Source organism: Ailuropoda melanoleuca, chromosome X (assembly GCF_002007445.2).
Source record: "Ailuropoda melanoleuca isolate Jingjing chromosome X, ASM200744v2, whole genome shotgun sequence".
NCBI lineage: Eukaryota > Metazoa > Chordata > Mammalia > Carnivora > Ursidae > Ailuropoda > Ailuropoda melanoleuca.
Genome location: NC_048238.1, coordinates 107,202,254 through 107,274,342, shown reverse-complemented (window position 1 = coordinate 107,274,342; position 72,089 = coordinate 107,202,254).

Below are 72,089 nucleotides of genomic sequence, written 5' to 3'. Positions count from 1 at the left end.
CCTCTCCATCACATGCTTCTCCGCAAAACATGCCAATAGTCGACATCATTTAGAAGAGCAACAAGTCAGTCCTCCAAACGAAATAGCCCAAACTCAGGAAGGTATCGAGGCCCCAGGCACATGTGGAAACATTATTTGATCACTCTGGTTATGTTTACAAAGGTTTGTCATAGTCCCCCAGAAGCTCCAGGGCCAATCCCGCCTGGGGACCAAGACCCCACCTTCTTTTCTGTAAGTGCTGTACATTAGTAGGAATCCCCTCAGGGAAATGTATTCCTGGGAAGGGGTAAGAAGGACAATCGATTTCAAGAGGATCCCATCAAAAGAAATTGAAGAGTGAGGGAAGATGACAGCCAAGTCCTTGTCACGCCCAATTCAAAACTGTTTAAGTCTCTGTGCATTCATGCTCACATCCCAAACTCAGCAAGGGTTCCTAAAAGAGCCACGACAGCAAGTCAAGGCAGCAAACAGAAACTATGAAAGTGCAGGAATTTCAGTCCCTTTATCCCCGAGACACCTGAAGATCATGGGTCACTCTAGGTTGTCCCTGTATTTCCTGAGATGGTAGGTTCCGTTTTTTTAAATGTACTCCTGTCTATGTTTTATTTTCTGTTCTCCCCATCAGAATGGCAGCTTCAGAAGGGGAAATGTATTTGTCTTTTTGTTTTGTACTTTTTGTTTACAAATGAGTTTAGACATACAGAACAGTGGCAAAAACAGTACAAAGAGCTGCCATAAACTCTTCACCCAGCTTCCCCCATGGGGAACAACTTGCAGAGCAGTCCTGAGATGGTGAAAACTGGGAAATTAAAATTGGTACAGTACTAGTCACTGAACTACAGAAATCATTCGAATGTCACCACTTTCCCCCCAGTCTCCTTTTTTCTTTTTTTCTGTGCAAGAATCCAGTCTGGAATCCCACATTGCATTTTGATGTCCCGTCACCTTAGTATCCTCTAATCTGTGATGGTTTCTCAGTTTTTCCTTGATGTTAATGACTTTGATACTTTTGATGAGCACAGGCTGCTAATTTTGAGAATGTCTTTCAATTTGAGTTTGTCTGGTGGTTTCTCATGATTAGAGTGAGGTCATGCAATTCTGGTAAGAATATCAAAGAAGTAATACTGTACCCTCCTCATTGCATTATATTACAGGGGTCATGGTGCTAACGTTATCATTGGTGATATTATTAACCTTGATCACCTGGTTAAAGCATCTGCTGGGGTTCTCCACTGTAAAGTAATGACTTTTCCCATTGTAATTAATAAAGACCTTGGGCAAGAGACTTTGAGATTGTAGAAATAATCTGTTTCTCCACAAATTTTTCTTCATCCATCAGTGGATCGTGCTACAACAATTATTATTGTGATGTTTTAATGGTGGTTTTCTATTTCCCTCTTTCCTTCTTCATTTATCAATTGGCCTCATTCTCTAAGGAAGAGCTGCCCCCATTTATTGAATTATTTATATCACCATGGACTCATGTACACTTATTATCTTTTATAAGTTATAATCTAATACTATCATTATTTCTTTTGTCTCTCAGATTGTACCATATTTGGCCATTGGGAGCTCGTTTAGTTTGGGACCTGTTTTCCTATTGACATGCACTCACCGTTTTGAGCAATTTCTATTCTTAGTTACAACATGTTCCACGCTCATCTTGCATTTGCTTTGCCCCAGCCCTGGAATCAACAACCACTTCCTCGAGGGTCCCCGATTGCTTTTATGGGAGCAAGGTATTTAGAAACCAAGATCTGGGCACTAGGTGTACTCATCGCTCCTGGGGTATCATTGCTCCACATCTCTCAGCAGACAGAGCTGGGAGTGTGTCTGTGTGTGTGTTTACGTGTGTGTGTGCCTGCGTGTCCACGTGTTCACGTGTGTGAATTGTCTATTCTTGTTTTTTACCCATTTATTATATTAGGTTCTTGGTTGTTTGTCCCTCAACTTTTAAGAGTTCTTTATATCGGAAGGATATAAGCCTTTTCATCTGTGGTGTATGTTGCAAATATTTGTCTCCCAGTTTGTCAGCTGTCTTTGACTTTCTTTATAGTGGTCTTTGCCATGTATTTTTTAATTGTATATAGTCAAATTCATTGATCTTTTCTTTTGTTGGCTCTGGATTTGAGTTCTAATTAGAAAGGCATTCCTTACATCAAATTTAAGAGGAATTCACCCAACATTCTTCCAGTATTTGCATGGTTTCATTTCTGACATCTGGATCCCAATCCATTTGGAGTCTATTCATGTCTTTTATGTGAACAAAAAAAGGACACTTTTTTTCCAAGAGACTTCCCAGTTTTCCCAGAAATTCTTATGAAAAAGTCCATCTTTATACTATCTCGACCCCAGTGATTTGAGATAACACTTTTGTCACATATTAAATTACTCTTTTCTTCAGTGTTTTATTCATGAATGGATAATAAATTTTATCGAAAGTTTTTTCAGCACCTATGGAGATAATTATATGACTTGTTTCCTTTGATCTATTAATACACTGTATTAATGAATATCCTATTGTTAAACGAACCTTACATGCCTGGAATAAATCTCACATGGTCCTGGTGTATTATTTTCATAATGCGGTATTGGATTCTGTTTGCTAATATTTCATCTGGTATTTTTGCATTGATACTCATGCGTGATGCTATTCCCTAGTTTTGTTTCTTATTATTACCTTCATCTAATTTAGATATCAATGTTATATTTGCTTCGTAGAAGGAGTTAGAAAGTTTTCCTTTCTTTTCAATGCTCAGGAAGAATTTACAGTGCATTGGGAAAAACTGGTATTTGAAGATTTGGTAGAATTCCTCTGTAAAATCACCTGAGCCTGGTATTTCTTTTGGTGTGGGTGTAAAAGCTTAAAACATTCTGTACTCCTGGGGCGCCTGGGTGGCACAGCGGTTAAGCGTCTGCCTTCGGCTCAGGCCGTGATCCCGGCGTTACGGGATCGAGCCCCACATCGGGCTCTTCCGCTATGAGCCTGCTTCTTCCTCTCCCACTCCCCCTGCTTGTGTTCCCTCTCTCGCTGGCTGTCTCTATCTCTGTCAAATAAATAAACAAAATCTTTAAAAAAAAATTCTGTACTCCTTTGATGGAAATTGGTCTGCTTAGCTTTCTAAATAAAAAAAAATCAAAAAGCTCATTTTCAGTGATCTAGATTTTCATAAGAAATCATCTATTTCATTAAGGCTTTCAAATGTTTTTACATACAGATATGAAAAGTCGTATCTCAGGTTTTATTTAAATTTCTTCCCTCTTATCTTTGCTTGTTTTTTACAATTTTACCTTCCCCTTTTTTCTTTAGTTACTGATTTAACTATTTTGATAATTTTCAAGAAACAATCTCCAATGATTTTGATTTTCTAGTTACATCTACTTTTTCTATCCCCTGCTTCATTAGTTCCTGCTTTTAACTTCATTATTTTCTTCCTTGTTCATTTTTTGTTTACTTTGGTTTTTTCTCCTAGTTTTTTTTTTGAGCTAAGTCTTTCATATAGTTGCAGTCTTTCATTTTTATTGAGAAAAGTGTATAGTGCATTGAATTAGTCTCTGATCACTGCTTTGAATGTATTCCATAGATTCTGATGTATACTGTTTTCAGTGTAATTATTTTGTAAATTCTATAATGTCAATTTACATTTTCTGTTTTACTGAAGAGTTGTTTGATAGAAGGTTTTCTTAATTTCAAATTGAAGAGCATTTTCTATTTTTGTTTTGTCAATACTGTCTACTTTTATTACCTTGTGATTAGAGAGTATTGTTTGTAATATTTTTGCTTTATGGAAGTTACTGATATTTTCTTTATGCTCTAGTATCAATCAATATTGTGCCTGTGCCATGGTTTATTGAGAGAATGTGCATTTGCTCTTATAAGGGAATTCAATATGTATCCATAAAATCCACCCAATTGATTGTGTTGTTTAGCTCTTCTCTGTCCCTGCTTAATTACTGTCCACTTGATCTTTTTTATGCTGAGAGAGGTTTATTAATCTCTCCATTATTAGTGCCATCTCCTGTAGATTTTGCTTCATAAAGGTTGTTGATGTCTTATTTGGTACATAAATATTCATAAATGATATATCTTTATTGTGAATCATGGTTTTTAGCACTAATATGTATCCTTATGTCTACAAGAAACCCACTTTAAATAGAAATAAATGGATAGGTTTAAAGTAAAATATGGAGAAAGATAGAACACACAACCAGTAACCAAGGGAAAGCTATATTAATTTCAGACAAAGTAGACATTGGAATATCGTCAAGGATAAACAGGGACATTACATAATAATGAGAGGTCAATTCCTCAAGAAGACATAACAGTCTTTAAAGTTCATACACCTAACAACAGAGCTTCAAAACACCTGAGGCAAAAACACTGATCAATTTGAAAGGATAAATAGACAAATCTATACTTAAAGTTGGAGATCTCAAGATTCCTTTCTCGGTAATTGATAAAACAAGTAGGCAGAACCTCAGAAAGTATACAGATAACCTGAACAACACTGTTGTGATAATTGATATTCACAGAATGCTCCACCTGGCAACAGTGTATCCATAAACGTTCTTTCTAAGGGTACATGGACTAGTCACCGTGATAGACTATAATTTGAGCCATAAAACAAAAGTTAAATTTAAAAGAAGAGAAATAATAAAATTATGCTCCTAGACTATAACAGTTTTAATACAGAAGTCAATAACAAAAAGAGATCCGGAAAATGCCCAAATATTTGCAAATTAGACAACATACCGCTTCTGAACAAGCCATGGGTGAATGAGGCATCCCCCGAGCAAGTTAAAAAAGTATTTTGAACTGAATGAAAATAAGAATACAGCATATCAAAATTGGTGGGGCACAGTTAACACAGTGCCAGAGGGAAATGTATAGCATTCAGTGCATAAATTAGAAAAAACGGGAGAAAGATCTAAACTCGGTAATCTAAGTTTCTACCTTAAATAGACAAAGAACAGCAAATGGGACCCACAAGGAAAAGGAAGTAAATAACAAAGATGAGAAGAGAGATCAATTCCATTGAAAATGAACACAATGGAGAAAATCAGTGAAATCAAAAGGTTCTTTGAAAGATTAATAAAACTGATAAAACTCTAGACAAGAAAAAAATCAACAATAAAAAGAAGTTTTCTACTAGGTCACAGTTAATGCTCTGTGGCTTGAAACCGGCTTTGTCCGGTATCAGTATCACTGTCTCTTCTGGTTTCCATTTCTCAGTTATTCTTTCATTCATCCTTTGTTTGTAGCCTTGCCACACCAAGTTGTTTTAGGTCCAGGTTTGTATATGGCTTGTAGTTGGATCTTCTATTATGAGCCAACTAAGGTGTTGATTAAGAATTAATATGAGAAACAAACTGAGGGCCCCAGAGGGGAGGGGATGGGGGAATGGGATAGACCGGTGATGGGTAGTAAGGACGGCACATATTGCATGTTGCACTGGGTGTTATACGCAACTAATGAATCATCGAACTTTACATTGGAAACCGGGGATGTACTGTATGGTGACTAACATTAATATAATAAAAAATCATTAAAAAAAAAAGAATTAATTGATGGGAGCACCTGGGTGGCTCAGTTGGTTAAGCATCCAAATCTTGATTTTGGCTCAGGTCATGATCTCAGGATCGTGAGATCAAGCCCCATGTTGGGCTCCGCGCTGGGTGTGGAGACTGCTTAAGATTCTCTCTCTCTCTCTCGGGGCGCCTGGGTGGCACAACAGTTGAGCGTCTGCCTTCGGCTCGGGGCGTGATCCCGGCGTTGTGGGATCGAGCCCCACATCGGGCTCCTCCGCTATGAGCCTGCTTCTTCCTCTCCCACTCCCCCTGCTTGTGTTCCCTCTCTCGCTGGCTGTCTCTATCTCTGTCAAATAGATAAATAAAATCTTTAAAAAAAAAAAAAGATTCTCTCTCTCTCTCTCTCTCTCTCTGGCCTCCCTGCCCTCATGTGTGTGCATGTGCCCTCTCTCTCTCTCTTAAAAAAACTAATTGATGAGTTCAGCTTAATTGCATCTGTTGATATGACTGATAGGTTTTCTCTCAAATGTGCCATAATATTATATCATTATGCTTATTTTGCTCTATTTTCCATGACTTTCTCTACAAGATACAAATACTTCTCTTTTTCTTTATAATTTTCTTCCGTTGCTTAGGAAGGCCTGTTTTTTTGTGCTAGTGTTTACCGTTGTGGTTATACTTTTTTTTTTTTTTTAAACATACCTGGATTTCTTGTTTAACCTTTTACTGTTTGGTTTTCCTACTGGTTCTTCCCAGTTCCTGTAACACACACCCATCACCTTTCCTATTTTGTCTTTCAGTCTCCTTTTTCCTCCTAATGGTAACTGGATTATTTCTACTCTGTCACAATTTGTAGTTTTGTGCATTAATATCCCACCACAATTCTTACTTTCTGTCTTAGATATATCTTAATATGCTCACCGCCATTCCTTTTGCACAAGTTTCCCAGTTAATATGATTGGATGAAGGTCACCCCCTATGATATTCCTCAAAATGAGCTGAGAAATGCAGAATTCCCTCAGTTCTTGTATATTGCACACTGGTTTCCTGTAGTCTGGAAACTTGAAGAATGGCCTGGTTGGATATATCATCCTTGCTTCATGCTATCTTTCATTGGGTTGGGTTTTTTGTTGTTGTTTTTTTTAATGCTGCCATGCTCCATTGTTGCCCTGCTTTGTATGTTTGTTTTGAAAAGTCTATGTCAGCCTGATTGTTTTATCAGCTAATTGATCTTTTTGCCTGGAGGCCTCAGAGATTTTATTTTTCTTTTTGAAATCTAATACTTTTACCAGGTCATGTCTTGGAGCTGATCATTCTCTGTTAATTTCCCTAGGTGCCTGTGGGTCAATCCAGGTCTTCTTCTATTTCTGGAAAGTTTTCTTATTGTATAGTTTTAAATCTTAGCTCTGTTCCAGTGCTTTGCTGTTTCTTCTCCAGGGACTCCAATAATACAAGTATTATTCCTTCTTTGCCTCTCTTCCCTTCCTACTGCCTTCTCCATGACCATTTTTACTTATTTCTTTATGGCATTTTTATTCTCTTGGTTTTACCTCCTTGCCTTTTTTCATTTCAACCTGTTCTCTTTCCCTTGGGCCCCTTGCAATGTATTCTTCCTTTATGAGATAATTTTGTCATTTTCTTCCATTTATTTCCAAAGTTCACTCAAGTCTCTTTATTTCAGTCCATTTCTACTTTTAGTTTCGAATTTCTGATTTAAGGTGGTTTTTTATAGCCTTAAGAGCTTGTTGAAACATATTTAATTATATCTGCTGGTTTACACATGGTTTTTTCTAGGCTTCATGTTTTGTCTTGGTTTGGGGGGGTACCTCCCTCAGTTGGTATGTATTTTTTATTTCCTGATTTTCTGCCAGAGCTTTCTTTTCTTTTGTTCATTTTTGTGGCATTAGGGCATTTTACAGGACTTCTAATGTAACAGCACTGCTATGAACTGAATCGCATCCCCTCAAAATCCATACATTGGAGCCCTAACCTCCAATGCGACTGACTCTAAAGAGGTAAGTAAAGGTAGGGCTCTTATCCTTTAGGATTGGTGGCCTTATAAGAAGAAGAAGATCTCTCTCTCTCTCTCTCTCTCTCTCTCTCCATGCATACACAGAAGAATGGCCATACAAGGACACAGTAAGAAGGTGGCTGACTTCAAGCCAAGAAGAGAGCCCTCACAAGAATCTGAACCCTGCCAGACCTTGACCTTGGACTTCCCAGCCTCCAGAACTGTGAGAAAGTGAGTGTCTATTGTTTAAGCCCCCAGTCTATGGTATTTGTTGTGGCACCTCAGGCTGACTTAATCCAGGGAGCTGCTTCTGTCAGTATAGCAAGGTTCAGGTAATTCCATAGTGGTGGTGGGGGTTAGAAGTTTTTAGATTTTGTGGCTCTCTTTCGTCTTACAGGGCCTTGAATTTTCCCCCTTTTCCTTTGTATTCCTCTTGACTTCCCAATTGCCAAATGATTCTTTTCTCTTTTTTTGTGTTTTTCCCCCAAAAGCTAGGTGTTTTGAAAGCTGTTCCTTTATACCTTGCCTCTCCTTTCACCTCATGCCTGCTTGTTTAACTAGGCCTTGACCATATGTATCACTTCAATCATGTGTAATTTGAAGTTCCCTGCTTGTGGTTCATGCTCCTTCCTAGAAACTTTTCCTTTTAATATTTTCAAACTTACTGTCGACTTAGTCTTTCTGGAAGTAGATTTAAAATAAACTTAGGACCTTTTGCTAACTTCCCTGTTCTGTCTTCCCATAAGATTTCCTTCATCTGCCTTTGCTTGCCGTAGAGCCTTACAGCAGGGCAGGCATGGGTTAGGGCCATGAGAGATCACATTCTGGGAACTGGTAAATTTTTTCTTTTCACTCACAGTGATTTGAAGTTTGGCCCTTCTCTGTCTTCAAGTTATGCTAAGGACATGGTTTTCATATATGTTCCCTCTTTCTTTCTTTTGTAAAAAATCCATTTGGAGGACTATCTGTCAGCTCCTTGATGTTCATTTGTGTTTACTATTTATTTATTATTATTTAAGGATGCTTTTTATTTCAACTTGGAAAAAACTAACTTTACTTCCTTTTGTGAGGGAGTAATAAATAACAGCAATACTGCTACAACTCAATGGAGAAGTAAATATAAGGATTTACATTTGTGGTGGGAGGACTGCCTGTTAGCAATAGATAATCCAAAATTCAGATATAAAATGACATCTAATGAAAACATTCTGTCAGACTCCTCCTTCAACTGTACTTTATAAAGCTTTCTTGGCAAACCAAGGGATAGAAGTCATGCATATTTATAAGGAAAAGTGCCTCCATCTTTATCTTTCTGAAACTGTCATGCAGGTTTGTGTTTTATGGTCACTGGGAATGCTTTTGGCTAAAAGTAACTAATACCCCCAGAATAGTCACTGAAACTATAAGAACACTTATGTTAACTTAACAGAAAGCATGAAATAAGGCGGTCTCAGAGTTGGGCAGGTGGTTCAACAGTGTTCTCAAGGACTTAGGCTCTTTCCATCTCGACTCTGCTACACTCAGAGTTTTGGCTTTGTGTGTATATGTGTACGGTAGTGAGGTCTTATCACCTCACGGTCACAAGAAGGCTGTTGCAGCCTCAGACACCGTGCCTACATTTTAGTGAGAAGAATAAAAAGCAGGAAGCACCTCGCTGGCCCAGTCAGAGGAGCATGCAGCTCTTGATCTCGGGGTCATGAGTTTGAGCCCCACGTTGGGTGTAGAGACTACTTAAATAAATAAATAAATAAGCTTAAAAAAGAATAAAAGGGGGGAGCCACACATACCCTGTTATCAGGAAACCGCAAGCATTCTCCAGGTCCTCCAACAGATTTCCCCTCACGTCTCATTGTCCTGCACTGAACCACACGGCCAAACCTAGGTATAGGTACCTGGCTTCCGTATCCACAGGGAGCTGAGAATGGCTGTTGAACTTGCCAACCAACAATGTCTGCTAATGATTCCAGAATAGTTGCCCCTAGCAGTTCCGCAAAAGACATCCAAGGCTACCTCCAGTCTAAGTGCTTCCAAAATAATGGTCCTTGTCACTAACACTTTAAGATTACTTCCTATAATCAAGATATGAGGTTTCAAAGTTTTTCTCATTCTGACCAGCCTGTTGTATTTATGCCTCACATGACCTAAGGAAGGAAGGCAAAGCCACACCATCCCATACGGCAGATTGAAAAGATGGCACAGTGGGTTCAGTGGAAATGCGGAGAGTTTGCATACAAAGCACAGTGATGAGCGTCAGTGACGTTCATTGTCTGACCTGAGTGACTAAGAGAACTGAGAATGTCACTGTGACATTGTGTCACTGAAAAAAACAGTCTAGAAAATGACTTGTTTCCTTCTTGAGTATCACCAATTGATAATACCTGGAGCACACTGTGTGTTCTAGGCACTGAATTGTAGAGGCTGTTAATGGCTTATTGGCTTTCTAAATGAGGGAATTTGGACTGGGGAACAACAGTGCGTCCAAATAGAATTCAGAAACTCAGAGAAACCAAACCACATCTCATAAATTCCTAACTGAAAAATTGGGTAAGGAAACTGATTTAGGCATAACCATTAACATAGAACTCTTAAGAATGCTCCCACTCTTCCTTCTAATATGATCCATCTCCTTCTTCATCTGTTTTGACTTCAGTGTAAACTCTGCCAGCTGGCATCCTAGTGGAATATAAACATTCTATAGTTATTAAACAACAACAAATCACATATTACATGTGACATAAAGATAAACAGCCAACAGTCTCTTTGTTCTCTTAGGAGAATAGCAATCCCCTTTCCCAATAATACAAATCCAGTACAAGCCTCGGGTAATTCAGGGCTTGGAAAACTCTTTCATGACATCCTCACAAGAACACACGGGGTGTATTACTGCTCTTACTTTGCAGAGGAGAGAGATCGTCTCAAGGAGGGGAAGTGACTGGTCCAAAGTCCCCCAGTTTCCCTGAGCCCTCATCTACGGCCCTTCCCTCCTTTCAGGCTGTTTCCTGGACTACCTCCCGGTTCAAGCTTTGGAAATGGCGTGCTTCTGACCACTTTACTTCCTCTGTCGTGCTAAATGAACTTGAAGTCCCACCCCAGCAGGGCACCTGGGACCAAATTTCAAAGGAATTCATCCAACATCAAATGCCTTGGTTTGCAGTTGCTGTCAGTAAAGAAGACATTTTGTCATCCACGAGCTGGCTCTCATTCTTTTCCAGTTGGACATAAACTCGACAGGGCACTTGCAACATGGTCACAAGCAAGAGCTGATTTACCCACGGCGCAATCATAATATGATTTACCTAGAAAAACAAGATCCACGGATAATGGCCCAAAAGAAAACCCTGGTATTTTAGTCACGTGGCCATGTAAGGCCAGACGAATCCGAGATAGAAAAAAAATAGCCTCCACTGTTAGACTTTATTCTTTATCCTTCTTAATAGTGGCAAGGTGAAACCCAAAGCATCAAGAAAAACTGTGAAATTAGCATTAGGCAATGAGAGCATCCAAATGAGATTCTGCTTAAAGGTGCTTTACTGAGAATGTTTTTTTATGAACTACTCACAGAGACCCAGAGGAAAGAAGGAAGAATGAATTTAACCAACGTTTACAACCAACACCGGTTTCCAAGTTCCTCTTGAATGAACATGACCTTATCGCATTTTAAGTCTGCATGATTTTACAAAACCGGACGTTCAGTCTCCAAGAAAAATCCTTTTAAAAAGCTTAACGATTTACTGGGATAATACACAGCATCTCCTTATCAGTATTTTTCTCAAATACACAGATTCACTTTTCTGTTTGAAAAAGAGTCTGAGCAAAGGCATTTGAAGTTTTCACAGCTCTCTGAAGAATGGTTTGCTAGGTTCACCACGGTCCACACACAGTTTGCTTGGTTCACTGTGACCAATTATTCAGAGATGAGAACATGCGTGCGTGTGCCCCCCAGAACACAAATTTTAATGAATTTCACCCAAAGCTCTATATCCGACAGCCATTTTTATTTGAAAAATCATCGGAAAAATGAGTAGCGTAGGAAAAATAAGAAAACGGAGGTCAACTTTTCTGTCCTCTGGTCTTTTATCTTCACATTACTTCTACTGTTCCAGCAAGATTGGCTTCTTATTTTCACTGTTTCAACCTCAGCTGGCTAATTTCTGTAACAGCTCCATATGGAAGACGTACAGGCTTCTTGGCTTAAGTCTGCTCATATGTGCATGATTCAACACCAAATGGAAATTGCAGCCAACTCTCGGTAAGCCATGAAGGGGAGAGGAATTGCAGTACAGATGACTCAAGCTGTCCGAAAAGCCCAAAGTCGTTGCTATTTGGTTTTGGAAGCGTACTGGCTTAGCTTAGAACATTTCGTCTTTTACTTAATCCTGCTTTCCTCATTCTGTTTCACATTTTTAACTTTGGTCACTACTCCCAGCAAATGATAATGTAAATCGTTCCAGTCAATGGGAAGAGACGGACTGGGAGAAGGTTGAATGGGGGTGTGGGAAGCTGATACAGGCATTAAAAAATTAATTCAAACAACTCACAAAGAGGATAAGGTCTCTGTGGATAATCAGGAGTTGACTCTATTATACTGTATCCAGAAGGCCGGAGGCACGCCTGCTCAGTCTTGTGCCTTCATACCTGCGGGGAGAGTCTTATCATCTCGGAAAGCACACAGTAATATTTCTCTGTGGATCTAAATCCCTCGTTGCATGATTTTGCCTATGATCGTTCATACCTAAAAATGCCATATCCCACTAGGAAGCAAAGTGAAACCAAAAGCATCAAGAAAAACTGTACTATTAGCGTTAGGCAATGAAAGCATTCAAAGGAGATAACTGCTGAAAGGTAAGTCCGGGAAGATTTAAATAAGCTCAGCCAGAATTCCAAACATAGAAAGGAAATAAGGTTCAATATTCTTTGCATAAGTAGGGGAGATTTTTACAAATAAAAGCACATCGGGTATTATGTGCGTTTCCACAAAGTGTTTAAACTCTGTGGCTTATGTGGCTGTGTGGAGCTTGATGAGAAAAAGGTAAACTCAACTCAGATAATGGCTCTCTACCAGGGGCCGTTACAAGGCCAAAGCCAGACAACAAAAACCCAGTGCAGTGGAGCCCTCCAAGCCACTGCTCCACCATCCGCGTTCCATTCTAGCATGGCCTCGAATTATTAGGGCGGATGCTGGACCTGGGATTTCTTTTGTGTCCAGATGGGTGTGTTAGCTTGAAATTTCCTCTGTCTAGTTTCGCATCTTTTTTACTTAACTTTTTGAGCTGATTCCTACGTGCTTTAAGACGTCAAATTATCAGAAGCTACAGTCTAGAAGGCGCAACATTCCAGGTGAGACGGAGGCCTGATAAAATAGCCTATAGACATCTAAGTCAATTAAAGGAACTGTCTGTTTGAGTCAGAAAGCAGCACGGGGCTTGGTTGCCAAAACAATTCCAGGCTTAAGGGTTTACGGTATCTTTCTTCCAATGACACACCAATCTATGGATTAAGCCTTTCTTCAAAAACAGTATCTAAGATGTTCTTGGAGATTTCTTGTCACTGAGGGTCAGATGCCTGCCATATTTATTTCATACAGCAAGAAATAACACCATGAGAAAATAGTTCGAATGAGTGTTATCTAGCTCTTTTCCTGGCAATGAAATGACCCTGCCTTGTTTTGTTCTGGGAAGCCTGCCAGGTAAGCTTTGAAAGGCTAGCAGGGCCGAGGTGAGCGCCCTGGCTGGGAGCTTCATTCTGACACATCAAATGGACCTGCTCAAGTCCTGGGCAGAGGAGGCCCAGCGGAAGGTACAGAGCGTGCCTTCTATCATTTGATGAAGCCCGACTGAGTCCCACTTTACTGAGACCTGGAAGTGCACACTCCCTCCAGGCCTTCGGCCCCAGAGACGGGGTTAGGATTCTAGCTCTGTCCCTCGCTGGCGCTGCGACCTTGGGTGAGTTACATAACCTTTCTCAGCCTCCCGTCCCTCATCTATGCAGTGACAGTCACAATAACAAGTGCAGAGCGGAGTTGCCCCTTCTCCTTCTCCCCATTTTGCTCGGTGGCAGACATGTTGTGTCTGCCAGTTCAGGGGCGCTCTCTCCTCACGTAACGCTGGGGTTCCAGGGACAAGTGCGTCGGGGTCCTTAGCACACCGTCCTCACCTGCTGAGACCCACGCAAGCTGCCACCACTGCAGGCCCTCCCCCCACCCTGGCTGCTTCTCAGCTCTGGAAGTTCTGTACAGCTGAGGAAGACTGGGGGGCTGCCTCTGTGTCCTTGGTCTAGGGATACCCCTGTCATTTCTAATCTTTTGCCCCTGAACCGTGCTGAGCTTTTGGGGAAATCACTCTGAGGCTCGCTACTGCCCAGGTCACATCTGTTCTCAGAATCCCAGAACCTGCCTGTGGTTCCCACATCCTCCTGTCCGCAACCTCCGAACTGGGGGTGGGGGTCTGCGTCTCAGGGACATACCCTCTTGCTTCCCCGCACTCAGTCCCCTTTCTCCCCACCCCCCACCACAACTACATATCCACAGGGATCGCTATTATGATAGGCCAGGCACTGTCCTAAACATTTCACAAACTCAGTCCCCAGAATAGCCCAGGGAAGCGGGTACTACAGTTATCGTCACCATTTTGCAGATGGGGAAACTGAGGCATTGAGAAATGAAGGGCCTGGCCCAAGGTCATGTAGCTAGAAGGTGGCAGGGTTGAGATCTGAACTCCTGTGGCCCGTCTCCAACAATCACGCTCTGCCTCTCAGAGAGTACTGACCCAGGGAGTGGGTGGTAGCATCCTTTCCCTGTGGTAACGAAGAGGGCTGCCTAGGAGCACAATACAGCATGGCGTGTGTGCCTGGGCGGGGGGTGGGGATGGCGCCACCTGATGCTTCACAGTCAGTGTTCTCTGCACCTTTTCAAGCACAGATACAGAGTATCTCAGTAACTGCCAGCTCCCGTCCCCTCTTTAAATGCTCTGTCATGGAGTTTACCCTCAGAACAGAAACTTGCTCCACACAAAACTAACTCCATTCTACCTAAAATGAGTTCACATTAAGATCTGATATTTTACTGACAAGATTCTGTTGGCCTTATGTGTGTCTTTCAGTTAAAGAAAACATCAAGCTCATGTCCCCATTACCACCTCTTAACACTTCATCAAAAGCCTAGAAAATTCTGGAGAAAGGAGAGTGACTTATCACCAAGGCCACTACATGGTCTTTCCTGAGTCCAGTCAGTTGGGTAGATCACCACAGGTAGAAACATGAGGGTCTGCACACAGTAGGCCCTCAAAAATAGATGTGCACTGGTCGCAAGATACCAAAACAGAGGAAAGACGTCACATGAGGACAGCTTACCTGCCACAGGCCTGACTGGACGGTCACGTGGGCCGCGCGTGTTTAGTCTGCTCTCCGTGTACGTGCCCCACTGGCCCTGTGTAGCCTTTGAGGCCTCTGAGGGCCCGGGGTCCATTTCTTCCTCTTCGAAGGCTTGGGTTTGATGTCCGTCTCTTCCTAGAAGACCCCAGAATGGCAATGAGGTTTTTAGCGAATGTTTTTTGATGGAGGCAGTGCTGTGCTTGTATCACACAGAACAGCCGAGGGGTTCACAGGCTGCGACCCCAATGTTTACAACGCCCCATTTTGGTTACTTCGTTAGAACAGCGTAGGTGACCGATGAGTGCGCTCTCGGGCACTAGATGAATCGACAACAGTAAAATATTGGTATCTCGGTGAGTCCCGCCATTTTCTCACAGCTCAGAAGGGAGAACTTTCAGAGCTTCCAAGAGGAACCGAGCGCTACAACCAGCTAGAAATGCAGATCCACACTTCTGCCGACTCCCCATGACCCTTCTCCGTCTCCCAAACGGAGATGAAATGCGGTGCCAGAACGCTCATCTGGTGTTGCGTTTCCGCAACGTGGACAAGTGTCGCCCAAATTCATGCAGAGGCTCGGAAATCTAACTATTTATGAATTAAAATCAAACTTAAGTTCTACCACGGGTGGAAGGCTTAGTTGCTAAAGCAAAAAAGGGGAAAGCGTCCTCCTCGAGAACCCACTCTGCCGAGCGGGCCTGGGTAAGGTGCTGTCTGCAGGCTCTCTCCGTGGGCGCCTATGTCAGAGCGGATAGAAGGGGAATGCGATGATTTCAGGCTGTCTGCACTGCAGGCGATCATTTCAATCAGTCTTGCAAATCCACTCACAATTTTGGCACACACGAGCAACTTATAATTTGTCTGCAAAATGTGTGTGTGCCTCACCATGTTAGCCCGGATCAGTCTCTATCTCTCCTGATCCACACCCCTTCCCCCTCGGGACTTTTAGACCCTTCGCCAGGAAGCAGAGGAAACCCAAATCTGCCTGTATTCAGCCTGCTCCAAATTGGACTGGTATCACTACACTGGGTAAGATGCCAATCACCATTATATATTCCAAATTCCTGCTGATTGGCTATCCGATACTCATGATTTACATTCCCATTTTAATATGAAATCGCACTCCATCTGCATGTGTACACGGTAGTTTCAATTAAGTGGATTAGGTACAATAGGTGCAGTATTTAATTTAGTTCGCTGTCGATGGCTGTCTCTCCAATGGATCGGTTGTACAGATAACGTTGCCTCTCCACAGGAAGACTTTGGCTAGATGGGTGAAATAACCACTCTTGGAAAGTTGTTTACAGAAAACAAACTCACAGTAACATGAGATGATTATAGCTTGAAACCTGTACGACCAGCATTTTGCCCCAAGTATTTAGCCCTGCAGGTGACTGTATCAGATGTCTACTATCAATCCTTGGGGACCCTGGCACAGAGAAATATTGCAAACTCAAAAGCACCGTCCATTTCATCGTCAGTACTACGTCAGGTATGGATCACAAATCTTGATTTCATCTTTGATGGATTCTCTATGTTCATAATGCCAAGTCCAGCATTTTCTCAAACTGCCCACTCTACACACCCTCTTCGGTCAATGACCTCATGCCCAAACTTACTGACGTGAGCTTCCTGAACTCTCTTTATATTCATCCTAGAATTCCTCTCTGCTTTACCCATCTTTTCCATCATCTCTCCCTCTTTTTTAAAGTCCTTCTTTCTCTCCAACTTCACTCCCTCACTGCCGACACATGCCTCAACTGTCTTTGTAGGGTTTTGTTTTCTCAACATGCTACTAAAATTTCTTCTGCACGTCACCCTTGACTTTGCCTAACCCGTATGTTTTCCCTCATTGACCTATGATAATGCTGACATACCCAGTCCCCTAGAAACTCTCTTTTCCCTTGGTGCAGGCAATCCTACACTGAAGTGTTTAGACTCTCCTCTTACTCACTGAGGGCTCCTTGTTTGTCTTTACTGCTTCCTCTTCCAAGGCTCTCTACTTCCACCTCTTCTCTTTTCCTCTCCAGAAGGAAGAGTTTCCGACCTTCTGAATAAATGGACAGGCTCCCTGGAAGTGACTTCCAGGAAACCTCTGTACATTTATGCCAGATTGTGTATTCATTCGGGTGAAAGGGTCCATAACTTTCATCAGATTTCATAGGGGTCCATGATCCTGCAGGAAAGGTCAGGAACTCCTGCTCTAGACTTCCTCCTTGGGCAATTTCATTATCCTCCAAGGCTGAAACGGTTGCCTTCCTCCCAGTCTTCAGTCCTTTAAGTCTAGCTGAGTCTTGACGTTTCCTCCTGGTTTACAGGAGTACTAAGCATTAGCAAATATACCTTCTGTGGAAGCCCAAGCCAGACACTCACCTTGCCAGCCTTCCTCCTCAGGTGCCCATATGCAGCTCTGTACTAAATGGGAAAAGCATCCCCTCCAGGCAGGGCCAGTGCGGTAGGTACATGGTTTAGTAACAGGGCAGTACTTTTGTGTTTCTTGTTGACTTCTCAGCGTGTACTCCCATCATGCCAAGCTTGTAGACAAGCTGATACCCAGGGATCTTGGTCTCATTGCCAAGGCCCTTTGTGATGTGGTCCTAACCTTATGCTTTTAGCATTATAACCCACTAATCCCCTCCACAATGCCTCTACTCCAGCCAGACTGGTCTGCTCATTGTTGCCTGGAGACACCCTAGGCATTCCTTCCTCTGCACCTTTGTTCACCCTATTTTACCTTCCTCGAATCTCCGCCTCTTCACACAGGTCTGATTGAGTCCTCTACCCTTCCACCTCCTAGTTTTAGCTCTGCTTCTCCGTGGAAACATCTTCTAACCACTCCAGTGCTCACTGACCTCAACTTCTCATAAAATCCAGTCTGTATCATCCTGTTGACCGTTAGCGCACCTTGGTCTTTGGCTCCTAATGCAGTGCCCTAGGACCTTGCTATTCAAAATGTGGTCTGCAGACCAACAGCACGGATGTCACTTGGGAGCTGGTTAGAAATGCAGATTGTATCCGCCACCTGGACCTACCAAAGAAAGACATCTGGATTTTAACAAGACCTTCACATTCGTACAAACGATAGAGCTTGGGAGGCATTGCCTCACGCCATGCATTCGTAGTCGTTAAAATATCTTTGTTTCGGTCCCTGAATGTTCCTTATTTTTCACAATTTTTTGCTTTCTAATCATGCCTCCTCGGTCCACTATTGGTTCTCAGAATCCCATATGTCCTGTGAGGCTTTTCCTATACTCCCCCCTGAAAGTAAGATCTCTCTTCTCCGAATTACTATGGTATTTTCCATTACTCATTGTCTACATGTATCTTGAATTAATTGGGTATTTGGGGTGCAGAGGTATTAACTCCTCTGCTAGACTATAAGGTCTTTGAGGACAGGGAAGGATTTTGCTCATCTCTGTAAACTTGACAGTTTCCAGCATAGCTCTCATCGCCTAGTAGTTAATAATCATAAAAAAATGCTTGTTGAATGAATGAATGAATGAATGAATGGCTAATTTCATAATGAATCCATTTGAATTGTGGAGTTTACCTGAAAAAAATGGGATAGATAATTGACCATGGGTCATGCTGTTCATAATTGCAATGTTTTTATTTTTCAAGCCAAATATTAATTATCTAAGCTAGTCATGCTGTTTCTTAATGACTTTTAAACCTGTACCACCACAAATACAAGACTGCATGAATTTTTAACAATCTCCAAGTAGTTAGTAATTAAACACCAAGTGATTCAACTTACTGAGTCAATCAATGCCTTTGTTTATAGCTTGATTTTCAGCCCTGAAGAGACAACTAAGAAATAATAGTAATAATAATAAAAAACACTAACCAAACCACAGCAAACTAAGTCTGAAGATCAAAAAACATAAAACAGTACCTAGCTACCAATTCTGGGTCTGGATGACTAGTAATGAAAGGGAAAAATGTCATAACCACTCAAGTTAATCAATATGCTGACTCATCTACTCAACACATTCTAGATGAATCAGAGGCCTTTTAGTTTCAAGGTTTATGACTCATGTTTCTTGATCTCTGTGGACTTGATCACAGAAACTAAATCTTGTTTAGGGGAGAAAATGATGCAAATCCAATCTTTTAGCAATGCAAGAAGAAAAAGAGACTTTTGGAATTAGAAGAAGTCGCCTTCTTTTAGAGGCTTAGCAATTTAAAACTTTATTCTTCAGTTACAAATGCCCGAAACCATCCACAGAAGAGATCAGTTCGTAACCCATTTTTTTTTTTACATGAAAATGATGGTGCCTTAAATTAGAAAGTAAATGCTTTTCATCAAGGCATTTTGAAAGCATTTTGTTTACTGACTATCACAATTTTGGAAGATGATTTGTCTATGAGATTGATTTTTGAGAAGAAAACCAGAACACTTGGCTGCCCAAACATGAAAGCCCCCTCCAGTATATCCCACAGGTCCAGTGTTCTGGATTCTCCATTGATAACACACTCAAAGTCCACTAACAAAGCTATTAGAGGGAAAAACCAATGTGGCAGGAGGTATCTTTGGTGAGCACTGGACTTCATGAACTATGGGGAGGCAGTAGGCTATCAGGGGCTAAACACCCGGTGGTGAAATTAGACTTACAAGGATGCATCTGCCAACTTGCTTTCTTACCGTCTGGGTAACAACAGCTAAGTTCCTTGTCTGCGAAGCAGGGACACTAACAACGCCTGTAGGATTAAGCGAGGAAATGCGTCAAGTGCTCATCAAAGTACCTAGCACTTAGCGCGCTCCCTAACTACAGGCTTTCCTGGTTGGTCCCACAGCTGTCTGCGAGGCCGCACCTCTGACACTGCCCTTCTCATGCTCACTGCCGGACCGCCTTCTGCCCCATCTGCACCAACCACGTCTTTTGGAGGTTCCTTTGGCTGTTCATCTGCTGTAGCTTTCTCTAGGCGGCTGCCCTTCTCTCCCTCTTCATGTTCATGCTGTGCTGTACCCACAGCTTGTCTTCATCTTACTCCTTTATGTATCCCCCGGCCACCACACTCCCCGACTTGGGCTGATCTTGCTGATAAGTGGTCTTCAGTCTAACCCTAATCTTCCTTAAGACTTCCACCTAACTTCCCTAACCACATCTCTAACCAAAGCTTTTAACCCCAGGAAGATGAAAAAAGGTACACGAAGAGAAGAAGCACAGGGTGTCTAGTACAATGCTCTCCAAAGTGTGCTACGCACGATGCGATTCCTGCAATTCTTATGCACGAAAAGATAGGTTTTCCTGGTCAAATAATTTTGGAAAGTTTCACATACTCTTCACACCTATTCACCTCCTGGAGTTTCACAGCGCATCTTAGTATTTAGAGACTTGGACAAACCAAGTTAAACAGAACACTGTTTAACTCTGTTCGCTGGATGACATTTTTGCCTTCTGGAAACACCAGTGTAGTGGAAAGTGGGATGGGTGAGGAGACTTGCATTACAGTCCAGTTTATATTTATTACCGAATGCAGTACTTGGGATGCCTGCAATAAACTTACAACCCCCAAATCCCAATAGATCATGCTATTATTAGCCACCATCACAAATATTGCCAGTCACCGTGGCAAGGGCAAAAGAGCACTCTGGAGGGTATGATACTGATAACTAAATGATCAGCCCAGAAGTGGTGCGTGTCTCTTCCGCTAGCCACTCATTGGTGAGTACCAGTCATCTGGCTTCATACAACCGTAAAGAAGCCAGGAAGTGCCATCCTACCATCCGCATGGGGGGGGGGAGAAGTGCAAACAGTTGGTGAACAGTATTAATAACAACCACACTGAACTTCAATGTTCCTATCTGTTAAATGGGGAGAAAAATCACCTCTTGTGAAGATAAAAAGAAATACAAATTAAAAGTCTTTGTAAAGTGAAAAGTGCTCTACACATCTAAAGGACCATTATCAAGGTAGCTCATGGGGTCTTTGCTTTGAGATCAAGATGAGAGCATGAGTCACAAATGACCTGTGTGGAAGGGTGGGTAGCTAAAATGATGAAAAACAGAACAGAATTAAGAAGGAGAGGGGCCTAATAAGATAAAGTTTCAGATAATAGCCAAATGTAAAGAAGAAACTTGGAAGACAAGAGTAAGCTTCAGTCCACTGTGAAAATGAGTGTGTCTGAATTAATAATGTTTTCCCATAATTGCTCATTGAATTAAGCCACAAAGGAAATCCTGTTTTTATTCAGAAATATGATCTTCATAGACAATTTCTCCTCAGGCAGACTCTCGGTGCTGTTTCCATTTACAAAAACTATTAACTGTCATCTATCCTTCTTTTTTCCCCACATAGAAATTATACAACAAAAGCCTTTCAAGAGGGAATACATTTGTGTCACCTAATTTTTTACACTATATTTCAATAGACTGGATTCAGGAAATGGTATGGTTCCATTCCATTTGTCATCATTCGGTCCTCCCTTAAAAACATGACCAGCTTCTACTTGAAAATGACATATACTTAAGGCTCAAGCCTCACTAAATACGTTGATTATGATATATCGTAGATGCATCCGAAGCAAGGAGGGTAGATTTTCTCAAGAAATTTGGAAAATCTTGCTCATAATCATGTTCCTTGTGTTAACCTAGCCACACCTAGTTTTTATTTGTTCAATAATGCCCTTATATGCTCCAATTGAAGAGGTTACGGAGTTTGAGTCTGGACAGGACCTTAGCCATGTTCATTAACAGCCAGAGGCCAGGGCCCCAAACAGCTACAAGGACGGTGGGGGGATAGCTGCATAGGGAAGGAGCGAAGGTGGGAAGGAGATGAATAAGGCAGTGCGGATGGCAGTATAAGTCCCCTCAAAATGTGAAAAGTTGCAAAGGAGCCCTGTAAGTGAGAATTTTAGTTCAAAGGAAATTTCACAGGGTAGTTTGTAGATAGTTGTTTCTGTCAAAGACCAAAGGCTGCAGTAACATTGATTATCTATAGAAAAGGTTAAGGGTACCACAGAGAAGGTCACAGATTTAGCTCCCCAAAAAGCTGAAATGTGGTCATTACAAAAAATATCCATACAGATTCAAAAACTACCCGGCACCCTACGAAGTAAAAAAAAAAAAAAAACAAAAAAAACAAAGTGTGGCATCCCATCGAAAATTATCAAGCATGCAAAGAAGCAGAAAAATACTACTTATAATGAGAAGAAAAGCTAATCAGTTGAAACAAACCTAGAATTCCCACAGGTGATAGAATTAGGAGATAAGAACAATAAAGCTGTACTCCATATATTCAGGAAGCTAGGGGAAACACTGAACGTTACATAAAGACATGGAAGACATACAAAAAAGATCCAAACTGAACTTCCAGGGATGAAAATAATGATGTCTGAAATGAAATATACCCTGGATTAGGATTAGCAACAGATTCAACATCGCATGAGGGAAGGTTAATACATTTGTTAGACATAGAAATAGGAATCATCCTAAATGAAACAGAGCGAAGAAGGAATCCCGCTGCAAAAATAAACAAGAGCATTGATGAGCAGTAAGTCAGCTTCAAGCTGTCTGATATATGTGTAACTGGAGTCCCCAAAGGAGAAGAAAGGGGGAAGAAAAAATACTTGATGAATTAATAGTAAGAAGATTTCCAATTTTGATGAAAAGTATAAACCCACAGATCCAAGAAAGGAACTACTACTGAGTAATCCAATTTATTGGTGTAAATCAGGGTAACAGCAGTGGAAGTGGTTAGAATTTGCCCCATTCTGGACACGTTTTGAGGGTAGACCCAATAGGACTCCCCTATGGTTTGAATTTGAAGTGTGAAAGGATTCAAGGATCGCTCCAAGGTTTTTGGCCAGAGGACCTGGAAGTCTGAACTATGGCAAATGACTCTCATTTGAAAGGGGCCCAATTGGAATCGGAACCATCAGCTCAGACCTGAGCTGACAACTTCTCAAATTTCTGATTAAGAAATGTATTTCTGAAAAAAAAAAGAAATGTTTCCTGTGTTAGTTTTTGCTGATAGCCTTTGGTGTCCAGAGCAACAATAAATAGTTAAGATGAAAATTACTCACGCTGTCCTTCCAGGGATAGGCCAAGCTCAAACTTGCAAAAGGTTCACGAAAAAGAATCTCTCGACTCTTTTCATCTAACCGGGCTCCCAGCCCACATTTGGACAGCATGGATTCTCATCAAAGATACAGTTATCTAAGCATCCAAATGTTGTGGTTTGCCCTTTCATAATTATAACTCCTTTCTTAGAAACAGAGAGGACAAGAGAATGCTGCACACATTTCAGTTGCCAGCAGCTTACCAGAAGGCAATGGCCAGAGCGCCTTGTGCTTTGTTCTCCCAATTGGCTGTGGCAAGATGGTTTTGCAGCATCATTTCCAATCCTGGAACATTTTATGCCTCCAGGTCCTGCCTGGATGTGTCCAGGAACTTATGTGCCACCTGCCAGACCAGCAGAAACAGAGGAATGGCAGGGACCATTTCTTTTTTAGGTGAATTAACTTCACGAATAGGATTCGGGTATGACAGAGAGTAGGAAAATTAAACATCACGATATTTCATTGGCAATATATTTATGAATGGAGGGTATGAATGCCATATCTCTCATCGGATAAAGAAAGAAAAATAACTTGATTTTTTTCACTCATTAAGTGAAAGGAAAATTGTGAATGGAAAAGGCATAACTTTGCTCCTTGGAAGCCTCCCTACAGCGTTGGACTCAGGACCTGTGCTTTGGGAAGTCCCCTCGGTGCATTGCATTCAACTCTATATAGCAAATATAGGTTGGTGTGTGGTGAGAGGTCAGCATACCAGCATGAATATAAGCAACTTTTTGATTCAGTATATTTCATGAAGGCCCGTAAGACACTGCGCCAGAAGCAAGGAGTGGCGGGGGGTGGGGGGAACGGTAAAGGGAGGTTGGAAGAGGAGAATACAAAAGATTGATCGGAATCTTTGCCTTCCAAAGGCTCAGATGCTAGTGGAGAAAGGAGGCACACAAGTAAGCATATTATGAGATCAACCGACTGAGTTTGGTTCAGCTCACAGAGTGTTGGCTCAGAAGTCTGTTAGTCAACCTTGACTTTCTGACTTTTTAGGATGGGGGCAATGGACAGCAGAGGCCCATCTCTACCTGGAAGTTTCCACTGCCTGACCTTGTTAGAATTGCCCACGTCTGCCCCGAGGAGGCCAGTAGGCCATTGTAGCCAAGAAGTGAACAGTCGGAAATAGCTGTGGATCTCTTGGCTTATGTGAAGGAAATCATGGCGACTCCCACCCAAGCCGACATATAGCCTAAAGTGAAACTTTTCTTGGGTCTGAAAAAGTTTCATAACTATCCTCAGGATGTATTTCATTCTCATGCCCTGTTTGCATGCTTCACGGCTTCCTAGTTCTACTAAAAGCAGAAGTGCCAAAATATTTTAATAAAGTTTCTTCTTATGGCCCGGAAAGGCCAGGTGTTAACAGTCAGCAACATGGCAGGAAGAGGATGCAGACATTCCTAAGAGACTAAACCTTCCCTCGAGGAGCAGCCACAGGATCCGGCCACGACCTCTATGTTGGCCTTTTTTCTACGGCATGCTTGGAATTCATGGGGCAGCCCCATTTGGGATCCTGAAGCACTCAGCAGATAAGGACAGAGATTGATTTTCCATTTATAGGTTAAGAAAATTGAAATGCAGAGATATGCTCTGTCTCCAGCAGAGCCACAAGGGACAACATTCTTGGTCCCTCATTAATTCATAAAACAGGGGAGGCTCTCCTGAAGGACAAGGTTGCTGTCACTTACCTTTCCTTCTGCGGACACTGCTGTGTTGATTCCTCGAACTATAACATATTCATCTGAAATTAATTTGAAAATGGGGTTGTTGAATCAGGAGCTACAAGTGTCTGGGGAACTATAAGACCACTGGAATTCTGTCAGTTGTTAATGACATCATCATTAATAAATAACTCCGTCTTCCCACCCACCCCCATTGAAAGGATATAAGGAAGTCTTTTGGCAGGTTTATGCCAATATGGGGAAACTCAATTTTTAGCTTCTATTCACCAGCAGTGGCCAATGGAAACAGGAGTAAGGAGTGGAGTTTCCAGGAAGGAGTCTGGCACATTCAAGGAACCACAATTCTGGCTGGACCACGTGGGGGGCACTGGTGTTGGAGAGCAGCGGAAACTGAAGATATATACCAGATCCATATCACAAAGAGCCTTATAGCTCACGTAAAGAGGCCGGACTTCTCCCAAGAGCACAGAGGGAACTGCTGAAAGGTTTTAAATACGAGTTATGTGGTTGTGTTTGGGGGATTTTTTTCTTTTTTTTACTGTGGTATGGGGGATGAATTAAACGTGGTATCTTATTTATCTTGACACCTCTGATACCAACTAGAACACCTGGCAAGGACATAGTATGTGCTCAACAAGTGTGAGCTGGGAGGTTACATATCCTGCTGTTATGAGAATTAATGAAATAATCGTGTAAAGGGCCAGCAAATAAGTTCATGGTATACAAGGCACTATGAAAACCCAAGTCATTTGTGGATTGTTCCCCCATTCCAACCTTACAGAGTTCAATGATTCCTATCGAAAAGGGACCATTTTAAACTTCTGTGAATCTTTCTCTGTTATACGGTGCTTGAGGCAGCAGCACCCCCCCCCACTCACTGCTTGTCATCATTATAATTTTACATACATTTGTGTTTGAGTGCCGTCTCTTTCCTCCTCTAAGGCTTTGAAGCCCTTGAGAGCAGGAACGATATCCGTTTTTGCTCACCACTGTCCTCCCAACAACTAGCGTGGGGTCTGGCACATAGTGACGCTCAATAAATAATTATGAAATGAATCAATAAATGAACAGATGGACGAAGTGTTATTGCGAAAGACTGATTAATCCCAACTGGAGAAGAAATGCAAAAACTTCCTGGGCATTTGAGCTGGGCCTCGAACAGGAGAAAGTTCTTCCAAAGTAGGACTGTGGTATGGGTGGGAGGAAGGACAAGGACATTCTTGGAAGAAAGACAAGAACAGGCATAAACCCCCAAGGACAAAAACTGCACAGAAAGTTCAGGGAACAATGAGTGGTTGGCTGTGGTTGGCACACAGGATGTGTGCAGGCTGGCGGTGGGCAATGAAACTTGAGAAGTAGAGAACCAGAGATGGCGAGACATGAAAGTAACAACAGTAATGTCCATTTATGCATGGCATAGCAGGGAAGCTCTTGACATGCATCATTTCTGGTCCCCACGATAACCTGTAACAGTGGCGTGGCAAGTGTGGTCCTCGGACCAGCAGCACTAGCATCGGTATCACCTAGGAACTTATTAGAAATGCAGCGTCTCAAGTCCATCCTAGACCTACAGAGTCAGAAGCTCCGGGGACGGGTCCTAGCACTCTGTATTTTAACAAGCCCTCAAGGGGATTCTAACACACACTAAAGTATGAGAACCACTGCCCTATAATTTAAGAACTCTTATCCCATATTTTACAGGTATAGAAATTAAAATTCTTAAGAAAGGGGGGCTGGGGGACTCAGTCGGTTAAGCGTCTACCTTCAGCTCAGGTCATGATCCCAGGGTCCTGGGATGGAGCCCCACATCCCACATCAGGCTCTCTGCTCAGCGGGGTGACTGCTTCTCCTCTCCCTTTGCCTGCCATTCCTCCTGCTTGTGCACTTTCTCTCTTTGTCAAATAAATAAACAAATAAATCTTTTTTAAAAAAGAAATTAAATTCAGAGAGGTACAGTAACTTACATAAGGTCACATAGCCAATTTATGGTCAAGTTGATTTGTCTAACCCCCAAACCCCTGATCCTCTTCCAATGTCATGCTGCCTTTCTTCTGGCAGGGGATTTTTTTTTTTCTTTTCTGAACACACTGGTGAGTCACATGGCATTGTTAATGAAGGGAATGACTTGATGGCTTTGTATTTTAGAAATATTATCCTGATGACATAAAAGGTAGATTGGAGGAGAACTCTCAGGCAAGGGGATCAATTAGGAGGCTGTTGGTATAAACCAACAAGAGACAACGAGGGCCATATGATTATCATTTCATATCTGAGAAAACTGAGGCACAGCGTATTTTTGTTGCCCCATTTACTCTTAAATCATTGAAGGATAGTATCTCCTGAGATAAATCAGAAATGGTCATCCTGACTTGTGTATCATTTATCTCCAGAATTAAAACATAAAAACCTTGGTGGAGTGGGGATGATTCGGAGTTCCAGAAAATAAGAAGGGAGAAACCCCTGACCTCCGGCCTGGAACCAACATCTGTACACATCTTGCCTGTAATCTCAGGGCATGGCGAACATGATACTGACCCAATGAATTCATTCATTCACCTCTCTAAACCTCTAAGGGCTGGTGCTTGTCAGTCTGGCACATACTGCTTTCCCCATCTTTTATTTCCTTTTGATTTGGGCCTCTGGAAGACTGGGTTTTATTAGCCCTCAGATCGCGGCCCATTATCTTGGGCCTGCACAAAGCCCTTCTCTTGTTTTATTTATGTGTTTACTCCCTTTCATCACCATCTCCCAATCTCATTTCCCTGTGGCCTTGTGGATAACCATTCTAACGAATTCCTTGTGTATCCTTTTGTTTGTATGTGTCCTTATAAAATACAGAGAGTCGTTTTGTATGCACATATTTTAATTTCTGCAAAGGTATGGTATTATATGTGCCATGGTTTTTTGCATTTATTTACTCAACGTTAGTTAGATCCATCTGACCTGTTACTTACTGTTACATAATATCCCATGGTGTGCTTGCTCATACCTCATCCTGCCTATCCACTCCCCCAGAGGTAGACATACAAATCATCTCCAGCTCCCCACAACCATTATGATTGTCAGTGCTGCCATGAACATCCTTGCTAGTGTCCTCCATTGACCCTTTGAGCTCACACCCAGGGACTGAATTGCTACGTCATGGAGTATGTGTTGAATGTGAGCACGTACTAACCAGATTGCTACCCGGAATGACTGCTCCAGTCTCTACTCCTGCTAATACTACATGAGGGCTCCTTGATCCCACAACCTCCTCCACATTTGCCATTTTCCACTTTCCAAACTTCATCTTTCCACTGGGTGATCGCATTGTAGTTTTAATTTATATTTCTCAGGTGACTAGTGAGTTTGAGCATCTCTTCAAATACTTTCTAGCTTTTTGGTTTCTCTCTTCTCTCTCCACATTCTCTGCCCAACTGTAAATTTTTAGCCCTGACCCTTTGTTGCATTCCATGTGCACATATCCAAATATACTCTTGCATTTCTCATAAAACATCTCAACTATAACATATCTAATTTAGAGCTTTTAGCTCCCATACATCTATCGGCCAAATATCATAAGCCTTGTCTTTCTCATATGAGTAAATGACACCACCATCCATTCAGTTGTCAAGACAGAAATCTAGAAACCTTCTTTGGTCACTTTTGGTCTTTTATCCCTTTGCATCCAATCCGTCAGCATGTCTAGATGGCTGCATACTCAAATTATATCTTGAACCCATCCACATCTCTTCATCTCTGCTGTATCCCCTAGAATATACCAAACCATGGCTTGTGTTGAGTTACGCATTTTGTAATATGTAATTGTTTCATCTATTTATTTATTTATTGCCTCTATCTGCTATTAAGCTGTTATTTCCAAGAGGGCAACAACCATGTCTGTCTTGGTTACCATTGTGTCTCTGGGACCTAGCACAGTGCTTGGTGTTCATTCAATATTTGCTGATAAGTGATTTATTTCATTTTGACTCAACTGCTTAAGAAGCTGAGCAGCCAAATACCAATCAGAATGTGAAGATACAGACCATGTGTAATAATTGATCATTAATATTTGTTTTTAGCCCCATATTCCTTAATGTAATATCCAGGACATAAAGCATGCAAAATAAATAGTACTGGACTTAAAGCAAATATACAGTATTTTGAATACGTTGAAAACGGCTTCTATGTGAGCACATGACTTTGAATATAAACAGAACTTCCTCTTTTCTTGGTAGGATTGTTGCCTACACCATGATCAATGTTCATTTAAAATATTATGGTATGGCTCAAATTATGAAAGCTCCTGGAAGACCACAGCCCTGAAGGCACCTGGGTTGTGAAATTAGTGGAAAATAATTAAAGAGAAGGACAATAGAAGTGCTATATAAATGATGAGTTTCATTGGCCCCTGAGCTCAGTCCTTGGCAGGCAGATCTGTTTTGCATCTAAGTAAGAGCTGACTTCATAGACTAGAAACAGCCATTCAGAGAGAGGAGGCAGTGTGCTCTGTGTGGGTGACGGAAGATGAGGCAAAGTAGAGACACTGAGGGCCAAGACAGACCTTACCACAGTGGCCGCCGAGCTACTAGAAATAGGGCTCTCAAACACTGGTGCACTTCAGAAACACTTGGGGTAAATATGTTAAGATGCAGATTCCCAGACCCCATCACAGATCTTATTTTGAGGGTCTAGGATTGGGCTTGGAATCTACATTTTATCAGGCACACTAGGGGACTGGGCCTCATATCATGAAAACTCACAATAGAGAGACTGACCCAAACAATAGTCTAGAACAAAGATTGAAGAGGCCTTTGTAATGGATAGTCTGGCTTTGACAGTGAACAGAAACTCAGCTTCCAACAAATAGAAAAGGACAAAGAATAGTTCGGGGACAAGGATAGGGTTCCACAAGCCAAAAACCACAGAATCTTCCCAATCCAGGGGCAAAGGAAGTGACTACGAGTTCAGTGAAGGTCATGAAGCTTGGGTGCATAGGTCTTTGAGGTTCACCTCTTGTAAATCTAATCAGAAGCTTCTCCTTCCTAAAGCTATTAATCCATCCATTAATGTAAAAAGTACCTGATACATTGTTTTGCACAGAGCAGACATGCCCAAATACTTTAAATTATTGAATGAAGCATGGGACGTTATCAAAGAAATAACATATCCTTATATAGATGGCCCTTTGCTTGAGAAGATGGTAATCTGCTCAGAGAGAAAAACATGTAAGTAAAACTCTAGAATCATTTCCAAATGATAGAACATGAGTTCTGATAACAGGGAACAAAGTAACATCTAAAGTTCCAAGGAGGCAGTCATGAAACTATCAGATAGGTATCAGAGTGGGAAAGATTTCTTAGAAAACATCAATCTGGCGCTGGGTCTTGACAGAAGCAACAGTAAGCAGAATCTTATACGACATGGATGTACTCTTGTAATATAAAAGATGTAATGGGATGTAACGGACAGAGAGAAGGAAGGAAAGACAGGAGCAAAAGCAAACCACCGGGATAAGGATGAGACCTTCCTTCCCATTTATGTTTGAAGATGGACACAGGTTTGGGTTGGAGTATGAGAAAGACTTTTTTGTGTTATCTTTTCTACTACTGGAAGGGTAAACTGTACTAAGTCGGGCATCCGTAGGGACTCTACCACTTGTGATTAAACAAAAATCCCAGGGACAAAAAATAAAACAAGCAAACGAAACAACCCTGGGACAAAAGTCATTCCAGTCCCCGTGGGTTCTTCAGTACTGGAGCTCAGTTTCTTGGGACCCTGACCCTTCAGCAAAGGCAGCCTAATCCTTGGCTCATCACGTGTTCCTTCAGCCAGTCCTCTCTGACTTCTTTCCATGCCCCAGCCCTGCCGCAAGGTGGTCCAAGGCGTCCTTCTGATTTCCCACCTGTAAGAATCCCAGAGGCAACGGATGGCCACACCAGAGAAGCTACTTACAACCCGGGCATCAGAAGGAAATACAGAGAACACAGTGACATTATACCTATCTCCATCTCTGTCCCTACCTACATCTATATTTATACCTATATGCACATGCGTGCATATCTATTCAGAGTCTTGCTTCTTTCCAAACGAAAACAATGACATCCCTGGTCAGAGATTCAGCGTCTTGGCCAGGAGCTCTTTAAAGGCTTCAGGAGGCAAATTGCGTTTATAAAATAAAATGTTGACCACGTTCATTCACTCCTATTTTATATTTATATGGTGACTTTTGTACCGGATATTCAAATGTGCTTCATTATGCTTTATGAGTATAATTTGCATACTGAAATACTATTTGAACTGAGGCACCTGGGGATGATTTATAATGTTTTCAGCAGCTCGTGTGCTTTAGAATGAAGGCGATAGAGACCTATACAGTCGGAGAACTTTAACTGCCAGGTTTTGTCTCACTCACACTCAGCCTAAGCTGTTCATAAAAATGAGGGGCTGCTATTCACACAAAGGCAGCAGCAGCCTGGTCGTGATTCTGATTTTGGGGTGCGGTCGAGCCTCCCCAGCTACACCTGCCGTGGCTGCGACGGGCGCTTGGCTCCCTCCCTTGGTTTAGGTTTAAGGCGCACCTCGATCCCTGCAGCCTAGCTCTCCAGGCTTCCACCCGGAGTCCCTGATTCCCGAGCCGGGGGTTCAGTCACCCTCTCTCTGAGCTGAGGGCAAGCCTGTGGTAAGACATGGAGAAGGTAGAGAGTGTCTGAGCTGCTTTCTAGACTCAAAAGTCTTTTCTGTGAAGTGAGGTGCTGGGATTTGGTCAGGGGGCCTTCCAGGGGCAGTACTCACTGGGGCTCCACACGGCCTTCAGCTCAGCTCGCAGACGTGAAGCCGCTGTTTGCAGGCTTGCTGCAGTAGGCTTCCTCGGGAGATCACTCTGGAGAAAGGGCTTTGGTCACTAAAAGGAAAAAAAGAAAAAGAAAAAAAAAAGAGTTTGAAAACCAATGGTCCACGTGGTGTATCAATCTCTCTTTACCCTGGCATGTCTTGTGAAAGCCTTGAGAAGAGGTAATTAAGGTTAAATGCAGAGGAGATACCAGGGCTGTACACGCACAGACTCAAGGCCAAGTGAAGTGACAGGGAGAAGGTGGCCACTTAGAAGCTGAGGAGAGAGGCTTCGGGAGAAACCAAACCTGCGGACACCTTGACCTCGGACTTGCAGCCTCCAGAAGTATAAGGACATAGATTTCGGTTGTTGACAAAACCCAGTCTGTGGCATTTTGTTGGAGCGGTCCTAGCAGACTCATGAAAGCCCCAGATGATTCAGCATTTAACTGTTATCTCTTGAGCGCCTCCCAAGTGCCCAGCATGTTTCGGCCCTGGAGCTAGAATGGGAAATAAAACAGACACAAATCTTTATTTTCAGATCCCCTCAGAAGGGGCAGCCTCAGGAGCCAAACTGCCCAGGCTCTGCTACCTATTAGTGGTGTGACCTTGGGCTGGCTACTTAACTGCTCTGTGCCTCAGTTTCCACATCGACAAAGGGAGTAAGGTGATAGTAATATTTTTTTAAAGATTTTATTTATTTATTCGACAGAGATAGAGACAGCCAGCGAGAGACGGAACGCAAGCAGGGGGAGTGGGAGAGGAAGAAGCAGGCTCCTAGCGGAGGAGCCCGATGTGGGGCTCGATCCCAGAACGCCGGGATCACACCCTGAGCCGAAGGCAGACGCTTAACTGCTGTGCCACCCAGGCGCCCCAGGTGATAGTGATATTAGAGCTGTTGTGAAGATTGAAAAAAATATTGTAGGCAAAACACTTAAAATAGTACCTGGAAGCTAGCAAGCATTAGCTATTACTATGTTTACATTGTAGTCTCCACAGCCAAAAAAGAAACATATTACCTATTTCCAGGTAGTAATAAGCGCTGTGAAGAGCGATACAGCAGGTAGGGGATTGAGAAGGATAGGGACAGGAAAGACCTCTTAGAGCGTCTTTTAAGCATAGTCCTGAATATTTAGTAGCTCTCAATGAAGTGAATGAAGCCGCATAAACTCAATTATTGTCCTGAATAAACTGAGCAAACAAGTCACACAGAAAACATTCCTAGCAGAGAGAACATCAAATTGCAAAGGCCCTGAGACTGGAAGATGCTTGGCACGTTATGCGAACCATAAAAAGAGCAGTGCGGTGGACCTCAAAAGTTCTTATCATGAGAAACAAAATGTTGTTGTAACTGTGTATGGTGATGGATGTTCATTGGACTTACTGCAGTGATACTTTGGCAATAAATATGCAAATATTAAATCGCTACATTGTGCACTTGAAACGAGTATAATATGTTGATAAACCTCAAACAAAGCAACAAACACACACCCACGAGGTGGAACAGTATGAGTAGGGTAGAGAATGACCAGAATTAAAGCACACAGGTAAGGAAGGGCCAGCTCATAGAAGGTTGGATTGGGCCAGACCTCCCCCAACTTCATGCAGATGATAATATGGAAATCGAGAGGGCTTATTCTGTTCCAAGCGTTATTCTTAGCGGCTTTATCTACGTAGCCGACTTAAACATTAGAAGAATCTTATAAATTTGGTACTATTACTATCACATTTTACAGATGAGAAAACTGAAGCCCAGGGAGATTAAATCATTTATGAACCTGGGTAACTTACTTAACTTCTTTTTGTTCTGATTTCTTCCTCTGTTAAAATAGGAATAGGATGGTTCCGATGCCTCAGGGAGTTATATGTGTAAGGCACTCCGAACAGTCCCCAGCACGGGGGAGGCTGTGACCCAAGTCCACACACTGAGTAAGTGAAGAATGGCAGCTCCCGCTCCGTCTAAAGCCTGTAGCCTTTGCAACATAGCATCTGTGTGCATGGGCAATCAGGAGTTAACGATGGGCTAAAAATACATTTTATTTCAGCTCTATTCTCCACGCCTAGAGATCCTCGGCAAACTGTATTGCAGAATTAGGACATGTGCGGTGTTAAACTGTGGCACAGAATCACAAGGAAACAACTAGAGGAGAGAAGGGCATTCAGTAACACGAGAAAAAAGTGAGAAATAAGCAATATGTCTCTGTTTTTCTCATCATCGGATTACTTGTAATATCTCATGACTGTATTACCATTTCTTCAGATTTTAGAGTTAAAGAGGAAAATAATAGCATATATACGAGCAATGCTTGGTGAACTGACGCTAGACGGCAAGGACCGATTTAACAGTCTCTATTCCAGGAGAAGGCATGCCAGGGTTGGTCCAGCGCTAATTTTCGCAGTTCTGTGCAATCAAGGATTCCATCGGATAGCAGCCGAGCGGGTATTAGTCAGTGTGGGCTCCAGGTCCCGCTTGACGGAAGCTGTCAGCCGCTGCCCCCGCCGAGCGCCGGCTGCCCGCGCCGCAGGTGCGGTAGAGCGGCGGCGTGCGAGTGACCGAGCCCCCGGCACCGTTATTTATATCCCGCGGCGCAAAGGACAGAAGCAGACTCCTGGCCATCATTCCAGCGGGTCACACTGAGCAGCCCGGGTATTAGGAGCCAGAGAGACGCCTTCGCATTCTGGGATTTTGAGCACGCACATTTTCCATCCCAAAAACCTGTATTGCGCCACCATCCAGGAACCCAGGAGCCCTTGGGGATCCGGAAGGGGTCTTACGTTCTGGAAGTGTCTCCTCCAAGGAAGGAAATGGGTGCCCTTAGTTCCCGGTGCTCCAGGTCTTCAGGGCAGCCTTTCCCTCATAAACAAGCAAGCAAACAAAAACTGACACCTCCTATTCGCTTGTCCGGTCTCCCGTAGGCTGCGAGCTCCCTGCAGGCAGCGCCCAAGGCAATTCACCCCTGGGTCCTCAGAACAGGGATCAGAAGGGTGGGCAAGAGGTGGAGAAAGAGAAGACGGAGAAGGGAAGGGAGTGTGAAGAGCTTACGTGTATCTGTCAGAGAACTCATGTCTAGAATATATAAAGAAATTCTACCCATCAAGAAGAAAAAGGCAACCCAGTTTAAAGTCTGAGTGAAAATCTTGAATAGTCCTTTTATAAGAGGACCCACACTTATTTCTCCCCTCCCTTCCTCTCTTCCAGTTTGCCCTGCCTAGTTCTCTCAAGAGGCAGAGGGACTTCAACCAGAAGCTTCATGAGCTTTCCAGCATTGTAGAAAAAAAAAAAAAAAAAAGGATGGTGTTCGATGGCTCTATCCAGAGTGGCAATATTTTTGCAGGAAAAGCAAGGGCTTTGGCATCATTTTTCCTCCTCTACCCTCACTCCTCTGGCCATGCAGAGCCCTCCTTACAGAACCTTGGAGCCCCCAAGATGCAGAGAAGATGGGGTGGCAGCAGAATTAGCCAGGAATTCTGAAACTCTGTGAATTCTTTTGTGTACCCCCTTCTTAAAACTTCTGCTATGCTTTCTTTTTCCTCAGTTCAATTCCAGCAAGTTACTGACGCCCTGTTATTAGTTGAAAATATCCAGGGGCGCCTGGGTGGCTCAGTCAGTCAAGCGTTCGACTTTGATGTCAGCTCAGGTCATGGTCTCAGGGTCCTGGGGTGGAATTCCGGGTCAGGCTCTGCGCTCAGCAGGGAGTCGGCTTGAGGATTTTCTCTCTCCCTCTCCTTCTGCCCCTCCCCTGCTTGCTCTCTCTCTCTCTTTCAAATAAATAAATAAATCTTTTTTTAAAAAAGGAAATACCCATTTTTCTATTGCATTCAAAAACATCAGCCTCATTTCAGACAATTTGTCTCCAAACGTTCAGCCCTAATTAGTGTAGCAATCTCACTGTTATGTAGCGGTTTCAGTTTTTTATAAGGTCAACCTCAGAATTTTCAAGGCTTTGTGACAGCAACAAATAGTGTGAGAAGCAGCTCTTTCCAAACGCCAAGAGAGGTATCTGCTATGAGGCCCCCTCCCACTGGCCAGTTAGGAAGGCCTCCCTCCAGACCTCGACTATACTCAGCCTTCTGTGTTGCCACGGACCAAAGCTCCCTCAGAAGCAATATCTCAGTGTGGAGTCTTCCATATTATTGCACTCCTCTGAAAAACCATCCATCGAGTGTCTCGGTTATTAATTTAACCAAAGGGATGGTGGAAGTCGGCCATGGACTCTGCAGGATGAGGCTGAAAGAGGGTAATTTGGTCGGAAGCCACACTTTGATATCTTGATTTTTCTTTTCCACCTAAAAAAGATTCTATTAGGTAGATGTCCTCGGCCCTCTCTTCAGAGTAGATTGGTTGGTTGTTTAATAGAATGTGAATCAGAATTTAAAAGGCATTTAGAAGCAACCCCTGGACCCAAAGTACCACACGTGAGTTCCGTCACATCACTGGGGTGAGGACCGTCTATGCCACCCTTCTACCCATCTCTATCTCCCCAGTGCACAGTGCATGGGACGCAGATAAACAAATGAGTGACATGGAGACCAAAGAAGTCACATAGTAGAGACCTGGAAGAACTCTTAGGGGAGCCATTACAGCAGTGTTCTATACATTTCTCTGCCAATGAGAGTTACCTGGCCATTTGTTAAAAATATGGATTACCCAGCACCCACCCCTGACTTCCTGATTGCCAGATCTATAAGGGAGGGGACTGGAATCCACATTTTAAACCCACTCTGGTGATTCTTTTAAAGTGTACAATTCAGTGGCTTTTAGTATATTCTCAGAGTTGTGCAGCCACCACCACCGCTCAATTTTAGAACATGTTCGTCACCCCAGGAGGAATCCTCGTACCCATTAAGCAGTTGCTTCCCATTGCCCCTCCTGCAGTTCCTGGCGACTGCTGGTCTAGTTTCTATCTCTATGGATTTGCCTATTCTGGACATCAGGCAGAATCAGATAATGTGCGGCCTTTTGTGTCCGGCTTCTTTCAGTTAGCGTGGCGTAGCCAGGGTTCATCTCTGTTGCTATGTGTCTCAATGCTCCAGTCCTCTTCGTGGCTGAGTAGCATTCCATTGTGTGGACAGACTGCATTTTGTTTAACCATTTGCCAGTTGATGGACATTTGGGTTGTTTCGATTTGGGGACTATTATGAATAATGCTGCTGTGAGGAATCATTGTGAGGACACCTGTTTGCAATTCTCTTGCAGTGTGTGGTGACAGTTGGCAACGCTCAGAGTCCCTTCCCCACAGTGGCCATCCCAGTCAGAAATCTGTGTGAACTTTTTTTTTTTTTTTTGCTCATTTATCTTTTTTAGTCGTCTCTACACCCCATGTGGGGCTCGAACTCACCACCCTGAGATCAAGAGTCGCATGCTCTTCTGACTGAGCCGGCCAGGCGCCCCTTGTGTGAACCTTTTGAAAATATTTCTTCCCAGGGGTTTGAAGGCGTGTGTAGGTTGAGCAGCCATATCCGAACAATCCATACTTGGCAAGGTCCTGTCAGCTACTGCGTTGAGTTACTGCTTCTATCAAACAGTTACAACCCATTGGAAGAGAATGGATTGCTTCTTGGGGACCCTCACTCATTTAGCATGGGTTGAAGAGTGGATAATATAACCATTGACTCATCTACCTGGAGGAAGTTAAAGTCACTTCCATTTCCCTGTTGGATACCCTAGAGGGGCACTGAGTGCTCTTTTTCTTGGAAACACTCTCCACTCGGCGGACTGCTATCGTTGTTGAACTTGAACATTTGAAGGAGGAACAGTCTGCAAACAGGTACCAATTTTTCGGTGCAGCGTGACTTGTAGGGGCAAATGTCCACTGGGGACTTATTTTCTAGGCACCAAATACTGATTGAAGGCGTAGTTAACTATGTATGAAATTTTAGCTCCCTCAATTAATTGGGGGCACTAAATTACGGCTGCTCCGAAGAGCAGAAAAGACTTTATGAAAATTGAACCCATTAAAGGGAATTCTCCCAGGTTAGGAGCAATAAACTCCAGCAGCCTGCAATAAGGATGACCTTTAGCAAGAACAGCTAACTTCCCTGCCAGTGGAACAGGTATCAGAGGGCTGCACTGGAGGCTGGGCAGAAAGAGCTGGCAAAAGGCCAATCCAGTTAGGCTAGACCAACTATTAGTACTAAAATAAAATTGGACTAAGTTTGGTTGCTTACTCAGCATTCCCAATATTAATTGCTTTCCTCTTTTATTCTTTTTTAAAAAAAGATCTTGGACAATAAATATATTTTTTATATTGGCCGGTAGCTTCCCCTTCCGAAAGCAAAGACTTCGTAGATTAAACAAGCATCTGGTACAGACGAGGCATTCAACAGGTGCTTTGAATGAATGAATTGATGATGACAAGGTTTACCAGGGAAATAGACCCTGTCTTTAAAAGCTTTCAATAGCCATAAATGAAATTCTAGAAAGTTTTCAAAGTGACAAAGTTGAGGTCATAGTAATGGGACACAGAACAAAACAAAACAAAACAAAACAAAACAAAACAAAATAACAGCAACAAAACAGAATCGGAAGTTCCAAGGAGACAGAGAGAGAAAAAAAAACAAGTTCCAAAGAGACACGTTAAAACATCAGAATAGGGTCAGAGTCAGAAAGACTTCTTAGAGAACATACTGGACTTCAGAGAAGTAATAGTAACATCAGAATCTTATATAAATGAATATAAAAAGTACTCATATATTGCCTGTTCAATAATAATAATAATTAGTAATAATAAAAGTAATAGAATGGAATTGACAGAAGGAAAGAGAAGAGCAAACCCAAAGGAACATGAATAGGAATGAAGCGACCATGCCCAGGAGGTCGGGATACTTCAGGTGCCCTTTCTCTCCCATCATCCTCTGCTTCCAGGAGCTGCCTGGTTCCCTCAGTTTGTAAACTTTCCCACACTCAGGTCGGTTTGCACTTGGCAGTTCCCTCCTGCCAGCACTTGGATCCTAGTCCTGGCCTCAGACAGGACGCATGGCCTGTTTTACAGTGACGTAGACTCCAATTTGGTTACTTTAGTTCAGGGCCTGCCACTCAGACCCGGTCCTTGTATGCTTAGGATCCACCCTCTGGGTGTGTGAATAGGCGGATTCTGTTGAGGAGTCCAGCTGGGACTGTGGATTCGCTTCCTGCTGCCCAGCTGCCCTGTGCTGAGGTTCCAACTGCCAGGATCCAGCCTCTGTACTATCCAGCACTGTTCCCCTCCCCTGCCAAGGCTGCTTGCTCAGGCATCTGGAACTCATCCATTTCCCCCTGCATTTGCCTGCTCCCTGGAAAAGTTGTCATTCCATGATGCTGAGTTTCTGTGTTCCCGCCCGGGGCCTCTAGACTTGACCTCCCCACCTGGACCAGTGGTAACTAGCGATACAAATCCTATACCCATTTACCTCCTACATAAAGTCCTTTACTCCTTAACACCAAGTGAACTTGGCCAGTTTCCTTTCTGCCCCTCTTGTAGTCTCCACCACCAGCCCTGCCACTTGAGCTCTCTGAGTCCCCTCTAAAAGTATGTCTCTAAAAGCCTGATGACCTACCCATACTTCCAGAAGATCCATTCATTGACTAAATATTCATTAAGCACTTACTATGTGCCAGGCACTAGGATATGTAATCAAACATGGAGAATCCAGCCTGAGGCAAAGATAGATGCTAAATAATCATTCAAATCATAGGTAACCACAAGGGCAGGGCGTTGGCGTCCCATCAGCATCTCTAGCCCAGACAGCGACCTAGACTAGAGGATACTAGAGCCTCACTCTGGACCCCCTCTGGCCCATTGAGATTACAGCTGAGCACCTTGCTCAGCTGAGTGACCACATTCCCAAAAGCAAGACATGGGTGTAGTCCCATTCGTTGATTTTTGCTTTTGTTGCTACATCAAACTCAAAAGCTTCTGCACAGCAAAAGAAGCAACAAAATGAAATGACAGCCTACAGAACAGGAGAAAGTTTTTGTACACCATGTATCAGATAAGGGGTAATATACAAAACGTAAGAAACTAACACAACTTAACAAAAAGCAACAATCTGGTGCTAAACAGACATTTTTCCAAAGAGGACATCAAAATGACCAACAGGCACATGAGAAGATGGTCACCATCACACATCTTCAGGGCAACGCAAATCCAAACCACAGCGAGATACCGCCTCACCCCTGTTAGGATGGCAACCGCCAAGCAGACAAGGGACAAGTGCTGGCAAGGATGTGGTGAAAAGGGAACACATAACACCGTTGATGAGAATGCAAACTTGTCCAACCGCTATGGAAAACAATATGGCAATTCCTCAAAAAATTGAAAATAGATCTACCATACAAGCCAGCAATTCCAGTTCTGGGTATATACCCAAAGGAAATGAAAACAGAATTTTGATGAGATATATGCCCACCCATATTTATTGCAGCATTATTCACAATAGCCAAGATATGGAAATAACCTAGATGCCCATCAGTAGATGAATGGATAAAAAAGAGACATAGATATAGAAACACACACACACCTTGTATGTATATAATACATATACATATATAGTGTGTGTAAAAGTATATATATATATATACATACACACACATGCACATATGTATATAGGAATATTATTGAGCAAGGAGAAAGGAGGATAGCCTGCCTTTTGGCACAACACAAATGGACCTTAACCACGTTATCTTAAGTGAGCTAAGTCAGGGAAGAACAGGGACTGTAGGGTATCACTTACATGTGGAATCTAAAATTCAAACGAGTAAAAAAAGCACAAAAAACCCCCACAAGAAACAGAAAGTACAATGCTGGTTGCCAGAGGATGGGGTGTAGCGGGGGATAAGATTGATGGGGTTTAAGGGTATAAACTTGTAAGGGGTAGTAAATAAGCCATAGAGATATAATGTACATTGTAATGAATACAGACAATAATATTGCACTAGAATGATGTGATGTGATAAATTTGCTTCAATGGCAATCATATTACAATATATAAATATATCAAATAACACGCTGTACGCCTTAAATTTACAAAATGTAATACGTCAAATTTATGAAATTAAAAAAAAGGCAAGACAAAGGAAACCCTTTCGTTTCAAAGCTTCTGCCAGGTGTTTGTGTAGTTAAGTGGTGGCCATTAAGAGGTAAGCAGCCCGGTAATGGCTTCCATTTCTTATGCACCTACAGGCCCCGGGGCACAGTCTAGAAAGCACTAAAGTGAACATAGAGGGGTTGGCAGTGCTCTGGATAATAGAGGAAAATGTTACCTCCAGAGCAGTCCTGGGTCAGCTGGGCTGACCGCTGTGGAGTCAGGAAACGTTTCTCTTCCCTAATAAGGGTTCAGACAGCCCTGTTGGGCGAATCTTGGTGTGTCCTCTGGGGGTGTGCCTATGTCTGTATGTATGTTTCCGTCTCTTTCCAGTAAGTACGGATTGGGTCACCTGGAAGGAGGTGGCGTGTAAGTGAGCCCTCCACTGCGGCGGGGAGGCATTGAAGCGCCTGGGATAGGAGTGCTGAAGCCTATCTTGAGGTCCCGCTGAAGCCCCCGACCTATGCTCCAGGAGTCACTCTAACCTAGACCCGAGTTTGGGACACAAGCTGTGGGCCCATTCGATCACTGTGGCCCAGCAGGGAAAGCACGGATTCTACCGATGGCCTGCCCAGTCCTTCCCGAGAGCTGTGTGGGATTCTGCAAAGGAGGTCTAAAGGTAGGGCTGTGCTCTGTGGATCCGAGGGCTGCACGGGACCTCCACCCGAGGACAATAAAATATCTCTAAGTACTGGAGTGAACCCTTGAGTGGCTCTCCTGTGAAAGCTTGTATGATCGAGTTCCTTCTTTGGACCGTGCTTAACAGTTCTATGGGAATCGTGGGCTGAGCAATGGGGTGGAGATGGGCTCGGCGAGAAGGAACAAGCAAGACAGCAGCCATGGCCTCAAGGAGTAGACTTGGAGCCGCTCCTCCTTCCCAACTATGCTCCCAGAGATGTTCTACTTAGCAGCTAGATGTGCGAGCTACCGGTATGGCACCATCTCTGCGAAACAGTGTGCATAGCCGTGTGTGGTACCCACACTCCTGTATTCAGTGACATCTGTGGAAATGGTGTTTAACACAGCGAGGTGCCTGAGTGACTCACCGTAGTGACAGCGGTGCGACACACTGTTTAATAACACATGCTACATGTGTACTTCTTGAGGGGCATATGTTGGAACTGTTTTCCACAGAGCTAGGTGCACCAGTGACTTACTGCCGGAATATCCCTGTGACACCCCGTGTTGACTGGGGCACTGGTTGTTTTTACGATGCACTACTTTCTTGAAGGACAGACGCTGAAAGTGTGTTCACAGAGCTGGATGCGTGTGTCGGTGAGTATGATATGGGGGGTGTGCCGCACTGAGCTACCTTGTTCTGTGGTACATATTCAAACACTGTGCTCAACTGCCGGAAGCCGATGACTGCGAAAGAATGAACTGGAACTTCCACGTCGCATGAAATCACCGCCATGGTCAGGGAGGTGAAGACGTGCAAAGTGGACTGTGGGCACATCTAGGACGAGACATTGAAAATGGACCCAGAGAAGCAATTTAAGGACAGCATCTGGGGGCGCCTGGCTGGCTCAGTCAGCAGAGCCTGTGACTCTTGACCTTGGGGTCCTGAGTTCAAGCCCCACGTTGGGCATAGAGATTACTTAAAAAAAAAAAGAGTATCTGTTTATTGGGCACTTGCTCTGTGCCAGCTATGAGTTGAAGGGCTTTACGTGATCAAATGCATTTAATCCTCACAAAAGCCATGTATCGTCATTGCACAAATGGCGAAACTGAGGCACACAGTAAATTTAGGCAGTTCTCATAGATTCTGCAACCACAGAGCCTGCCCTCAGCTCCCCGAGGCTATACTGCTTATTGAAAATAAATTGCAGAGGTGGAGAAAGAGTATTTCAGGAACAACAAACAAGGTCCAGAAGGGAGAGTTTGTGGTGTGTTCAAGGAACCGAAAGAAGGCCGGTGTGACAGGAGCGGAGTGTGCCAGGAAAGAGGCATCCGAGATGGGGGAGAACACTTGCGAGGACCGCAGGGTCGGTTGCTCAAAGCCTTGTGGGTTGTGGGAAAGGGTTTGGAATTGTCCTGCAGCAATGAGAGAAGCCCTTGAATAGGTCTGGGGGGGGTGGCAAGATCATTTCCGTGAGAAGTGGTGGGATTCAGGGCTGGTATGGCTTTGAAATAAATTGTAACTTGGTCATTGACTGGAGAGTCTCCTCCAGGGCGAAGCTACAGGTCGAGGAAGAACACGCGGGAAGCCGGCGAGCTCGGTTTCAAGCATGCTCTGTCTGAAGTGCCAGTTCAAATTTAATCCGTCCAAAAAAACATAACCTGAATCCTGCTCACCCCCACACTAAAGGCTGCTTCTCCCCATCTTCCCCTTCTCAGGAACTGCTAACGCCACCTACGCGGGCGCTCCAGCCAAAAACGTAGGAGTCTCACTGGATTCCTCCCTTTCTCTCACTCCTCACGTCTAATCTGCAGGAAGCTCTGGCAGCTCTCTCTTCGAAGTGCATGCACAGTCGGGGGCCCTGGCTGGCTCAGTCCGTCGCGCAAGCAACTGTTAATCTTGGGGTCGTGAGTTCAAGCCCCACGTTGGGTGGAGAGTTGACTTAAAAAAGAATACATCCACAGTCTAACCACTTCTTTTCATGGCCCCCACTGTGACCACCCTAGTTCTAGTCACTGTCCTCTCTCCTTCGGACGCTACCACAGTCTCTCAGTCTCCTACTGGGCTCCCTGCTTCTCCTCTCACCCTGCTAGAGATTATTACCAACACAGCAGCCAGAACAATCTTTAAAAGATATACATCAGATCATGCCACGCTGCTTCTCTAACCTCTTCGAAGTCTTCCCACTGTGTTCTGATTATAATCCAATTCCTTCGAGAGCCAACCAGTCCCTCCATGACCTGACCCTGCCTGCTTCTCCAAGCTCAGTGCTCATCAGTCTGCCCTCGGCTCACACCGCTTCAGCCACACGAGCATTCTGGCTCCTCCTAGCACACGCCACGTGCTGTCCTGCTGCAGAGCCTTTGTATTTGCTCTTCTCTCTGCTTGGAACACTCTCCCTCCCAGATATCTTCGTGAATTGCTCTCACATTTCACCCAGGTCTCTGTTCAAATAGCACCTCTTCAGATGGTCCTAGCAGATCCCTGAGCATCCCAGCTAGAATGTCACTCCTTATCACTCCTTAACCCTTTATCTCATTTTGTTTCCTAATATTTATCATCACCTCAAATTATTATTATTTCTGTACCCTAGTTTGCCTCCATCAGAATATAGCTCCTTGAGGGCAGGGGCTCCGTCGTGTTAATATCGTATGCCCAGTGCCCAGAATGGGGCTGGGAATACAGTAGGGATTCATTAACTATTTGATAAATGTATAACTACTTTTAATTTGACATCTGCTGTTTTGTTTATTCCCAAAGTGCCCTCCATTTCTGGGCATTGTCTTCCTACTGCCCGCCCCACCCTTCATCACTAACTTGGTTGACAGACACTCTGGACCCAGTGAATTAACTAGGGAGCTGGCATCTACCCCAGGGTTGGAAAATATACCCTCTTTCTCAGCATTTGGGACACAGGACTGAGGAAAAGGAATCATAATCTCTTTTACTGGTTGAAACAGGACTTTGACACCAAACTCTGGCAGTGATCATGTTCTGCCATGAGGACAGGGCCAGAAACATGCAAGTAGAAAGAAGCAAATGAAAATCATGAAGTAGACACACACACACACACACACACACACACACACACACACACACGGAGGGATGAGGGGGGAGATGGACACAGTCATTCCTAGGTTCTAGTTTCCACGGCCCCCGTTCATTCCTGACAGATACATCAGACAGCTCTATCAGACTCCAGATTTCTCAAGACAATCTAATAATCTTTTAAACAAATTATTTTATCCCCATAAATAATTTGAGTTAGATTTCTATCTCTTGCAACCGGGAGTCCCAACTTAAACAAATTTGGAGGTCAGAGGAGAAGTCTGAGCTGGACACATCACCCAGTGAGTCACTGGCATAGAAATGGTGCATTAGAAATTGATAGAACTCACCATATTCAGCTCTGTTCTCCTTCTTGGGCACATAATATAACTTCCCAGTTTCCTTTGAAGTTGGGTTGAGTTACGTGCCTAGTTCTGGCTGTGGAAGTGACAGGTGTCACTATAAAGTGGGAAGCAATTAAGGGGGAGTGGAAGTTCTCCACATCCTGTCTTCCTGATGTGGTGGTCAACTGAAGCCATGCCACAAAATGATGATGTACCAAGGTGTCAGCCTGAGTCCCCGCCCTGGCCACGAGTGAGAAAGAAACCATTGTTGTGTGTTCAACCCCTGGGATATCAGGACTAATCGGCGACCACAACACAGCCCACGCTGACTGGTGCGGATGGTAATTAAGGTCATGGGAGGGTCTAGAACAGAGCTAGATGAGGGGGTCCTGAAATCAAGGGCGATGAAGCGTTAAAACATAAGGGCATGCTCAGAAAACATGGGAATTCTGCAGAAATGTTAAATGAGATGAGAATAGAAGAGTGTCTGGTGGATCTCGCAACATTTCAGTCGTTGGTGACCTTGACAAGATCGGAAAGATTTGAAGAGAGAATGGGAAGGTGGAACTGAGTACAACGTGCACTGAGCATTTGTTCAATTGTTATATTGCAGCAAATAAATGAAGCAGCAGTTGGAGGAGGCTGTGGGATCCACAACGGCTTTTTTTTTCTTTTAGAATTGAGACTATTTAAATGCTGACAGCAACACTCGAGAAGTAATAGATAATACACATATTGGCACTGGCTGAGCACTTTTCATGCATGATCTCATTAAAGGCTCACATCAACCCAAGATGATGGTCCTTATTCACAGCTAAGGGCTGTTCACAGTTGAGGACCTGGTGGTGCCAAGAGGTGAAGAGACTTGCCCATGGCTGGGAAGTGACAAAGCCAGCATGGGACCCAAGCAGCAAGAGCCTTGCATTTACTTGCTATGCTCTAGAGCTGAAGAGGTGGAAGAGACAGGTGATGGGTTGACCCCAAGTTTCCTAAAGGTCCAGAGTAGGCAGGAAGTGACGCTGCCGAGGGTCCTAGTCTTTGGCACAGCACAGCTCTGCATGATAGCGACAGCTGAGGAGGAGACGATGGGGCAGACACAAACACATGGGCTGGGTGGTCAAATGCCGACAGGGTTTCTGACGGCATCCCTTCTCCCCGTAATGCAAGAGGCTAGGTCACACACTGAGAGTGAAAGGTGGAGTGAGGCAAGGTGCTTGAGGAAGGTGGAACAGATTTGTACCAGCAGGTACAGCAAGCGAAAGAGTAAGCTGTGTTAGGGACCCACTTGAGGTGGGTAAACATGAATTTAAAGTGGAACCCACCCTCCTGCTCGTGTGAAGTTCTCCAGCAGCGAGCAGCTGTGGATGGCATAATAGCAGCTAACTTAATTGAATGCTTAGCGTGTGTCAGGCATTGTGCTAACCACTTTACACATGTTACCTCATTAAATGTGCTCAGTAACTGTGAAACAGTTTCAAGTACTGGTTTGAAGAAGTCTGCTAACTCGTATTATTTCAGCTGGAGCTAGAATTCAGGGTTCTTTCTCCCTCACACCCCTACGTCATCAGCCAACAAGTGCTGTTGATTTTTTTCCTCACCGTTTCTTGGTCTTGCATCTTCTCCTCTTCCTTCCCAGTGGCACTCCTCTGGCCAGACCTTTCTGACCTCAAGCCTGGGTGATTGCAGCCGGCCTCCTCATTGGTCTTTCCCGTGCCAGCCTTGCCCGGCTCCTGTGTATTTTTCACATGGCTACAAGAATAATCTACTTTAAGGAGTATTTTTATTAGGCTCCTCCCAGGCTCAAGAACCCATAATAGCTTTCAACTACATGTCGAATCAATCCCCAGCTCTTCAGATGAAGATTTAAGACCCTTCGTCAACTGATCTCACTGTTTTTCACCAATGTTATTCATTACTCCACACTATTTTCTGCATGAGGGTTTCTAAAAGTGAAGATCATTCATGACTGTGAATCTAACGGGCTCCATGCTTTTATCTTATTTTACGGCCACAATGTACAATTAGTGGAAAATAGCCACTAATTTGAAAAATGCAGTCTGGATCTCTTTCCCAAAGTTGATGCTGATCTATCTTAGGGTATTTAAGCACCCGTAACTCCGAATGTCCAAATCTGACCTCATCCTCTCCCTACTTGCCTACTGCAATTATATTCCTCACCTTAGCTAACGATACCACCATCTACCTAGTTGCTCAAATTAGAAATCTGGAAATCGTCCTTGACTCCTATTTCATTATTTCTAAACTATAATACACATAGAGTAAAGTACAAAGTTCAGTGAATATTTACATATGTATACACCCATGTACCCCCCACCCATATTAAGATAAGGAATATTTTTAGTACCTAGAAGGCTCCTGAGTGCCCCTACCCGGTCAGTACCAACATCCAAAGATAACCACTATTCTGACATCTATCAGCTTCGATTAGTTTAGTCTGCTCACATAAATAGGTTCATATTATAGGTACTCTTTTGTCTTTCACAAATATTCTATCTCTAAGATTCACCATGTCATTGCATGTATTAATAGTTTGTTCTTCTTTTTATTGTTGTGTGACACTCCATTGTATGAATATACCACAATTCATTTACCCATCCTATGGTGGACATTTGGGTTGTTTCTAGTTGGGGCTTTTATGAATAACAGTGATGATAACATTTTTGTACATGTTTCTGGTAGGCATAGCCATTCGTTTATCTCAGGTATATACCCAGTAGTGGGATCGTTGAGTCACAGAATAGGTATATTTAACTTAAGTAGATGCTGCCAAACAATTTTCCGAAGTGGTCGTACCAGTTTACGCTCCTCCCAGCAGTACACAAGCACTAGCTGCCGCACATCTTTGTCAGCACTTGATATTGTCAGACTTAAATTTCAGCCATTCTGGTGGGTGTATAATGGTATCTCATCATGGTTTTAATGGGTATTTCCCTAATGACGAATAATGTTGAGCACCTTTTCATGTGCTTATTGGCCATATGGAAGTCCTCTTATAAAATGACTATTCAAGATTTTCACTCAGACTTTAAACTGGGTTGCCTTTTTCTTCTTGATGGGTAGAATTTCTTTACATATTCTAGACGTGAGTTCTCTGACAGATATACATAAGTGAATGTCTTCTCCTCATCTCTGGCTTGCCTTTTCTCTCTCTGAAGGCATCTTTTGATGAACAGTTCTTAATTTCAATGAGGTCAATATATCAATCTTTCATTTTGGTGTGTGTTTTTTTTAATGTGTGTCCTGTTCAAGAAATCCTTGCCTATCCTCATCCTTATTTTGACTTCTCCCTCTCCATCAACTTCCCAATAACTGGTCAGCAATTCCTGTAAACCATACCTCCAAAATATATTTCCACATATGTTCAGTGTTTTCCACAATCACTTGTAACATCCCAGGTCAAGCTACCATTATCTCCCAACCGAGCTACTGCACCAGCCTCCTAACTGACCTCCCTACTCTCAGAATCCTCTCCAATCCATTTGATACACTGAAACCATAGTGACATTTCTGAAATGTAAATCTGACCATGCTGAAAACCCATCAATGCCTAAACATTTCTCTTGGAGTCTTCCATGCTATGGCTCTTTCTTACTTGCTTTATTTTATCTAATGCCATTCTACCAGCCAAACTGCCTTGAATGTACCATGTACTTTTTTGCTTTTAGACCTGTGTGCATGCTGTTCCCTACCCCTGGAATATCTTCCTTCAATACTCTACCAAAACTGAGCAAATTCATATTCATCCTTGATAGATGACCACAGGATTCATCTCCTCTATGCACTCCTTAAGTCACTAGGAGTGGGCTTGATGCCCCGTCCAAAGGCTCTCATAACACTGAATGCATACCCTCACCACACTGCACTGTAAACACCAGCTCATGTCTGTCTCCTCAACTACACAGTGAGCATCCTGAGACAAGAACTGTGTCTTATTCTTTTCTGTATCCCCAGCTTTGACCACAGTGTCTCAGTGTCTGGCACATAAGAAAGAGAGAGTAAGAGAAAAGGAAGGGAGGATGGAAGGAAGGAAGGGAGGGAGGAAGGGAGAAAGGGAGGGAGGGAGGGAGGAAGAGGGAAAGAGAGAAAGTGAAAAGGAAGAAAGAAAGAAAAGATTCACATCTAGGCAGTATTCTCTAATTTGCGGAACGGTCCTGTCTGTGCCTTGCTAATCCTCTAGTCGGAATTGGCTGCTGTCACTAGCACTAATTCTACAAGTCCCCGATCATTGTCTCCAGGGAATCCAAGAACTTTTTCTTAAAACAGAGGAAACGAATGTGGCCTTAACCCCAAGACTCCACTCCAGGGAGCCACTAAAGACTCTTTGGCAGAAAGCAATTACAAATGTAGGGAATTAAGGATGAAACTGGCCAGAGATGGAGAGTGGGTTGGTGGAGAACATTTGTGAAAGTGCTGAGGGCACTAGATAACTCCAAGAAGAAGCCAACTCAGGGAATAAAGAGAAGAGGGCAAACACAGATGATGTTCTGTTCAGGGAAATGTCAGAACATGATGACAGATGGAATGCAAGGAACAAAGCATACTAAGGAGCCAAAAGTTACTCTCTAAAGAAAATTTCTTTCTTTTCCCCACCAAGAGGTCTAGCTTTTTAAACTGTTATAGAGCCCATAATTTAGTACTCATGTGGAAATAAGACAATGCAACCTTTGCTCTTACACATCCATTTCCCAGACTGGCCTTGCCGACAGGATGAAACCAATGGGTCACTTGTCTTGAGAGCGACAGAGAAACATCTGCAATGACAGCACTTCAGCACAGCAATCTCAAAATATCAGGAGCATATTTTTACTGAAATGAGCTTCTTTCTGTGAGGGTGCATAGCGGGGAGTGTAAAGTATAATCAACGTGAAGACTCATTGCCGGCTTCACTAACTCTCAGTGCCATGCTTCGTTCATTTGTCCAATTCAACAGATATTTATTGAACATCTACTATGAACTGAGCACTGTTTGGGGTTTTGTGGATACCACATTGGACAAGAGAAAGTCTTGTGGAACTTACATTTAGATAGACAAAAAAAAAAAAAAGAAGAAGAGGAATAAACTCAAAAGATAATTTTAAGGAAAATAAAGAAAGGGAATAAGGATGCTCTCAGCTATGTGTAGTAGAAACCCAGAATGGTTTAAAGAGTAAGGTAATTTATTACCCTGTGTAACAGGAAGTCCCGAAGTAGGTAGGTTCCAGGGTTGGTTCATCACTGGCTCAACAATACCATCAAGGATCCACCTAGTACCCATCGCCATGCTGTCATCTTAAAATTGGCTTCATCCTTGGACTGGGAACAAGATGCTGCAGCAATTCTAAGTATCACGTGTCACCAAAAAAGACTACAACTTCCAGAAGAGCAAGAGAGACATTCTTGGGGGTGGGCGTTAGAGGACGTCTTATTGTGATGCTAATAAAGCTCAGTTAAGCCTCAGGGACCTTGCGCAGACTCCTTCCTAAGCTCTGCAGACGGCCTAGCAATCACATGGACATGGTCATAGGTTTTTGTAAAACGTGCAAAGATAAGGTATTTTAAGTACTTTCATTTAGGCCTCTGTCTCTTTCCACTCTGGCATCTCCCGTCACTCTTCCCCTCGTGTCAGAAGGCACTAGAAGGACCATGGGCATTTTAGGGATCCGGCTAAGGGAGACTTGAGTTGTAGATACATTTAGTATGGATCTAGTAATGTATTTTAATGTGTTTCTCAGTTACTGCTACACAGACTTAAGTTACCGCTAGGCATTCCGGAGTAGCAATGGCTTTCAGGAACATTTCCAGTGCTGGTTGTGGTGACTCACCTTGTATCATGAAATGAAGGTGCTCGGCACAAATTATAGGAATCTGTGAATATTGAAGAAAAAAACAAGGTTTCAAACACCCGAAGCCAGAAGCTAGTCTGTGGAACATCCTTTCAACCATCAAACATGTAAAACCACAAGGAGAAAATTTGGTTTTCATTCACACCTATCAAAATAGAAGTTCTCACTAATTGAAATCATCCAATGAGAAGCCTTGAATTGTTTCTAAATTATTATGAGTACTGCTGTAAGTTATCAATGATAAAAAATAAATTTTTAATCAATCACATTAGAGGAAGGACTAGTTTATCTTTCTATAGAAAATATTACACAATCATTGTTATTAAAGAGGTGATCAAAGAGTATTCTGCCAAAAATGCAGGGGGTGGGGTAAACATTCTAGTGGTCTGTCAGGCAGTTAAGAAAAATAGTGTGCTGTTTTGCTGAACTTGTGAGGTCCGATTTCTAAAAGTCACAACCCATCATGTATTTTCTCATTTTAAATATCAAGTTTTGTAAATAATTTTATACTTGCAATTTTGTATTATCTTTCTCAAACTATAAAGGCTGCAGTTCCCACACAATATGGATCTACTCCTACTCAAATGAGAGGGAAGTTTTCCCAGAAATCCTATAGTAGGCTTCTTTGCCTTCTCATTGTAACCGTCTTCTCTCTTACTCACGCTCTACCCATTTGGCCGAATGTGCCAGGAGAAAACCATACAGCCACAATGACTGGCCTCACTTGAGATTACTGGTCACTGACTTAGGTGAACTCCCAATACAGCCTTGCAATCATAGTTTCTTAGTCCATTTTCTCTTCCTCTGTCCTGGAAAACTCTGCTATTTTCCTTTCTCTTAGTTCATTTTCTCTTCCTCTGTCCAGCTGGTGACCTTGCTTCCCATTTCAGTGAGAAAACAGAAGAGAACTCCCACAAACTCCCACCTGCTTACATTTGCACCCACAATACTCGGCCCGGATACGATGGAGGAACAGTGCAGAAGACTCCATGCCCTCTCACTGAACCAAGAACTTTGTTCTCATAAATTTCCCATCTCTTGTCCATCTCAAGTTCTCCTTCTCTCATGGATCATTCTCATGAGCATAAAAACATGCCATTATTTCTTCTGTCTCGACAGAAATGTTAAAAAACAAAACCTTCTTTTGACCCTGATTTCCCCTCCAGGTGGGAAATTTCTCTCCTTCTTTTCTCAGCAAAACTCCTGAAAGAATAGCGTATAAACCCAGTCTTTGATTTTTGTTTTTCTGTAAGTTCTCTTTCCATCCATTCCAATCAGGCTCACCCTATCTGTACCCCAACTGCTCTTGTCCAGGTCAACAAGGACTGCCATGTGACTAAATTCAATGGTCATATCTCCATTTTAACTTTGCTTGACCTTTCTGTAGCCCGTGACACAAATAATTGATCACTTACTTCGCCCTCCCTGAAAACTTTCTTCACTTGACTTGCATGACCATAAGCTTATCATTTTCTTTTTACCTTTTTAACCATTCTTTCCTGTCCCCTTTGCTGGTTCTTCTCATCTGCCACACATGTGAGCTTAAGGGCTCATTTCTTATTCCCTTTCTCTTCTACTGCAGTCAGCCTCATGGTCGTATCATCCAGTCTCAAGACTTAAATTATCATCTATATGCCTATGACTCTCAAATTTATATCTCCAATGTGGACCTCTCCTTTGAATCTCGATAACCAACTGACAATTTGATATCTCCACCTGTATTTCTAATAGGCATCTCCAACTTAACTGTTCCAAACTGAACTCCTGACCACCATGTCCTACCTTCTCCCCAAACCCAGCTTATCCTGCTGTCTTAGTCTGTTCAGGCTGCTATGACAAAAATAACATAAACTGGGGGGCTTATAAACAACAAACACTTAGTTTTCACAATTCTAGGAAGTGTGAGATCAAATCACTGGTAGACTTGGTGTCTGGCAAGATCTGCTTCCTCATAGATGACTATCTTTTCATCAAACCTCACATGGCAGAAGGGACAAACTAGCTCTCCGAGGTCTCTTTTATAAGGGTCCTAATCCCAGTCATGACCTAATCATCTCCTAAAGGCCCCACCTCCTGATGCCATCACCTTGAAGGTCAGGATTTCAACACACAAAATTTTTGAGGGGGGGGTGCAGGGGAGACAAACATTCAGACCACAGCACCTGCCATCTGCTTTATCTAGTTGATAGGAACTCCGTTCTTTCAGTTTCTCAGGAAAATAATCTTGGTGCCACCCTTGATTTCTCTCTTTTTGATACATCAGGACATTCTATCAACTATACCTTCAAAACATCTCCAGAATCTACAGCTTTGCACCCCTTCACTGTCACACAGCCACCATCACTTGCCTGGATTATTGCAATAATCTTCTAGTCACGCTGTGTATTTCTGCCCCCAGCTCCTTGCCTGTCTGCCTACCAGAACGCAAGCTTCATGAAGGAAGATATTTTCTTTGTTTTGTTCCCTGCAGCTTCCTCAGGACATAGAACAGCGTGCCAAACATTTCTGTTGGAGTGAGTAAATTGTCCAGAGTTGGGTCGCATGCCCATGCCTCAACCCGTCACCGGCAGGTGAGCTAAATACTCTATGGACCGAGCATGGCCGTTCCTGGACCTGGGGCGGCATCAGCTTCCCTTAAGACTCGGGGTTGAACGGGGAAGGGACAAACACATGAACTCAACGAGTGTTCTGTTTGGAAGGAAGGGGGAAGGGCTGCAGGATTCCCGCTGCGAGGCAATCAGCAATGTCCAGTGTGTAGGGTAAGGAGATAGGGCAATAGGGAGGATGCTTTAGATAAGGTGGTGAGGTAAAGACCTCTCTGAGAGTGGATGACATTTTATCTGAAATCTGGCAGATTAGGATAATAACAAGATGTGGGGAAAAAGCTTTCCAAGTAGAGGGAATAGCCGGTGCAAAGGTTTTAAAGCAGATAAGAGCTTTGCGTTTCAAGTCCTGAAAAGAAAGCCCTTTGGCTGGAGAGCAGGAAATGAAAGGGGTGAGAGAAATGGGAAGAATCTGAAGAGGGAGGCTGGGCCATCCCCAAGCCTTGGACACCGAGGTCAGCCGTGTTAAAAGACAATAAGAAGCCACTGACAGGCAGTAAGTAGGGAGTGACATGACTTGACTTACGCTTTAAACCATTGAATTTAGCTGCTGGGTGGGGAATGGGTCATAGCGCGGCCACACGAGGAGTGGAGAGACCAAGCTCCGGGCCTGCCTGGAAATGATGGCACTCCCCTCTACACAGACCCTTGCGATAGAGAGCCTCTAACTGGCTTCCCTGCCTCCGCACTCGCACTCTCCCCCCTCCTTTGTTCTTTGTTTTGCTGCCAGGACCATCTTTCCGAAGTTCCTGCTCTTCCCAGTATGGTCAGGGCTATGCCCCCACGCTGCTGGCAGACGCAGGTGGAGACTTCCATGACCCATTCGCCAGGCTGCACATAGCTAGAGAAAGCGGCGACTCTGCAGAGTGGCAGGGACTAGTGGTGAATCTCCTTGCTCCACCTTCGACTGGGCTGAGTCTAAGTCATCCTCCGAACCGCTCAGGCAGCACCTCCTCCTGGAAGCAGAAACCCACACGTTGCAAGGTACGCGACCGAGGGCCCTCTGAGTCGTGCGAGGTGGTGGCTCTCCCCGAGGCCCCAGGCTGCATGAGTTGCCCCTGTTCTGTCCAACCACAGCCTCAACCTACTGAATTATGGAAGGCCGCCTGCGTGCCTTCCCCAGCGCACTAGAAATGCAGCACCTTCTGTGAAGTTTTCCCTTCCTCTTCCTTCTCTCTCCACATCCTTCACATCACCAGTGTCTTCCCAGTTTCCGACGCATACTAGCTTGCCAGTGTTTTTTAATTGAACAACTCGACTCGATTCCCTGCAGGGTGAGAAGCAAGGTTGACTCCTTTCTATGTCCACCCCAGTAAAGGGCCTTGCACAGACTAACGGCCTGATAAATGTCCATTTCATTGAATCCCCACGATTTATTTAGAGGCCTTCTGCAAGGCCCGTGGTCATGGAGGTAATGGAGGTAATGGAGGCTTGCACTACAAAGCGCTGATCCAGGCCGTCCCTCAAAGCTAAACTTACACTCCTGCTCAAATTGGAAGGAAATAGCTTCTGATGACACCTCTCTGATGACAAAATCTCTCCAAACACCCCCCCCAAAGCAAGCAACCAAGAGAATCACACACAAACATGGATTCAATTCCAGCTCTTGCGTATCCAGATGCACGTTACAAAAGATGAGAATAAACACTTGAAGATATTTTTTCAAAAATATCTGACTTTAGTAACCTTCCTTCCCCTTGGGAACTAAAAGATTTTTGGTATCCCTCAAAGAAGAAAGGTCAGTTATGGGAGGAAACATGGCCACACGCAAGACACCACCCAGAAAGTGCCAACCCTCTGGCTATTTGTAGTAGATTCCAACCACCAAACGACACACCACAGATTACGTTATTTGTGTGTGTTTTTGTCAGTATCTACATATGTCCTTTGATTCTTTGTGTGATCATATTTTATGGTCTTTAGTATAATTTCCCAAATAACACTCCAAAAAAAGAGAGCCATAATTCATTCGTGTTATGAGCTGAGTTGTGTCTCCCCAAAGGATTGAAGTTCAAGTCCTAGCCCTTAGTACCTCAGAATGGGAACTTACTTGGAAATAGCATTATTACTCATGCCATTAGTTAAAATGGGGTCATACTGGAGTGGGGTGGGCCCTCATCCAATATCACTGGTGTCCTTAAAAGAAAGAAATTTGGACACAGACACAGAGACACACGGTGAGGCCACGTGATAACGGAGGCAGAGACTGGAGTGACGTAGCTACAAGCTAAGCAATGCCAAGGATTGCCAGCAATCCCCAAAATCTGGCAAGAAGAAAGAAAGCATATACCCCTGGGGCTTTTAGAGGAAGCATGGCCCTGCTGAACCCTTGGTTTTGGACTTCTGGCTTCCAGAACTATGAGAAAATAAAGTTGCATTATTGTAAGCCACCAAGTTTGCAGACTTTGTTACAGCAGCTGCGGGAAACTAATACAGTTCCCTACACCATTTTAAAGGAATGGAAAGGAAAGAAAGAGAGATCAGGTCATAGGGTAGTAATTTGGGGGAGCACAGGGATAGGCAGTCAGTTGACCTGAGTTTGAATCTGGCTCTGTGGCTGATGTGTAATCCTGTGTGGCCCTAAACTGGTGGAACGCTCAGTGTCCTCACCTGTAAAGCAGCAAGAAAATGTCGCCTGGCCAGCTTACCTTTCAAGACTGTTATCTGTTATCTAGCATGAGAATCAAATGAAATAATATAGGAAAGCCATTTGAAATCTGTAAAATCAATTCAAATGTGAGGTATTATAACTACTATTAGATCTAGTCATTTATTTGATTTAAATAAATCCCCAAATAATATCATTGAATTTGGCTTGTTAAAAATAACATTAAAAAACCCTCAAAATTAGGGAATGTAGGTCTACTATGAAAGAAAACCTGAGCATTCTGATTAAGATGAAGGGAAAATATTTAATTGGTCCCAGGCGTGTGTCCGTGTCTGCCTACTGAAATATTTTGTTATTGTTCTTTTGTTAACAATTCAGGATATGAAAAATTAAATCCGTCCATTTTTTAAAAATATCTGAAATAATCCTTTCACCACCTTGGCATTGTTAGAGAAGGAATTACTACTGCCTATAAAAGAGTTTCTTTTTCAAGAAAAGATTTCTTTTTCCAATTTTAAGTGACACCCTCACAAAGATCTTTGATTTTTAGTGAGTTTAGTCACTGCCACTATTAAGAAAACGTATATTAAAAAAATCCCATTTGTATGAGTTTTCAAGTCTAAGAATATAACACAAAAACAGAAAATGAGTCATAATTGGATGAAGGTGACCCTTAGAAACTTCCCAAATGGAAAGCTGAATCATTTTCTTAAATGACAAAGAGGGAGAAGATCTGGCCCATTTCCACGCTCTGGCCAGTTTCCTCCAACACCCCCACTCATCACGCACAGGCACACAGGAGAGGGAAAAAACTCTTTGATGAGCCCCGCCTTGCTGGCAGCGTTCACAGTTTGGAGGAAAAGAACTTCCGAGGACTCTCCGTAGACGGCATGTTGTCCTGTGTCCTGACAGGTGATAACTAGACAGAAGCCAAACCACCACACAGCTTTTGTTTCCATCACTCGAGACCATGCAACATCTAATTCGCAGGTGGGATAACAAACGTTTGCTGCTGCAACTGACACCAAACCTGGAAAAGCAAACCTGTTTCGTGCGGACCCTCCAGATCATCATCTCCGGGCTTGGCCCACCTCTCAGGAGGAGGAGGCAGGTGATGACGACAACAGTAAGAGCTAACAATCGCTAAGGCCCCGCTGCATTCCAGAAACTGCACTAGGCATGTCATGTACCCTTTACACTGACTTCAATGCAATCGAAGGAGTTTAACATTCAGAACATCACCAAGGCTCTGAAATGCGACGTGACTTTCTCAGCGTCACACGGGCCAGACAACTTCCGGGCCAGTCTTGCTTTGTAAAAAATGTCTTTCTAAGTAGATGAAAAAAATTCACAGCTTCTTTGTGTGTTTATTTGCCAATGCTCATGCGGTGATATCTTCATTTGACAGATGGACAAACTGATGTTCAGAAAGATGAAATAACCAGGCCCCCAGCCCAGACCTGAGAAGTACCGAAGCTGGGGCTCTACCTGCGACTGTCTGTCTCCAGCGCCTGCATTCTGACTGACTTATCGCTTCAAACAAAAGACACAGTGAATTGTTTTCGCCCGTCCCTCCCTCCCTTTCTCTGCCTCTGTCTCGGGGGCGGGGGAGGTCTGTCTGGCTCGCTCACTCCAGCTCTCCTTCTTCCCATCTCTTCCCTTACCAGAGCAAGCCTTTGAGCTACACAAACAAAAGCAAAACTATTGGCAAGGAAGGGGTCCACTCCCCACTCCAGGCCTGCCTTGGTTCTAGACATCACAGCCCCAGGGGGTGTATTTTCCACCAGAATTAAGATATCAGCCAAACCTCCAGAAAGGCCTTCCCAGGCACACGATGCCTGAGGGCCAGAGACCGTAACAGAAGATAATGGAGTTCTTTTCCCATCATCATGGCATCCAAGCTGCCACATAACCAAAGCCATACAGATTATTCCAAGAGAAAGGGGTACAAAGTAATTAGAGGGCCTCTGGTTACTGGAGCTGGAAATAAGGTTATCGGATAGAGGGCTGGGGGACCTCATATCACGAGGCCGGGCTTCGGGATTCGTCTTCTGAACTTGATTCAGAAGGAATCCTCGGGCAGTTTGGGGCCTCAGGACTGTCAGAACCCTGAGCAGCTGGTAAAATAAGACTCTTGTCACTCCCAACCTGACTAGCACGTGTGGTGGTTCCACGTCTGGCCTCCGTCCCAAGACTCGCCGCTATGACTCCATTTTTACCTCAAACTGTTAGGCCAACTTGGTCCCTGGTGTAGGAGGGGTGAGGGTTCCCAGGTACAACACCACATGCAGCTCCTGGTGGAAGCCTCAAACACGCCCTCTGCAGCTTCCGTTGCCTTGACTAAAACTCGAACTCCCTGCAACGCCATCATCCAGCAGCACTCTTCAGGGGAGGGCGCTCATTTTCCCAGAGCCCTCATACATAATGGCCCAGAGTTAAGTCATCCCCCTCCCTGCTCTGCCGTGTAACTTCCCTAAATTCTCCTTAGCAACACCTCTGGCCCTGAAGCCCACACCGTCTGGTTAGTCTACCCTCTTCTCTGCTCCCTCACTGTTAATTTCAAAAGATACTGAGCATCTACCACGTGCCTAACCCTGGGCTCTCTACTTGGCACACATCGTCCTAAGCAATCCTCCCAAGTGCCCTGCGGAGTGTGTATTCTAATCCACAGGGGTAATATGCCTTTGCCAAGGTCACACAAATAGGAAGGGGTTGTGTTGGGGATAAACCCAGGTCTGTCTAGTTCTAAAGTCCATCTCAACCACTAACTGGCGTAGAGGAACAATGACATTCCTGTGTGACAACTGCAATAATGGGAGTCTATACATGGTGCTGTGTGGGGACAAAAAGAAAGGCATGGAAAAACACTGCGCTATGAGAAATATGAACGGTTGGTCTGGCTCCAGTGTTGAACCCACATGGGTGAGTAGCAAGAGACATTATCAGAAAGGTAGGTGGGCCAGGCCAGTGCAGGCCACAGGGAGGCTTGGATACCTTATGAGGAGGCATAAATGTCTCCTAAAGTCGGTGGGGATGGATCAACCTAAGGGTTTCAAGCAAGGGACATGAGATTGGTACTTTTGAAAGCTCACTGTGACAACAGTGTGGAGGACAGATTTTAGGGGGGCAAGCCAGGAAGCGATGAGGCCAGCTAGAAGCCTGTTCGGTTATCCGGCTGAGAGAAGACGGTGGCTTTGTGATGGACAGGAGGGAAGAGATACAGAAAATCCCATAACATGGATAACTACAAAAGTAATGTACCAAAAATCAATAGCTTTTCCATATATGAATAATAATGGAAGAAAAACTCCTATCACATTAGCAACACAAGAGTTAAAAACCCAAAGGATAACCTTCAGTCAATCATTGGAATTATCACTTTCAATAATCCTATCAATAAATCTATAAAACTCCGTAGGAAGATCGGTAGGAGAAGAAAGGGAAGAAGAAAGGAGGGGTAAGCAGAAGGGGGAATGAACCACGAGAGACTATAGACTCTGGGAAACAAACTGAGGGCTTCGGGGAGGGGGGAATGGGATAGACTGGTGATGGGTAGTAAGGAGGGCACGTATTGCATGGTGCACTGGGCGTTATACGCAACTAATGAATCATCAAACTTTACATCAGAAACCAGGGATGTACTGTACGGTGACTAACATAATACAATAAAAAATTATTATTAAAAAAATAAATAAATCTATAAAACTCCATAAAGGGGGTAAAAGAATATGTGCATTAATGGAGAAACATAACTTGTTTTTGGATAGGAGGATTCAGTAGTATAAATGGCATATGTACTAATCTCTACTTAACCAATCCTGATTAAAATTCCACCAGGAATTTTTTTTTGAGGAACTTGGTTCTAAAAGTTATCTAAAAGAAGAATGCAAGACAATATCATGCCGTGGTTGAGATCATAGGCTTTTGAGTCAGAAAGACCATGTTTCACTCCTGATAGACCTCCCACGCATGCTTACCAACCAGCATCATGAATTAGAGCAAGTTACTTAACCCCTCTGTCCCTCAGACTCTTCACCTTAGAATGTAGATGGGAGTACATACCTCCTGGAGTCCTTGTAAGAATTAAATGAGGGAATGCCTGTGAGTAAAGCACAGTGCCTGGTAAATATTAAGTAGTAAATAAATACCCGTTGTTTCTATGACTAATGGAATGAATTTATTAGGCTGAACAATCTGAAATTGCCATTTTTGTAAGTCATACATGGTCAAATATTGGTCAATTCATGTAATATAAATTAATATATATAACAAAGACCTGATGTTCGTTACATATAAATAGTTCTACAATATTGGAAAAAATCCCAATAAGGAAATTAGCGAATGATACAAACAGGCAGGATGTATTTTAAATGGTCAATAAATACATGAAACTTTTCCATCTTATAAACAATAAAAATATATAAATTAAAACAATTATGAGGTATTCTTTTGTAGTTACATTGGCAATAGTTTGGTTTTTTTTTTTAAGATTTTATTTATTTATTTGTCAGAGAGAGAGAGTGAACACAATCAGGGGGAGCAGCAGAGGGAGAAGGAGAAGCAGGCTGTCCACTGAGCAGGGAGCCCGATGCGGGACTCAATGCCAGGACCCTGGGATCATGACCTGAGCCAAAGGCAGATGCTTAACCAACTGAGCCACCCAGGCGTCCCTGGCCATAGTTTTTGACAGGATATGAAGTATTTTCAAGGCTATGGGGTTGCAGGCACTCCCATGTCCTATTGGTGGCTTAGCATAATGATTACAAAGCATGGGTTTCAAAAGCCCAAGTGCCTGGATTCCAATGTCAAGTTTACCACAGCACTATCTGTGTGAATTTGGACAGATAATCGTGCCTTGCTTTGTCTCAACTTCTTCATGCTTTACCGTGGGGATGATCAGAGGTTCCGCCTCATACAGGCTGCTGGTAGGATTAATGAGTCCATCTATGGATAGCACGTGGAAGAGGCCTCCTTCATCATAAGTGCCATGCAAGTTTTGTGGTTTTTAATTTTTTTTTAAAGATTTATTTATTTATTTGAGAGAGAGAGCGAGTATACAAGCAGGAGGGGCAGAGGGAGGGGGACAGAGAGAATCCCAAGCAGATTCCATGCTGAGTGTGGAGCCCAACACGGGGCTCGAACTCACAACCCCTTGACCATGACCTGAGCCAAAACTAAGAGTCGGATGCTTAACTGACTGCACCACCCAGGTGCTCCAAGTTTTGTGCTTTTTTAAATCATTATTGGTGGAAGGGAGCCATTGACCCAGGTCCCAAGGCCCCAAACCTGAAAGTCATCCTAGATATGGCTTTCTCCATCACCCCTTCATCCATATGGTTGCATTCTCCCTCTTCAGGGTAAAAATGCTGAAAGAATTACACTCATGTTTGTATTTCCATCATCACTGCCCTTTAGGCACTCAGAATCTCATCATCAGTGTCATAACAACCTCACGATTACATCAATTTTTGCTGTATCACCCCTGCCCACGAATTCATCCTTCCATACCTCCACCTAAGGTTTCTTTCTTTCTTTCTTTTTTTAAAGATTTTATTTATTTATCTGACAGAGAGAGCGAGAGAGCACAAGCAGGGGGGAACAGCAGAGGGACAGGGAGAAGCAGGCTTCCCGCTGAACCGGGAGCCTGACGAAGGGCTTGATCCCAGGACCCTGGGATCATGACCTGAGCCAAAGGCAGACGCTTAACATCTATCTCCTGCTCAAAACCCCACTATGCTTCCCTACTGCCTACAGAATGAAGTGTGGAATTCAAGACCATCTAGATCTCGACACGCACATTCACGCTTCTGTGACATGCCACATGCTGTTTTTTCTTTAGCCTGGCATGCTGCTTCTTCCGTTCTCCATCTCTTGCAATCATACCCTTCCTTAAGCCATCATTCCAGTCCTGCTTCCTCTATGAAGCCTTCCTTGATTACTTGATCATCAAGTCTGCTCTCCATCTCCCAACCCCCACCCTTGCCAAGTCAGATTTACTTTATTCTATACTCTGGGTTTCCATAGCCCATGCCTGGTTCATATTTTCATGTATTGCTCACTCCATCCTATGTGGAGTTGTAACTGTGATTTGCTTATCTTCCCTACTTGGATCCAAGCTCCTTAAAAATAGGAACCATCCCTCTCTTCATCTCTCTTCTTCTCCACACTTAGCACAGAGCTTGCTGTCTATGAGATCAATGCATGTTTATTGAATCAAACTTAACAAGACCCTTTGAAACCATAGATCCTGAAAGTCCCCACCAAGTAATAAAAAAGAGTAACTTGTATGTTTTCTACTTTTGGGAAGATAGCATTACCCTATAGAAACCCAGCCAAAAGTCCATCTAGGTGTTTTTCTAGCTACATCTGCAATCCCCAGGGCCCCGTCAGAAGGTATGGATGATAGGCCACATATTAATCAGAGTCTCTACCTCAGACTTCCGTGTGGAAGGCAGAAGTTGCAAGGGGTTCAGAAGCAGACCTTGGCTGGCCTTGCAGGGGGAGCGATTCTCTCGGAGATTTATTGAGTTCCGAGTAAGTGCGAGCCCTAAATACAGGGAAATGTTTGTAAACATCAACTTCTATTCAGCGGGTTATTTACTGTCTAAAAAGGTTACTCTCCCATAAAATGGTAGCATACTCTGCTCGAACTTGGAAGTCAGCAAATTAAGGTGATGGTTGGCCATTTAGAAAAAAAAAATCTAAACAAACAACTGAATCAAGTGTTGGGACTATCTCATCAATTATAGGATCCTGACCAATGGTTAGCACAATTGGCCATAGAATAAGCAACGACAGATTGTGATAGTAAAAGAGAGGACAGAGTTCAAGATCAAAGAGCCCTGAGTTTGTTCTGGTTTTACCACTTCTAGCCGCACGGCCTCGGACAGTCGCTTACACTCTCGAGCACTTGTCCTTTCCTCGTCCGTAAAATGAAGCAAGACAAACACCCACTTTGCAGGCTTGTAATGATGAGCAAACTGGATGGGGCTCATAAAAGTGGTTCGTAAAGTCTTCTACCAAACTTAGCCATCACTATTTTTTTGAAGCAGGAAGGCATTCATTCAGAGATGATTTAATACAACATCTTCCTCCCGCCAATGAAGAGACTTAGGCTTAGTGCTAGAGCTGGGTCTAGAACCCAGTTCTCCCGTTCCCTGGGCTCGCTTCCTCCTAGACGACGGAAGCAAAGTAGCTGGATGTCTCACAGAAGTCTGAACAAAATGGGTTATATTCTTTGGGGCACTGACTCAGTCACTTATCCTGTAGAGAGACATAGTTTTCTTGGTACATACTCTTCTTCCTTAAGATCACTTCTGTAGACTTCCCAGAGAACACATTCATTCTACTGAGTCATTCTTGCTTGCAGCTCAATGAGTCAGAATCTTATCTATCCCCATCAGAAGTTCAAGTTGTTGTCAGGAACAAGATGAAATGAAAAAGAGACACGGATGCACAGAGAGGCCATCACTTGCTTATCCTTGGGGCATAAAGCAATTTGAATAAAGGAGCACTAAAGAAGGACACAATCATTAATTTCACTGCAGTATTGGTGCCTGCTGTGGAAATAAAATGGTAACACAAACACACAGAGTATCATCTGTGGGGCACAGTGGCCGAGGGCTGGTATTTGCGAGGTGTAGTGGGGAGAGTTAGGGTATCTGACGGGAAGATAGATGACCTGGACTCTTGAATCCATACTGCTAAGCACTGTGACCTTAGACATGTCCTTTAAGCTCAAGGAACCTGAGGTCTTATCTGTAAAGTGAAGAATGACACTAGCACTGCGAGCCTCCCAGAACTGGGTCAGGTTCAAATGCGACGTAGGGACGATGTGGGCCTTCAATGAGATAAGGAATCTAAAGCCCCGGGTCAGGGCCAGATGGCCAGCCGAGCCCAGTAAAGATCAGCAATTACTGTTATTGCTGTTGTAATTACGGTGGTCAGCGCTCANTTTCTTTACTTAAAGCCCCCCCCCCCCCCGCGGGAAGTGATGAGCTTTGGCACAAAAAGGGAGCACAGGTTCCTAAGAGAGGGGGTAAAACATGCGGAAAGGAAAAGCAAGGTGAGAGGCCACACAGCGTGGTGCTGAAGAGCGTGGGTTCTGGGCCCCTGGGACCGGAGCGACAAGCTGGGCTCTGCTTCGGAAGGCACCAGCAGGCGTCAGGCCGAGACCCAAGCCACGCCTCGGTCTGCTCCTTCACAAACTGCGAGCCGGGGCCCTACCGCCCGCCACCGTCGCGAGGGCTAAATGAGGTGGCTCCCAGCGCGCGGCAAGTGCCTGGCGCAGAAACTTGTTACAGTGAGACGATATACATCAAAGCACGTTCGTAAACCCTAAAGTGATATAAACATGTAAGAAATTATTATAACAAGGACAAAATTCTATGCAAAACACCAATGCTTAGCTAATTGCTTAAGTGTTATGGGAAAATTCATTATACTGTCCAAATGTAAAACACGCTCATTTACGGCAGTTTCCCCTCCAGCTGTGCCAGTGATGAGGTGGGGAATACTCGAAGGTTTCTTTTAAACACAGCTGCTTTATGTATTATTGTCAATTTTCTCCATTCTTTTCGATTTGATCATTTGGACTCTCTCTTTTATGCTTCTAAAATGGTCAGAATAGCAGACATTTGGTGAAGGTAACTTGCAAATGTGGAAGCAAGCACTTTAAAGTGAGTTAGAATCCACGTGAGCTCCTTTTCTCCAAAAGCCCATGGTGTGTTCCAGATAGGTGCTTTGAAATCATTAGCATTAATATATGGGATATCGCAGAAAGGAAACTTAATTTGCCTTCAAATGTATTTTGGGAATATATTTTTAGAAACAACTACTATTGTAAGGAAAGATAGGAAATGCATTTTATGATAATTAATATTTTGGAGGAAACAGAGGGATCTAGATAAACAATTATCTTTTTTTTAAAGATTTTATTTTTAAGTAATCTCTACACCCAACACGGGGCTCGAACTCACAACCCTGAGATCAAGAGTCCTGTACTCTACTGACTGAGCCAGCCAGGCGCCGCTAGATAAACAATTATTTTAATAGTCGTAATGTAATACCAGAGAAATCTCAGTGAAATATGTACAGATACATAGATAGTTACACTTGAATAATTTCGAGATCTCTTTGGTTCAACCTTATTGTAGATCTTGTAATGAAAGAATTTATCATTAAATGTACCCAGATCACATTAGTCTAAACTAACCAAACTAGAAACTCTTTCTACAGCCTCTCAGGCAGATGCTTTCTCCTGCCTGCAGTCCTTCCACTGACAAAGCAGTCAGTTCCAGCTGCATTGTTAGAAACGGTTGCTTTAAGCAGAGTGGTCAGAAGTGACGATGGCACTTCTTTTTAAAGATTTTATTAATTTATTTGACAGATAGAGGAAGAGAGAGAGAAAGCCCAGGCACAAGGAGGGGGAGCAGCAGGCAGAGGGAGAAGGAGGGTCCCCGCTGAGCAGGGAGCCCAATGAGAGACTCAGTCCCAGGACCCTGGGATCATGACCTGAGCTGAAGGCAGCCACCTAACTGAGCCACCCAGAAAAAGAGGCGCCTCTTTTTCTTTAAGATTTATTTATTTATTTGAGGGGGGAAGGGGCTGAGGGAGAAGGAGAAAGAGTCTTAAGCAGACTCCGCACTGAGTGTGGAGCCTGACGGGGGGGCTTGATCTCACAACCATGAGATGGTCACCTGAGCTGAAACCGAGAGCCCACGCTTCACCGACTGAGCCACCCAGGAACCCCTATGCTGGCATTTCTATGGAGCAGGGCTTGAAGGTTGCAGACTGGTTGGGAAGAGGGATTAGAAGGCTTGTCTTGAAATTGCATTTGCCTAGCAAGCACATGCTTTTTACCTGGAGTGTGTGTTTACTTCACATAGTTTGGGAGTGGGAAAAAGTTAGGAAGATCAAAGGAGACTAAACCATGCATTAGCACCTCTAATGCTCCCAGAAACTTCCATCTTCCCAGTTCTGCCCTTGGCTGCATGCCACACATGTTTGATTTGTAGATAGTCACAGTAGAATGCCAAATGGCAGGGGATTTTTTATGTTAAAACTAGGTTATACTAAAAAAAACATTTGCTAAATCATCATGATTTCAATAAATCAACTGTGCTGAGGAGATTCCAAAGAGGAGGAGGGTGAATTCAAGTAGCAAGAGATATTGTCAATCAAAATTAATTAAGAAATTACATATCAATCAATAATCTTCTAAAAAGTCTTGTAATGACCTCTGTTACTCTGTTTAAGCATAAATAAGATAATCAACCATGTTACCTATCTGGAGATTAGATCTTTTCCAATTAACTTGACTTAATTAACTCTCTAAGGTGTTGAACTTTCAATGCCTCAGACACTGTACTTGCAGGTTATTACAATTGGAGTATTTGCTGAACTTACTGTTATTTTTATCATCACTAGACAAATGGAATTCAAAACTTAAATTCACGTGTGTGTGGGATAGAGAGTTTTAAGGTGAAAAAATAGGACCTTATTTAGACAATTGAAATAAGTAAAATTGAAAGACTCCTGAGGCCAATCTTTGTTCCCTCATTAAAAATTTTAGGAAGTCAGCTAGCTTCCGGTAACCGTATGGGGCCATTTCAAGTGACCAGTCTTAATCATTCCTCTATGTATTTCCCTTCCTTCCCATCTCATAGAGACAGTGCCAATAGATGGGAAAGCTCGCAGCTTCCTCTCACCATTTCCATCTGCCCTGTTGTCCTTTCCACCTGCCTCCCAAGCAGGTGGAGGCATGGCTCTGCCCTTTATTGAAGGCTCACCCCTTCGCTTTGCTTTGGCTTTGGCTCCCATCACCATCTCCTCCGCAGGGACCTTGCTCCATCAGACAGCCCGCATCTCCCTGGATCCTCGACTCCACTCTCTCCACCGGCTCCTTCTCTTCGGCTAATACAAAGGCTCGGGTCTCCCTCATCTAACAATGAATGAATGATACCCTCCTTTCACCGTCCCAGTTTAACCCTGTTTCTCTACTTCTTGAAAGACATCTCTATACTCCCTGCATTCCCCTTCCTCAACAGTCAGTCATGCCTCCTCTGACTGGAGTTTGGCTTCTGATCCCATGACCACTTCTCAGGCCTAATCGTGTTTTTTCAATTGAGGTGAAATTCCCATTAACATAAAGTTAACCATTTCAAACTGTACAATCCAGTGGCATTTAGTACATTCACACGTACAACCATCGCCTCTAGTTCCAGAATATTTTCCATTACCCTAAAAGGAGATCCTGTACGTATTAATCAGTCACTATTCTTTCCCCCTCAGCCCCTGGCAACCAATAACCCGCTTTCTGTCTCTATGGATTTGCCTATTCTAGACATTTCTTTTTTTTAAATTTTTTATTATGTTATGCTAGTCACCATACAGCACATCGTTAGGTTTTGATGTAGTGTTCCATGCTTCGTTGTTTGCGTGTCCTTATAAATAGGATCGTACAACATGTGGTCTTTTCTTGACTGGCTTCTTAGAGTGATTTTGTCAAGGTTCCTCCACACTGTAACACAGATCAGTGCTTTGTTACTTTTGAAGATTAAATAATATTCCACTGCACGGATATACCACTTTCTGCTTATCTGTTCGTAAGCTGATGGGTATTTAGGTTGATCCAAACTTAGGGTTGGTTCTCATCTTATTTGACCTTTTGGAGACATGTGATACTGCCTACCTCATAAATCCTTTCTTTCCTTGACTTCTGATATGAACCACTCTTACAGCTTCTCTGACTGTTCTCTTCACATCCTCCTCTCATGGGCCCCTTCAGTGAAGGGGCTCCCCTGAGACTGGCCTTTGTCCTCTTCTCGCATTCTCTGTGCCCCTTGCCCACACTACCAACTACCAATGGCCCCTGTGAAAACGTCATCTGTTTCTAGTACAGATCAAGGGATGCTATTCTCAGGATGTGAAGCAGAGTGAAATGGGAATACTGGGGACCCCACTATGCACACTGTGTTTAGGGTAGCTGCAGAACGGTTTATGCTGTCTCCCAAGCTCCCACCACCCAAAAAAAGCCAAATCCCTCTCATGATACCCTCCCTGCCACTGGCCCAGTTTCAACCCTTCAAACTACAGATGCACAATATCGATTCGGTGGGGGAAGATGTCAAAGAACACATGTCATGTGGACAGAACAATTGCTTGACTCAATTTTTCATTTTTCAATCTATTGCTTTGTTGTCAGACAGCTTCAGTGCAAAGTTTTAGCAGCAGGAGGAAGGTTCCATTTCAGCAACTCATGCTTCTGTTATTTTCTCTTTTCCCCACCTCAAACTGACTCACCTTTGGCTAAAAGAAATATATAATCGGCAAATATTGACTCGAAAGACTACGCAATTTACATCTTAATGCAGAGTAATAAGTCTCATTATAGTTCTCTCGGGAACTACAGACCTGGCATGGTGTTGTTTTTTTTTTTTTTTTTTTTGCTTTCAGTCTAACACTATTTTCGCTTTGTGATTCTAGCAAGTAACAAAGATCGGTGCTTCAGGTTTTGCAGGGTAGAGCTGGGCACTGTTCTATCAACAGGGTCTCTTTTAGCTTCAGTCGTTCCCCAGGGGCTGAAAAGAACAAGAGTCGTTAGGAGGCTGTCAGTGTTTCAAGAGAAGTATTTCTGTTGTTATTAATAAAACTAACCAGAAACCATTCATTCAACATTTACCAAGCATTTACTGAGTGTCTATTGTGTGTTCCCGTAGCCCTCTTGGCATGCGTCCCTAGGATTGCAATTAACACATTGAATAGAAATTCTGTTAACTTTTCTATTTCTCCTCTTTACACTGTGAGCTTCTCGGGGTAAGAACCATGTCTTGTTGATTACTGTATCTCCTGTGCCTGGCTAAGAAGTATTCATTCATTCATTCATTCATTCAAGAAATCAATACCTAGTTACTGAGTGCCTACCATGTGCCTGACATTGTTCTTTGCGCTGGAGATTCAGCGATGAATAAAACAGATAAAAGAAAAAAGCCCTGACTCTTCTGGTGTTTACATTCTCAGTGTGTGTGTGGGGAAGGGGGAGTAGAAAATAAGCAAGAAAGCAAAATATGTAGCATGTTAAATTAGGGCAAGAGCTATGGATAAAAATGAAGGGGGTAGAGAGTGTGGGGCAGAGGAAGGTTGCAGTTTTATTTATTTATTTAAGACTTATTTCTTTATTTTAAATAAATAAATAAATTTTATTAATTTATGTAGAAGGGGCAGAGGGAGAAGGAGAGAAGCAGACTTCCCGCTGAGCTCGGAGCCCAATGTGGGGTTCAATCCTGGACCCTGAGATCATGACCTGAGCCAAAATCAAGAGTCGCATACTTAACCGACTGAGCCACCCAGGCACTCCAGGTTATAATTTTCAATAGAGTTATCAGGGAAGGTCTTACTGAGAAGGTGACATTTGAGCAGAGACCAGAAAGAAGGGCAAGAGGAAGCCGTGTGGATATCTGTGGGAAAGGTATTCCAGGCAGAGGCAACAAGCATAGAAAGTCTTAGAGGTGATTATAGAAACCTGAGTTTTCCTCTAAAGGAGATAGGAAGCCATTAGAGGGGAGTGAAGGATTAGGAGGTCCACTGGGCTATGCAAATTTTAAGACGGCCACCAGACACCCGAGGGAATATTGAGCAGGCAGGTGGATGTGTGAGCCCAGAGTTTAGGGGAGAGGTCTAGAACGGAGAGAGAGATTTGGGAGTGGTTGGCATACAGATGGTCTTTAAAGCCATGAGATTTAGGGCACCTGGGTGGCTCAAGTCAGTGAAGGTCTGCCTTTGGCTCAGGTCATGATCCCAGAATCTTGGGACTGAGCCCCACATCGGGCTCCCTGCTCAGCAGAGAGCCTGCTTCTCCCTGCGCTGCTGCCCCCCACTCGTGCTCACTCTCTGTCAAATAAATAAACAAAATCTTTAATAAAAAAATAAAGCTGTGAGATCGGAGGACAGTGGCACAGGGAGGAGTGCAGGTAGAGTGCAGATACAGGATGGAGGGAAGAGGCGAGCCAGCACGGGAGATTGAGAAGGAATGGCTGCTCGGGAAGAGGCAAGTCAGGAGACTTGGAGTTGATCATTGGGTTGGACAAAGCAAAGGTCATCAGTGGCCTTGACAAAAGCCTTTCCAGTGGAAGGGAAGAGCTGATACGAGTGGAGAACGAGGGGAGAGAGAGTGTACATGTGCGTACAGGCAATGTTTTTGAGGTGTTTTTACTATGGGGGGGCAGAGAAAGCAGGTGGCTGCTAGAAGAATGGTTTTGCTTTAACTGGGAGAAACTGTGACGTGTGTAGGCTGATGGAAATGATCCCGCCGAGAAAAGAAAACCAATGACACAGGAGGGAGAGAGGAGAATAATGACCTAAGGTCCTTGACTAGTAGGTGAGAAGGGGGAAGTGTGCATGAATGAGTAACTCTCACCAGCAGCCCCCAGAAGAACTTCCAATACTAGTTGTTTGCATCCTTAAAATGGGACTAGTGGAACGTTCTAAAGTGGAAACTCCAAGAGGGCAGAGGCATTCGTGTGGTTTGTCCTCTGCTGTAGTCCTGGCGCCTAGAACCGGGCCTGGCGTGCATGGGAAGAGCCTCATGGGTATTTGTTGAAGGAATGACTAACTCGCTTCTAATTATTGATTGAAAGGCCTCAGGGCTTCAAGATGGGTAAAAGAGTCCTCCGGACCTCTGGCGATTAAGTGGAATGTATCTTACCATCAGAAGCTTGATCTTCAGGAACATACCATATGTTCTCAATATATATTGTCACTTTTATGCATGACCTAAAAGGGCCACGCAAGCGGACGTGTGGGAGACCCATAAGGCACCGCCAAAACTGTCCTAAACATGCCTCATGTCTATATTCATGACCTAGAAAATGATGGTTTGGGAGGCCACGGCCCCTGCTGAGGAACGGTTCAGAAGTGTTCTATACGCATGTGTGAAATCAAAGTTGCAGCCTGAAGCTGTCGGGAGACGGGGGATGTTTCATTCTTTGAGTAAAGTGGAAAATCACCTCCTTCTAATTAAAAACAACTGGTGATGGAGAGTTTTCGATTCTTAGCGCAAGATGTGTTATAATGGCTTTTTTCTTTAATTAATTCTCAAAGCCAATGGCTGAAATAGGAGAGGATTACCAGCTCCTAAAATTACTTTGGGAAGGTCCTGAAAACAAGCTCCTGGGAGGAGGAGGCTTCAGAACATAAAAGAGACATTCCGAACAAAATGCATATTCAATTCAATGGATAATTTGCTCCCAAGCCATCTTCCTACATTTTGATGTTTTGTGCCAGGCGCGGGGACACACACATGAGTAACGCGGAGGTCTCCGCCCGGAGGGAGTTCGTGGTCTAACAGTGGGGACTACCCAGGAGCCCAGAGATTCGGAGAGCAGCGTTGTGAAGGAGTCTCGAGGAAAATCACCTAATCCACTTGAGGAGGGAGGTCAAGGAAGATTTGTTTGCATTTTATGGAAAATGTTAAATGTATCCAAAAGTACAAAGAAACGTACACCAAACCCCTGTATACCCATAGCCCAGCTTCAACATGACCGTTGCCAACCTTCTTTCCTTCATTCCCTTCCCCTCGTTTTCTTCCTAAAGTATTTCAAACCATATTACAGACATTCTATCATTTCACCTATAAATACTTTATTATGTTTCTGTAACTTATTATAAGGACTTAAAAAGAAAACATAACCACTATCACACTTCATGCAGCTAACAGTGAGGAAGGCTTCTTGAGGACATGTACGTGTAAGCCAGGGGAAGGCAGAGGGCACAGCTGGGCCAAGGGGATGAGAAGGCCTTGAGAAGGCCAAGAGAGAGCCTAACCCGGCTTTTGGGGAAAACCACAGTAGTTCGGGGACTGGAGCATGGGGTGACCTTGGCCCTGGCCAAGCCTCTCATTCATACTATCTTGCTTAATCTTCACAACAACGAAACTACAATAGGTACACATAATTCACTCCAGACAAGAGAAGGAGGCTTTGAGATATTAAATAAATGGCCTATGGATCATCCTGCGGCTAAACAAATAAAAGAGCTGGATTGGGAAACCGGGTCCTTCAGAGGCCCTGGGTACCTAACCGCTGCGCCACCCGACCCGCACAGATGTTTACGATTATCCACATCTTCACGCGTTTGCCCCTTCCATCTCGTTCTACGCGAGCTCTACACAACTTTACCAATTCATGGTTAGCTGCTTTGCTTCTTAAAACGGTTAAAATGAGGTGTTTTTCTAGTGGGAGGGGGGAGGAGGCAAGGTTTAGTTGGGTTTAAAGCAGTGGAAATTCACAGCAAGACGCACGCTTGTAATATATGAATCTTTTGTACTTCAAGCAACACGAATTTAACTGAGTCATCTGCTGTCACTGGATAGTAGCATACCCTAATTGCAAGAAAAGCATCTACAAGGAAAAAACAGTCTCCTGAGTGCTGAACTTGCAAAGCTACAGTGGCAAAGCCACAGTGAGCCCCACAGACGTCAGAAGCCCCTCAATTGCCTTC